Source organism: Amblyomma mixtum, chromosome 10 (genome assembly GCF_055824585.1).
Source record: "Amblyomma mixtum isolate Tamu chromosome 10, ASM5582458v1, whole genome shotgun sequence".
Taxonomy (NCBI): domain Eukaryota; kingdom Metazoa; phylum Arthropoda; class Arachnida; order Ixodida; family Ixodidae; genus Amblyomma; species Amblyomma mixtum.
This window is the reverse complement of record NC_143021.1, coordinates 12,500,815-12,572,693: the sequence shown is the minus strand read 5'-3', so window position 1 is coordinate 12,572,693 and position 71,879 is coordinate 12,500,815. Positions and strand designations below refer to the sequence as shown.

At 48.2% G+C, this 71,879-nt stretch overlaps 3 protein-coding genes across 3 annotated transcripts; 1 reads left to right on the top strand and 2 right to left on the bottom strand.

Moving 5' to 3' along the window:
• Positions 1 to 24,946: 24,946 nt before the first annotated feature.
• Positions 24,947 to 25,945, bottom strand: LOC149325156 (uncharacterized). The gene has a single exon (XM_089563735.1). The coding sequence runs from the start codon at positions 25,943 to 25,945 to the stop codon at positions 24,947 to 24,949; it is 999 nt and encodes a 332-aa protein (XP_089419861.1).
• A 13,427-nt stretch (positions 25,946 to 39,372) lies between these two features.
• On the bottom strand, positions 39,373 to 42,444 carry LOC149325155 (uncharacterized). The gene has a single exon (XM_089562372.1). It carries the CDS (start codon positions 42,355 to 42,357, stop codon positions 41,425 to 41,427), a length of 933 nt encoding a protein of 310 aa, XP_089418498.1. The 5' UTR covers positions 42,358 to 42,444; the 3' UTR covers positions 39,373 to 41,424.
• A 7,452-nt stretch (positions 42,445 to 49,896) lies between these two features.
• LOC149325154 (barH-like 1 homeobox protein) lies at positions 49,897 to 65,763 on the top strand (the record flags this gene model as incomplete). Its single annotated transcript, XM_089564195.1, has 2 exons — positions 49,897 to 50,087; positions 65,568 to 65,763. Coding segments are annotated over 2 exons (387 nt in total), but the record flags the coding sequence as incomplete, so codon positions are not given.
• Positions 65,764 to 71,879: the final 6,116 nt, after the last annotated feature.

The following is a 71,879-nucleotide window of genomic DNA, read 5'->3' as shown; positions in this document are numbered from 1 at the left end:
ATTGTTTTTATCTTTTTTACCCGCCCCATCTGCCTTTGATGCCCCTTGTTGCCAGGGCTGACATGCTTATGTATAAATGTCGATTCCTTGAGTAAATCTCAGTTGCTAGTTTGCGCCCGTCCCGTCTTCTTTCTTGTGATTGTCTCATGTGCGCATCCCATCTTTCTAATGCAATATGAACCAACTTGCCCAACAACGCATCCTCCTGAACTTCAAGAGATGTGTAATGAGGATTATTTGTAGCAAGTTGTATCGGGAATCAGGTTAACTATCACCAACGAAGTGAGTTCTTTCGCGGTGAACTCCGCGGCAAGCACAGTTAACGTCTATGATCGCTACACATCCCTTTGCCAATAGCTCCTCCACATCCTGCACGATGCTGAGATGAGCGCACACCGCGAAGTTTGTTTCCATTTCAACCTCGCCTTGCGGTCTCTTCAGTGTCCACTTCAGATTTAGCCGACTGCGGAAAAAGGTATTGAAGATTCATGACCTATTTCGTCCTGCGGACTCCGCAAATAGATCCCCGCAGCCATTCCTAGAAACTATGTCGTAATCCCCTGGTGCCTGGCAGCGGCATGTTCCTCCCTCACCTTGGAATTGAAGTCGCTCCTTAATAAAGTGTACTCTGTTTTTACTTTACCCATTTCCAGTTGTGTGTAGTTACCGAACTTTTTTGGCATTCCATGGTTATAACTGGATACAGATTGTAATTTGAAGCTAATAAGTTACTTCGAAAGAAAGCCTCTCCCGCATCACAAATGTATCGCGGGTTTAATCCCAATTATGATATAAGAGATATAACCGAGAGCGGGAAATTGACATTTTCCAGACCAGAAAGTAGATACAAAATAACTCGGAGCATACTACCTAACCAAACACAGTCGAGGAAGCCAGGGTAGGCACATTTATATTAAAACTTGAGTACATAAATGCGCAAATCGGGGCCGCTTTTGAAGTTAAAACTGAAATGACAGTGACTGACTGACTTTTTTTTTCTGGACGGTAGCATAAGGAATTTGCAATCACTGGATCATCCTTACCTGACCTACGGGTTTTGTCATTTGCCCCCTGTACAAGTCTTCGTCGTCGATGGGAATACGTGTGGCAAGTTCATGTTCCATAGTCGAGACAAGAACACAGCGCTGAAATAGATTAGACGAGCCGTTAAAAATTTTCTAAAGCCAATTAATCTATAGACTGTCCAAAGACTTGTGCCAGAAAACCTTATAGACTTTCCGTAGACAAATCCTACAGAATAGTCAGTCTTGTTACGTTCTGGGCCAGCCGAGTGGGACGCATGCCGGCGTTCTGGGCCAGCCGAGTGGGACGCGTGCCGGCGTTCTGGGCGAGCTATATAAACTCCACGGCAGAGCGCTGCGCCGCTCTTTCCTGCCCGTCTGCCGAGATGGAATAAAGGCATTCCAGACAACCTTAGGTGTCGCCGCTTGCTCGTCGTTCGTCGAATCGCCAGAAACGTAACAGTCTAAAAACAATACAAATCACATAGACAGACTACAGGTTTATTGGGGTTTAACTTCCCAAGGCAACGCAGGCTTTGAGGGGCGCCATAGTGAAGGGCTCTGAAAATTTCGACCACCTTGGGTTCTTTTAACGTGCACTGACATCGCACAGTACACGGGCCTCTAGAATTTCGCCTCCATCTAAATTCGACCGCCGCGGCCGGGATCGAACCCGCGTCTTTCGGGTCAGCAGCCGAGCACCATAACCACTAAGCCACCGCGGCAAACAGACTATAGGCAATAAACAGATTGATCGCCATACATTTTCAGTGACTTTTGTCTATAGCCTATGGATAGACAAACTAAATGTCTAAAGAAAGGCAATAGATCAATAAAGATCAATAAATAAGCCACTTTATCTACAACACGCTATTACATTTGAGGGAAAAGTTATTGACATCGTTGAACATCATAAAATTCTAGCCGTAACCTTTTCCTCGAACCTTACTTGGGACCTACACATAACTCAGGTATGTAAAAAACTTCCATCTGTCACTGGAGCATTGTCTCGATGCATATCGTTTCTTCCGGTTCAAATCAAACTGCAAATTTACTATGCGTTGTTCGCTTCATATCTGAACTATTGTAGCCTAGTTTGGCTCACAACAAATAAACAAAATATCAATAGAATAAATGCTCTGCAAAAGAAAATCGTTCGCATAATCGCAAACATTCCATATTCCGCGTCCACATATGCTTTATTTCAAAAATACGGGCTAATAAAGACTGAACACCAACTCACATATCGCATTCTAGCATCTTTTCATTCCACGTCTACAGCACTAAAAGGCTTTTTAATAACTACTGCTTGCCTTACAGCTGGTGTAAATGATGCGCGTACACGTAGCACAGACCCATGGTTCGTGCCTCATTTTCGCACTAACTACAAACTACAAACACTGCACTACTCTCTTCCTACTATTCTTAACAAGCATCAGGGCACAGAACTTCTCACAACGAAACAGTTGCAGCAGTATTTTGTAAATATGTAACGTTTCTTTTTTTTCTTACTGTGTCATATGATTTCTTGTGTTTGTTTTTTGATGTGATGTTAATCAGAGTACGACATCGTTCAATCTATTATGTGTTGTCAGAATAGGTTCTTCAATGTTAAAAATCTATTTCTAATTATAAATAGTGATTCAAATCATCTGCTTTTCAGTTATATCTTGCATTGTATTATATCTGCTCTTGTGTTTGTGATCTATTTATTGCGTTTCCAATGTTTGTCGTTTTGTAAAAGCGAAGTGAAGGTTTCAGTGGCCACGTCAAGCTGCCCAGAGCAGCTTTTAGCCCTGAAAGCCTTCCAGTGTAAACTGGAAAATAAAGCTTGAATTGAATTGAATTGAGTCTACCAGAAGTATACAGAAGGTCCAAAGACCATTCTTATACGGGAGAGATGATACATGTCCAGTGTCTCTTTTAGTATTCCTTGAGGACTGACTGGGTTTTCTTCTGGGTATTCATCGTCGATTTCATATGTTTTAAAGGGAAACCGAGCTGGCAAAGCACAGAGTTAATTGGAGAGACATGGGAGAGGCCTTTGCACTGCAGTAGGTGTAGTCAGGCTGAAGATGAACTCAATCCAGTTATCGCACTGAGTAACAATTCAACCTGCGGTGCTTTCTCACTAAGTTTACGCTTGTCCGACAGCAAAGGACGAATTGATCGTCAATAAAATTGGATTTAAAATCTCCAGGTGTATCAAACTTGGTATGTCCTAACCGAAAACGACGGCTTGGCAGCGTTTTATGGTGGATGGTGATGCAGCTTTGACCGTAAGTTCCGCACAATAAAAAGAAGACTACCAGCGCAAGCACCTTGCTTGCAAAATTGTCAGGTGCGCTCTTGACTCGTGCATTTATTTATTTTCGAATACAGAAAGTTTTATTTCAACATCTAAGATGCAAGGCGTACACCCAAAAAGCCTATGACTGGCTGGACAGAGGGGTGCACCCTTAGTTACATTTAGAACGAAGAGCATTACTCCTTCCATGCTGAGCCTGAAGGTCAGCTGGCTCTTAGATTTCACCTCTAACGGGATGGGCGCCGCATGGCAAAATAATGCGTGGCAGGTGCCTTCATCTTCATCGACGCCACAGCTGCGCGCTTCTTGGCTGTCACGTCCGCCGCTGCGCCGACCGCCGCTTCAGCGCGTGGCAGGTGCCTCGACCTTTCGCGTGTGCTGTGCGATTTCAGTGCACGTTCAAGACCCCCAGGTCATCGAATTTATTCCAGAAACATCCACTACGGCACCTCTTTCTTTCCTCTTCACTCCCACCTTCCTCCCTTCCCTTAAGGAGTGGTACAGGTGTCCACCGAAATGTGACACAGACACCGCGCCAAATCCTTTCCTCAATAACTAATTATGATTATTATTATTATCAGTGCCATAGCTGCGCGCTTGGCAGTCACATCCGCCGCTGCGCTGGCTGCTGCTCGACCGCTCATCCCCGCCAGTTGTGGCATGTCATGCGCCACGTGATTCGCTCTTGGGCTATACTCCGTCTCACAAGATGTTTGCAGCACTACGAAAGGTGCAGCTCTCTCGTCCAATCAGGATGGCGCGCACTACATTAGTGTGTTCCTACGCGCCTGTGGCTCGATCCACCTGATGTCCAGGTGGCTTCTTTCTACCTCTAGCAGGTGGCGCGTGATGTCTTTTTATTCTTTTTTTGGTTTGTTTTTGGACAGGCGGACGCCCGTTCCAAAGGGACTAGCCCCACTGTTTTTTTTTTTTTTTGTCGCAACCTGTTCTCATCAGTTCCTCTGTTGTCGCGTCGCAGTAAATTGCAGTAATCGTGTCATGTGCATATAAATTTATTTTCTCCAGCGTGCCGAGGCAGCCGAGTGTCGATGGTGGCGAAATGCAAAACAAGCCCATGTGCTGCGCGAGAGGCAACGCACGTTAAACGGGCTCGATCATCTCATCGTTCTCATAACAACTGAATTCAGCACTGCTGGTTGTGTCGTCCTTCAGGTTGACAACAATGGCCGGTCCCTGGTCAACAACATCGTCGATGATGTGGTCCAGTTTTCTCATCACATCTTCCTCACTGATAATATGCTGCACGTAATTCTTCCATTTGTCAACAGTCACTTGCGTGATGCCTTGCCAAACCAGAGGCTCGACGTCTTGGACCTTAAACGTCTTGTTTTGGCTGGCCACGAAACCCTTGACGTCGCTCCAGAGAAGCTCTATCGGGTTCAGTTGGCAGTGGTACGGTGGCAGGCGCACAACGAGATGGCCAGCAGCTTCAGCAATGCAGTCGACATGGTATCGCTCCCCACGTGTGTTCACACTGCTGACAAGCTGCATGAGCTCGGCCTTCACCATGTCGCTGCTCCACGCGACACCTTTTCCGGACAGCCAAGCCTGTATGTCCTTTTTGAGGCTACTCATCCGCGGCCCTTTATCCTGCTTCACAGAATGATATGGCGCGTTGTCCATCACTATAACGCTGCCTGGTGGTAGTAGTGGGAGAAGTGTCCTGGAGAACCAGTTTTCGTAGTGTTCCCCGTTCATTTCCTCGTGGTAATCGCCCGAGTTTTTCTTCGCTCAGAAAACTTCCGCTGCGCCTTCGACAAAACCTTGCTCACTACCGCAATGCGTCACAATAAGCCTGCCACCTTTGCTACTGGGGTTTTGTAGACCAGTCGACAGTCCGGATTGATGCGCTTGGTGTGCAGATTGGATGGTGCAGTCAGTCCACACTCGACTTCGCGTGTGGCCGGCGTTAACCCACGTTTCGTCGGTGAAGAAAATAGGCCTACCCTGGCGTCGCAGCTCCGCTATCTGGCGCAGGTACCGGCGGCGACACTGCACAATGTGCGTCGCTTCGATTAACATCGCATTCCGAGAGCGCTTCTTGTATCGGAAGCCAAGTTTCTTCAACATCCTCTGCATTGTCGCTGCGGACACGGTCGGTAGCGTTTCGTCCTCTTCGAAATGCGCAACCACCTTCGCGATAGTTGGAATTTCCCCTCTCTGGAAAAAGGTGTGTGCCACCCTTCGCAACACGCTCAGGTCAAAATCGTCCAGCTTCTTCGTCCGCTCGCGGCCTCTTCCGCCAGAACGCTTCTTCGGTGACAACACTCGGCCCGCGTTCAACGTCTCCGTTGTCCACTTGTAAAGCGTTCGCTCGCTCACCTGCGTGAGTTTTGCCGTCCTCTTGATGAGCGCATTTGTACTCCAACTGCCCCCGCACTCGACGCGAAGCGCTTCAAGAACATTTAAAGCCACCTGCTTCGCCTGCTTGGGGAAACAGCGCACTATCGGTGTAGAGCACACAGGAGACACATCAGACTCGACCGACGCCATGTTGGAAAGTGGCGACGCATCACTACCTCGCAGCAGGCCTCCGCAGAGTTGTGTCCGTACGGGCTTTGTCTGGTAATTTCACCAGTGATTGAAACACTCCCTACCATTTAAATATACCTGTCCAAATCATGTTTTTAGTTGCAATGCTTATTGTTTTGATTAATAGTCATACACTCCTCAAATATTCGAGGGACTATTTTCTGCGTTTCTGCAGCCCTGATTGGACGAGAGAGCTCTACCTTCCGTAGTGCTGCAAACATCTTGTGAGACGAAGTATAGGCAGTCACGTCCGCCGCTGCGCTGGCTGCTGCTCGCCGCTCCTCCTCGCCAGCTGTGGCATGTCATGTGCCACGTGATACGCTCTGCCGGTTTGCAGTCACGTCCACCGCTGCGCTGGCTGCTGCTCGCCCGATCCTCCTTGTCAGCTGTGGCACGTCATGTGTCACGTGATTCGCTCTTGCGCTTGGCAGTCAAGTCCGCCGCTGCGCTGGCTGCTGCTTGGCCGCTCCTCCTTGCCAGCTGTGGCATGTCAGGTGCCACGTGATTCGCTCTTGCGCTTGGCAGTCACGTCCGCCGCTGCGCTGGCTGCTGCTCGGTCGCTCCTCCTCGCCAGTTCTGGCATGTCATGTGTCACGTGATTCGCTCTTCCGCTTGGCAGTCAAGTCCGCCGCTGCGCTAGATGCTGCTCGACCGCTCCTCCTTGCCATCTGTGGCATGTTATGTGCCACATGACTCGCTTTTGCGCTTTCAGGCACGTCTACCGCTGCGCTGGCTCCTGCTTGGCCGCTCCTCCTTGCCAGCTGTGGTATGTCAGGTGCCACGTGATACGCTCTGGCGCTTGGCAGTCACGTCCGCCACTGCATTGGCTGCTCTTCGGGCGCTCCTCCTTGCCAGCTGTGGCATGTCATGTGTCACGAGATACGCTCTGCCGGTTTGCAGTCACGCCCGCCGCTCCACTGGCTGCTGTTCGGCCGGTCCTCCTTGCCAGCTGTGCCATGTCATGTGACACGTAATTCGATCCTGAGCCTTCTATTCAAGTCCGCCGCTGCGCTGGCTGCTGCATGGCCGCTCCTCCTTCCCAGCTGTGGCATGTCATGTGCCACGTGATTCGCTCTGGCGGTTTGCAGTCACGTCCGCCGCTGCGCTGGCTGCTGCTTGGCCGATCCTCCTTGTCAGCTGTGGCATGTCATGTGCCACGTGATTTGCTCTTGCGCTTGGCAGTCACGTCCACCGTTGTGTTGGCTACTGCTCACCCGTTCCTCCTTGACAGCTGTGGCATGTCACGTGCCACGTGATTCGCTCCTGGGCTTGGCAGTCACGTCCGCCGCTGCGCTGGCTGCTTCTCGGCCGCTCCTCCTTGCCAGTTGTGGCATGTCATGTGCCACGTGATTCGGTCTTGCGCTTGGCACTCACGTCTGCCGCTGTGCTGGCTGCTTCTCGGCCGCTCCTCCTTGCCAGCTGTGGCATGTCATGTGCCACGTGATTCGCTCTTGCGCTTGGCAGTCACGTCGGCCGCTGCGCTGGCTGCTTCTCGGCCGCTCCTCCTTGCCAGTTGTGGCATGTCATGTGCCACGTGATTCGGTCTTGCGCTTGGCACTCACGTCCGCCGCTGTGCTGGCTGCTTCTCGGCCGCTCCTCCTTGCCAGCTGTGGCATGTCATGTGCCACGTGATTCGCTCTTGCGCTTGGCAGTCACGTCGGCCGCTGCGCTGGCTGCTGCTCGGCCGCTCCTCCTTGCCAGCTGTGCCATGTCATGTGCCACGTGATTCGCTCTTGCGCTTGGCAGTCACGTCGGCCGCTGCGCTGGCTGCTGCTCGGCCGCTCCTCCTTGCCAGCTGTGCCATGTCATGTGCCACGTGATTCGCTCTTGCGCTTGGCAGTCACGTCGGCCGCTGCGCTGGCTGCTGCTCGACCGCTCCTCCTTGCCAGCTGTGGCATGTCATGTGCCACGTGATTCGCTCCTGCTCTTGGCAGTCACGTCCACTGCTGCGGCGACCGCCGCTCTCGACGCTCGTTCTTGCACTTGTGGCATGTGATGCATCACGTGATTTGCTCTTGATTAAACATTTTGCTGCCGCTGAACTCTTTAAACATATGGTTTCACGAAAGCTAAACCATGTCTAACCATGCTTAAACAGAGCTTTCGCTCTGGATATCCTGGTTCGGTTGAGTTGAGCGACATGCATTTTTTAATGAGAAAGAATTCATCATCATCATCATCATCATCATCAGCCTGACTACGCCCACTGCAGGTCAAAGGCCTCTCCCATATCTCTCCAATTAACCCTGTCCTTTGCCAGTTGTGGCCACCGTATTCCCGCAAATTTCTTAATCTCATCCACTCACCTAACTCTCTGCCGCCACCTGCTACGCTTGCCTTTTCTTGAAATCCACTCCGTTACCCTTAAGGTCCAGCGGTTGTCGCCTTCGCATTACATGCCCTGCCCAAGCCCACTTCTTCCTCTAGATTTCAACTAGGATATCGTTAACGCGTGTTTCCTCTTTCACCCAATCCGCCTGCTTCCGATCTCTTAACGTTACACCTATCATTTTTCTTTCCATAGCTCGCTGCGTGGTCCTTAACTTAAGCTGAACCCTCTTTTCTGGCCTCCACGTTTCTGCCCCATAGGTGAGTGTGTGTGTGTGTGTGTGTGTGTGTGTGTGTGTGTGTGTGTGTGTGTGTGTGTGTGTGTGTGTGTGTGTGCGTGTGTGTGTGTGTGTGTGTGTGTGTGTGTGTGTGTGTGTGTGTGTGTGTGTGTGTGTGTGTGTGCGTGTGTGTGTGCGCGCGTGTGTGCGTGCCCCCTGATCCAGGCCGTATTCTACTTCCCCTCAGACCCTCCTCAAATTCTCTCCAACGCACATGCCGACCGCCAACTGCTCCTCTTTCACGCATTTTTTTTCTTTTCTCTCCTATTTATTCCCTTAGAGCATCTAAAAAATTTACTGCCTAGCTCACAAGAGGCTGACACCATTAAGAAATAAGGGCGATTTTATACCTAAATTGTAAAACAAGCGTGATTCTACATCGGCTAGCCAGGGAAGAAGTCATCGGTATAGCGCTACCATATTGTATCTAATCCCCCCCCCCCCGCACACACACAAGGTCGCCAGAATAGAACTCACGAATGAAGCGGCAGATAGCCCGCTTAAAGGGTGCGCTGTTAAGGGTTAGCAACCTTAAAGTTGCGCTGTTATTTAGGTGTGAACTACCAACTAGCCCGTTCGACCACCCTGCATGATAGCCCTCAAACGGAGCCCTCCAGCCAGTGGTGTTGGATGATCGTCATGACGCCGCGGTTAATCCTTTCTGCCGACAGTTAATCTCCTTCCATCTTCCAGCCCCCTGCGATATCGAGCTATAGTAGATGCAAGGGAATTCACCCCGACGTCAGGACAATCCGTCGACTCCCTTCATTGAAGGGCATCCTTTGAGGCGATTTTGGCGCTTCACTCGAGTTCTAAATTCGGCTTTCTGCTGCGAACTTAAACCGACTCTGTTGTAAACATAAAGCTAATAATGTAAAAATCACTAGTACGTTCAGGTTTTTAATATGCTTCTCTAGTTTGGAATCGATGTCCACAGTCACAGAATAATACGTTCGAGGCTGTCCAAGAAAAAGCTGCGGGCTTTATTTCTCCCCGTCATGACCGCTATATCCCACCATCTTCGGCACTTTCTTCCCTAAAACTAACAACGCTTTCTGTACGTCGCCGCATCGAATCATTAAAATTCTTGCATTGAAAGTCACGCTCTCATCCAATCATTGTACATTTGTTCCAGATATATCAACCACAATTCATCTGAACTTAAATTGACGCCTTTCTACGCACGCACTAAAATTCACTTTCTTCCCACGCAACATTGAATCTTGGAATGCATGACCTAGTAACATTCGCTCCACTAACTTTGAAAGTTTTGTAACAGCCACTGAAGACAACAATTTGTATTCATGCACCGGTATAATGTACTCCGCTCTTCTTGTTAATACATTTTTTTTGCTGGTGTTGTTCCCTGCCCATCATTACTTTACCTATTTTGCAGACATAGTTTGTAATTTATTTACTTTTACCAGATTCCAGTGTTGAACAATTCAAAGTATGTTTTATTTATGTATACTGTTACGCACTCCTCCATAGCGCTTCAATGCGCTGCATTATGTTTAAATCAAAATAAAAATAAATAAAAACAGGGTTCAGTCACTCAGTATGAAGGTCCGTAACTGCAGCGAGGTGTGTGCACGTTAACACAAAGCTTTTTGTCTCAACTTTGGTCCACTCCTTCTCGTGAAAAGCCGCCATTACTGACATTGATGACCAAGACAGCCCAGTGAAACGCTGTGTCGTGACGTAAGTTGCAGAGCTGCCTCGCCTCGACTGACTGCATTGGGAGAGAAAGAAGGATGCGCAGTGGTGGAGGTAACAGTGCACAGCCCAAAAAGCCTCTGGTTTTGAAAGCCATAATACACCAGAGCCTAACGGTATCGAGAGGGAGACCCTGAAAGCGGCACTCTGAGGGACGCAGAAAAAGTTATGTCGGCAGCCGTCATCGACACCGAGCACCTTTGCGCGTACAGTTGCCAACCCGCCGCGCGTTCGATTCGACGAACAGCGGGTCACGTGGACCAATAATAGCCTGTTTGGAATGGGAAAAGCGCAGTTTCGGAATCTGCGGCCCTAACACCGGCGTGAGCAGCGCGAACTTCAAGGGGTAGCGCTCCTCATGGTTTCGAAGTGTGCGAGGCGGGGCGAGCCGCTTAGACCGCATCGATCGGTGCGCTGATTGGCGAACTCCTGCCAGCGGGCGATCACGATAGGGCGCCGCTTATTTCGGAGCCGTAGGCGCGGCCACGCCCACTGAGGGATGCCGACGCGCTAAGCGCTTCGCCTCACCGCGGTGCCGCTTACCCTCCTCCTCCTCACCGCGTCCGCTCAATTTTAGTGGGCGCACCAGGGAGCCAGGCGCAAAAGCTGCCCTTAATCGCTCCGCGACGACCAATGAGGCTCCCGAGGCTTGGATCCTGAGCTTCCCGCTCTTGGTGGACGGCGATCTGAGAGTCTGTCATGGGCGGAAAATCCTTCTTCATCGAGGACATCCTCCGCGGAAGTGCCGACGCGTTGGAGGAAGCAGCGACGGAAGTAGGTAAGCGCCGACTGTTAGTGAATGCGGGTGTTACTGAAAACAAGAAGGTGGCGTGGTGCTTTGGCCCTAAGTTTCTTACGGAAAAGTAGTTGGTCCAATGTTTAGGGGAATCCGCCAAGGTGGATTAGATGAGTAATAAGGGAGTAATTACTCGTTGGCATCCACCCGAGCGCAGCCATACGGCTACAAAGGAAAGCTATACAGCTTTCTCAGAAACTTTGTAGTTAAAGAAAAATTCGTCCTGGTCCGGGGTTCGAACCCGGGACCACCGCTTCACCGGAGCAGTCGCTCTACCAATTGAGCTAACCGGCACAACAATCTTAAGGTAGGGCGAGAGCGAATTGATCAATAACTCGAAGTGGGAATTGTGTTGTTCCAATGTTTAGGGAAATCCCCCCGGGTGGAGTAGATTTGGTTTGTTGGTTTAGAGGGGTTTAACGTCCCGAAGCGACTCAGGCTATGAGGGACGCCGTAGTGGAGGGCTCCGGAAATTTCGACCACCTGGGGTTCTTTAACGTGCACTGACAACGCACAGTGCACGGGCCTCTAGAATTTCGCCTTCATCGAAATTCGGCCGCCGTAGCCGGGATCGAACCCGCGTTTTTCGGGTCAGCAGCCGAGCGCCGTAACCACTGAGCCACCGCGGCGGGGCACTAGATTTGTAATAAGGGAGTAATTACTCATTGACGTCCACCTGAACGCAGCCAAAGGAGTAACTAGAAACAGAAATAATTCTATTCGGCACCATAGCAGAGAGCATAAACCATGTGAACTCATTTTCGGAACATCCTATTAGAGATTTCTGCCCAATGGCTTCATCATCTACTTTTCAAGAACGTGTTACCGATTACCTTAAATGCTAAATAATTTTCGCGGTTTAATTTGCTTATTTCAATAAAATTCCACCCCTTATCTAATGCCCCCGAAAAAAGGGGGTCCTTAAAGGTAATAAAGTGGACTGAACTGGACTGAAGAAATCAAGTGCCCCTAGCCGCATGTGCGTTACAAGAAAGGAAAGAAATGGTTGCCCAGGAACCCATGCATCATCTTCCGAAAGCATAGGAAATCGACCGAAAATTGTAAGCACTCGGCGATTTTTGTAATAAAATTCAACAAGAACATATACCATATACGATGCAAAACCTGACGCTGTTTTTGTGTGCACGAAAAATTGGTCGTGTATCTTGTAGTATGCAGGGAGTTTATATTGTCGCCAAGCTTATATTTTAATTGAACTTTAATTGTTATGTTTGTTATTTCATATCTTGTAATCACCGCAAGCACACGAATTTGTCACGTTCGGTCTACTAAGTGAGGCGCGGCTCTGGCACGATCGTGATAACGCGTGACATCTTCTGCGACGGGTGGGATTGTTCATGACGTTTAGTGCGTTGGTATCTGGAGAGTGTATTGGGGCTATTCTATAGTGCCGGCGACCACCGGCTGTTCTGGCTACTACCTCGAAATCAGCATTTTCCTTTAATTGTGCGTAGAAGTTCGCCCAGTAAACAATTTGAGGTCATCGCTGGCCTGCTTGTCGGTGATCTACTGCTGCTTCTCTCTGTCGTCATAACCACGGGACATCTAGTGCAGGTGCGGAGCATGTAAAGTACATCTCCTGGTATCAACGCAAGTCGTGCTTAGCACTTTTCAGGGCGCGAGGTGCTGTGCATTGCACCATGACTTTATTGACATGAAATTGTTTAAAAAACGCGAGAACGACCAGTTTTGTTGCTTTCTGATGCATTCAAACCACAAAGCAGGTGAAACATCGTACGTTCCGCCTGTTTAGTGGAGCATGGTATGTTCCACTAAAGATTGTAAGCTTCCACTTTAAAGTGTGGAGAGGTAAGACCCGCTTACTACAAAGAGCTGAAATTTCTGTGCAGTTCGTTTGAGCTTACTTGGTCGCGTACAAGGCCGAGAAGCAATTGATGTTTAATAGGCAAGCTGCAGGCGCAGCAAAAAAAAAAAAGTTGTTCAAACGTAGTGTCATTAGCGGAGCAAGGCACCATCTCTTCATCAGAGACGCTTTGGCGGTATGAAACTGTCCTTCGAGCCGAAACGTCGCTAAGAACGCCATTTAGCGCTGAACCACTCTGACGTGCATTCTTTTTTACGGGGCCTCACTGGCCATTTCTTTCTACGCGGAGGGCCTCTCGCTTCATCAGCTGGTGTCAGCCACCAACCGAACTGCAAGAACCCGATGGTTTGAACTTCATGAAACTCTCCGTGTTGCATGGATGAACTAATTAATGATTTTTTAGCGCAAGAAAGCAGAAAATCTGATGTAAACCCTTTCTGAGCGTCCGTCAAAAGGGTAGGCTGGTTGGTTATTAGGGCTTAACGTCCCAAAGCAACTCAGGCTATGGGGATGCCGTAGTGAAGGGCTCCAGAAATTTCGACCACCTGCGGTTCTTCAAAGGGAAGCTGAAATGGTTTTTTGAGAATGCAAGGTTATTCAAGAATTTGAATCTATCAAACTTCTAGATAAACCATGCAAAGTATTTTTGCACTAGCATTTAAAATGGTGACATAATCGTCGATTAAAAACGCGACGATCCTTAGGCTGTAGTGCGAGGAAACTCGGCAGTGACGTCATTGTTGCCGAAATTTCAGTTGTCCGCTGCTTACGCCTGCATGCTGCTATGCGTCGTCAGATGGCGCCAAACAATGCATTGTGAGCTTCACCTTCGATTGCGTCGGTTTTCTTCCATGGAATGACGGTTTCTTCAGTGGAAACGTAGAGCCGTCATACGTGACGTCATTATCGAGGCCTCTGCCTGTCGCTGTGCACTTCAGAGAAGCCTGAACGCCGACCGACCTTATTCGGCGATTACGTCACCATTTCAAATGCTAGAGCAAAACGATCTCGCGGGCTTTACCACACTGTAAAAAATTTCACACCTTTAAAGGGAACATACTGACTAACACACCCTCGCACCCGACAAAATAGCAGTTTCTGTTACTCGTGCACCCGTCCTGCAACCTAGCATTTCAGGGGCGGGTGCATATGGTCAAAATACCCGCCAGTGCAGGCAAGGGTGTTCCTTTAAAAAATGTAAAGCTGGCTTCACCTCAGTTATGCATGCCGGACTAATTGGGGAAGGGAACTGTAAAAAACATAAAATATAGCTGTAGCTCGTGCGTTTTATGGGACAAAATGTGTTGGCGTGGTTCCTGTGACAACAACACGTGCACGTGTGAAGCAGTAACATGCGTTTTCGGCATTTTATCCACGTTTCACTGATGCATCGACGCGATTGTTAAGGCAACATTCCACATGGCGATCCCAACTTATCTAATTTTGAAGGCAGTACAAACGCTCTGACGGGGGCGATAGTATGCGCTTTTGAGGATTGCACTTTGAGGCATGGTTTACATCTTTCGCACCCGAGAACATACATGCAGCGGCGAGAAAAATATTAAGGCGGAAGCCTTTAATGTCTCATCGTTGTAAGCAGCAGTTGTCGACAGAAAATGTCACGCTTTTCAATTGGTGTAAACGGTCGTGACGTCACAGTGCGCGAATTTCAAACGGGGCCAATTGCACTTTGGCTAGTAACCATACAACCAATTGAAGGGATCGTATAGTGATGCTCCCCAAGTAAGTGGGACTGAGCCTAGTTAATTGCTTAATTACCCACTTAGCCTAATTAGCTTTACTAGTCAGGCCATATAAATAAATAAAAGCGATTAAGAAATTGGTCGAGCTCAGGAATCGAACCCCGGTATTCGGCGTGAGAGACGAGCACGCTATCCACTGCGCCATGCCAGCTCGATGGTTTGGAATGAACAAAGGCGCGTCTAGTAAATACGATGTCTTCACTCACTCTCATCCTCCTCCATTCCCTTTCGGCGTGGTTTAGGCGTCCACCGACAAATGCGAGACAGATACATTTCCTTTCCTCAAAAACCAATTTACCGACGAGCGAGGCGTAGAACCGAATGGGCGACAGCGTTCTATGGACTCCTTGGCAGCGTTGCAAGACGCTGTCGCGTTCCACTCTTAGGGGCGAAGTTTAACATCTTAACCACACACCAATGACCACACTTTAGGTCAAAAAAGTGCCCCCCTGAATTTTGACGGGTGTCCACCGAGATATGTGAGACAGTTACTGCGTAATTTCCTTTCCTCAAATACAATTTTCATTTTCTTCATTACGGCTCCTCTTTATCTATCTTCTTTCACTCCCACCTCCCTTCCTCTACGGTGTTGTTCAGGTGTCCACCGAGATGACAGAGAATTACTGCGCCATTTCCTTTCCTCAAAAAGCGTTGCGTTCAAAGGGCAAGGCATCGCGCCGAACCGGTGGTGGCGTTCCGTAGACTCCCTGGCAGCGCTACAACGCGTTGTCGCGTTCCACTCCTAAAGGCGAAGCTTAAGCGTCATTAATTAGCAGTTAATTAATATTCAGGCATTAATCAGCAATTAACAATTAATTAGTGATTTGCCATCACTTAGTAATTAGTACTCAAATATATGTGACGCCACCAGTGCCACAGAAACAGCGAAGGTGGCGCGGAAAACGCTTCCGCCTCTACCCACTTTAGACAGTCAAAGTGCCCCCTGAATTTTTTGGTTCACTCGCAGCTGGAAAAAAAAATTTAGGAGTCACTTTGGCGACTAAAGTGGTGCAAGGCGAAAGCCTGAGTACAGCATTCTGCCACGAATGTGGTTGTGGATGATGATTCAAGTGCTGCCAGCGAGTGACGCGTCCATTGGCTGTCTGCGTGTGTTACTGATGTGCGGTTAACATGTTAAACTTCGCCTGTAAGAGTGGAACGCGACAGCGCCTTGCAACGCTGCCAGGGAGTCCACAGAACGCCATCGCCAATTCGGCTGAACGCCTTGCTGGACGGTAAATTTATTTTTTTGAGGAAAGGAAATGTATCTCTCTCGCATATCAGGGTGGACACCTGCACCTCGCCGTAAGGGAAAGGGGGAAGATGGGAGTGAACGAAGACGCCGTGTTAGCTAGACGCGCCTTTGTTCATTCCAAACCATTCAGCTGGCATTACGGAGAGGCTAGCGTGCTCGTATCGCACTCCGGAGACCCTGGTTCGATTCCCCAACTCGACCAATTTCGTTCTCGGTTTTATTGATTTATGCGGTCTAACTAGAAAGGTTAATTAGGCTATTTCATATTTATATTATTGTATTTCTATCCATCGTGTTCTGTCATTAACCTGTCAAATGTTGGAACTGTCTAGGATGTTCGACACAACGTATATGAAACGAGCAACGTCGAACTGAGTGGGGAAGTGCGTAGTGGTAGAGCGGACGCGGCTTCGTACTTATCTGTGTTTTCAGCAGCGTATCCTTCCGCGGACGCTGCTGTCGCTGCGACGCGCGTCTTTCTTTTCTTGTCCTCTTTCTTCATTCTCGTCTATCTTAATTAGGCTAATTGATTAATTAAACAATTAATTAAACTCAGTCCCACTTAGTTGTAGCATCACTATACGATCCCTTTGATTGGTTGCATGGTTACTAGCCAAAGTACAATTGGCCCCATTTGAAATTCGCGCACTGTGACGTCACGAGCATATCGACCAATTGAAAAGCGTGACATTTTCTGTCGACAACTCCTGCTTACAACGATGAGGCATTAAAGGCTTCCGCCTTAATAAGAGTTATTAAGGCGGAAGCCTTTAATGCCTCATCGTTGTAAGCAGGAGCTGTCGACAGAAAATGTCACGCTTTTCAGTTGGTCGAAACGGTCGTGACGACACAGTGCGCGAATTTCAAACGGGGCCAATTGTACTTCGGCTACTAACCATGCAACCAATTAAAGGGATCGTATAGTGATGCTCCAAGTAAGTTTGACTGAGTTTAGTTAATTACTTACTTAACCAATTAGTCCAATCAACCTTTCTAGTCAGACCAGATAAATAAATAAAACTGAGTAAGAAATTCGCCGAGCTTGGGAATCGAACCCCGGTCTCCGCAGTGCGAGTCGAGCACGCTACCACTCCGCCATGCCAACTCGATGGTTTGGAATGAACAAAGGTGCGTCTAGTGAATACGGTATCTTCGTTCACTCCCATCTTCCTCCCTTCCCGTTACGGCGAGGTTTAGGTGTCCACCGAGATATGCGAGACACATTTTCTTTCCTCAAAAACCAATTTACCGACGAGCAAGTCGTATTTGTCCGCGTTTCTGATTGGTCCTAATTGTCGTGACGTCACCATGCGCGAATTTTGACGGGTGTCCACCGAAATATGTGAGACAGTTACTGCGCAACTTCCTTTCCTCAAATACAATTTTCGTCTAGTGTCTACTGAGATATGTGAGACAGTGAATGCGTAATTTCCATTCCTCAAATACAATTTTCATTTTCTTCACTACGACCCCTCTTTCTTCTTTCTCTCACACTTCCTCCCTTCCTGTACGGTGCGGCTCAGGTTTCCGCCGAGATGCCAGAGAATTACAGCGCCATTTCCTTTCCTCAAAAAGCGTTGCGTTCAAAGAGCAAGGCATCGCGCCGAACGGATGGTGGCGTTCCGTGGACTCCCTGGCAGCGCTGCAACACGCTGTCGCGTTCCACTCCTAAAGGCGAGGCTTAAGCGTCATTAATGAGCAGTTAATTAATGCACCAACAAAATGGGAAGTGAACAATCGCGTAGCAGAATGCAGCACTCAGGCTTTCTCCTTTCAGCACTTTAGCCGCTAAAGTTCCTCGTAATTTTTGATTTTATTACAAATGCCAATAAAAATTGCTGGAATAATACCTATGCCACGAATGTGGGTGCTCATTGCTTGTTTTGATAATAACGTGCTCCTGTACTGAATCCATATCAAGGTGAAGCAGTTACGACTGCATAGCAGTGAATAGAGAAATCATTACGTTAAAGTCTTGCGACAATACAGGGTGTCTCACGTAACTTGAACCAAGTATTTAGAAAAAGCGGTTAACCGCAGCCCGCTGAAACCAACGATGCATTGTTCGCCATCATGGGGCGCTCCTCAGAATGTTTTTATTGCGCTTAATTAGTTAATTAACTAAGATTAATTATGCAAGTGAACGGCCGCCGCGCCGCTGCGGAAAGTGCTGACGCACTGCCAAGCCGCTGCTAAGAGCGGCGGCCGTTCACTTCGCCACGGTCAGCGGTCACGTTCAGTTTGCTCGAAACGCCGTAGTCACGTGGTATTTTTTCATATTTCGCGGGCTTTCTTTAGATGCCGGAAAAAAGGACCCCGTAGGAGATACGATGCTACAATAAACTGGATTCGTTGCTTATAAACCTGCTCTACAACCTAACGTAACGGTCTTGGCACTAAAGTGAATATATAAAAAATTGCATAATTCATCTTAGTTAATTAACTAATTAAGCGCAATAAAAAATATTCTGAGGAGCGCCACATGATGGCGAACAGTGCATCGTTGGTTTCAGCTGGCTGCGGTGTACCGCTTTCTTTAAATCCTTGGTTCAAGTTAAGTGAAACACCCTGCATATTTTTCAAACAGAGTACTGTCAGCGCGAAATCATTCTACTTTGCGCACGAAACTACGCGCAAAAAACTGCTGCAGCACATTTCGCGCATTCGGCAACCTTAAGCTCATAGAATTCTAAAACCGCTTCAGTTGCCCTTCAAGTTGCACTGACATCGGACAGCACCCGGGGTAGGCATTTCGCAGCTTTACCAAATGGTCGGTGCCACCCATCCAACGGTTATATTCGTTGACGAAAAGGTGCACATCACATCATTTTTTTCCCACTAGCAGCAGGTTCCTTTCGTCCGAAGCTTCATTCATACAAACTTTTTTAGAGCGGCCGTTGCTTATCAGTCATGATCGCCACAATGTCAATGTTGGCTCACAGCAGGCGGGGGTTTCCCCGGGAACTGAAATTAGGAGGGGAGTTGTGGAGGGTTGTTCATATTAGAGGAGAAGCGGTAGTCATTTTTATGTTTTTATTTGTGTCTTTCATGATTCGCGTAGGAATGGCAACGTTGATGACTCCAACAAACATCAGAAAGATGTATTAGAAAGAAGAGAAAGGTGTATTAGAAAAATTGTTAGGAATTAAGGGGATGCCTTCAGAAAAACAAGGGGGGTGTGTAGGGAAATCGTTGACAATAGGCCATTCTAATCATCTTCATTCTCGCCGATCTCCCTGCAACTGTCGACATGTCAGCACGCCTTTTCCTACCTCGCGTATTTCTCGTGCATGCCTTCTTAGTTTCTATGGTGATGGCTCTCCTCAGTAATCGCTTTCTGAGGTCTTTGCGGGAGCTGATGAAAAAGTTGAGGGCGCTGGAAGAGCAGTGCCTGTGTCAGTCGATGTCTCACTTCGGGGACATACGGAAGGTTACAGAACAATCCAAAGGCCTCTTCGGCGGTGAGTCCTCCATCTCTGGTTTCCTTCCAAAAACAAAACCTTGTTAAGTCACTACGTGAACGCAGTTCAATGCAAAGCTATTCGTCCAGTACAGTATATTCTAGGCACTATAGTACAGCCATTGCTAACCCTAACGATTGCGCAACGGCGCCCTCACTCTCAAAGATCAAACTGCAGCGTGCGTGCTGAAACTCATTTCATTTCCGAACAAGCTCCTCGCATTTCATCGACACAAGGAACGTTACGCGACCTTACTCTGCATTCCGGGTTAAGCATGTGCCGCTTTGAGATGTGGCGGCCGGAACGTCAGTCAGAGGCAAACACAAATGTCAATAGCTGCTGATATTGCTTTCACCACTTTTTGACGGGAAAAGAAACCATGATAACTTAGTTTAACTTTTGTATATGACACTTCCAGTCTTAGTGAGATAACTTCTGTCCCACAAGCCCTACAAATATAAATATTAAGTCGAGAAAATTGGACATCGGTGTCCCAGCGAGGCTCAAATGGTTAAAACGCTATACCCAATCTGGCCTCCGCGCGGAGGATGCACGGCTTTTATGGGTCACTCTTGGAATGGGGGGAGAAGTTCCTATTTAACCATGTTTTTTTCGTGCTTTTTACGCCGAAAAAAAAATGCGCTGAGCCTGGTTTTCTTAAAAGGCAACATACTAGGGTCAGGACATATTTAAAAAACTAGCCCACTTCATGGATGAGGCATCGAAGATAACCTCTGCAAAATACTAGAGCCATGCGCGCCCCGAAAAGCTGCAAAAATTCAAATCAAAGCGCGCTCGTTCTTTTCTTCCACAAGAAAACGTCCTCGTCCTCTACTCTGGCTTGTTTGACGTCATACGGAAAGCTTTCGCTAAAAGCATTCCATTAGTGCATCGTTCTGACTGACGGGTGAAGGGTGGGCGAAGCCGGTTCGTCGCGTCGTCTGCTGATCAGCGCCTTCCGTTTTGGCACATGCCTATGAGCCCGCTTGAAGGGAAAAAAAACTGAGGAGGGAGCGTCCGGCGACAGTCTTGAACCCTAGTCAAAAAAAGTAACAAATACTAAAACGGAGAGAGTCGGTTTACCCCACGAGAGAGCCCTCTGCATGTGCGCTTCCTCCTCACTTTTTTTTTCCTCCATGCGAGCCCCCCAAAACAAGGTTTTAGTTACTTGTGCCAGTTCATGTATGCTTCAGCGTGTTCTGTGCATATGCCGTGTCGTGTGTAGTAAACCCTTTCCCTCGCTCGCGCACTCGACCGCTCCGCACGCACACCGCTTATCGTTCGTGCAACTTGTCTACACCTTGGTTCCGTCGAACGACATGGGCGTAGGAGCAGAGAAAAGGCACAAACACACAGAACACATAAACATACACGGAGAAAAGCAAACTGGCGGTTGCCGGGTCCGCGCTTCGCCATGTGGTTCGAACAAAACCGACTCCCGCCCTTCCTGTAGTGAAAAGATGGGAAGGCCTAAAAAAGTATTGAAAACGTGGCTCGCTAACTGGGGTTGACAAATAGATATATGAAAAGATGCGCTCGCTAATAAGTTCAGGTGGTCGAGCCGATCGCGCCTCTTGATCGTTCAGTGTGCGGAGAATATGCAACGACGCTGTTTCGTCGTTGGATGCGCACGCTGCGACTGGAGTCGAGACACGATCCGGCCCAGATTGCCAGGAGATTATGAGTGGAGTCTTGTCTGGCTCCAACGCATCGGCCTTCCTGACACAACGGTAAAGAATATGATGGTTCGCGGTAGACACTTCGACCCAAGCATTTGGGGAGAGGAAAGACAAAGAAAAAAACGCGACGAAACACCGCGAAGAGAGAGGGTTTTGGGAGACCCGCCTCCCCCCACCGCCCTCCTCAAATAGACCAGGTAGCAAAAACCAAGAAAAGAATTCTTTTCAAGGCGGGGCCATGACGTAGACATGTGACGTACTCCACCAGACACCACGCCTCCGGCTAACATCGGAGGAGGAAGGGCGATTTTTCCTTGCGGAGCCTACTCGACGAGGCGCGAGAGAGAAAAATCTCGAGGAGGGAACGGAAGGAGAGGAGCATGGCGAAGTAGCTTGATTTCGATGGCCCTAAATACGCTATTAAAATCTTTTCGAAAAATATATGCGATCGCGCCTTCCGGGGACGACGCCTCGCTACCAGAGAGGTAGAAAATATTTTCGACCAGAGGGTAGCCAGTTGCCCTTTAAGCAAAATTTTTCGCCCTAGAGGGCTACAGCCCCATCCGCTCCCAAACACCCCTTATGAGCAGGAAGTCGACTGAACTCGTCGCCTTCCAACTGCGCTTCCTTCCCCATGCCGCATACACACGGGCATTATATGCGAACTTTGCTGCTCTACGATATGCAAGTTTACCGCAGCGGTGCCCTATGGTTTGAGCACCCGTTTCAGTCAAAGTCAAAGTGTTTATTTAGACAACTCAATGGTACAGTTGCCTAGGGCGCAGACTAAAAGGCAAAAGGATGCCTGACAAAGAGTCCACGCCCTTCTTGCTCCCATTCGAGAGCACAAGACATTCAGCGAGTAAAATAGACATAAAAACGAAATGGAAATACAGAAAGGATTGGTTAACAGTGAACTGAAGTAATTTCATCTTAAACATTTATCTACAGTTGGAGAAGTACTATGAGAGACAACAGAATAAAAAAGAAAAAAAAGAAGTGGTTATGCCTGGAGTGACAACAGATACATGGTGATGCAATTTTTGAAAGCTTTCAATGATTTGCTTTCTTGAATAATGTTTACAGCAGGATGGTGATCGTTTAAAAAACTGGAAATTCTGTAGCTAAGTTTCTGGGCGCCGTAGTTAGTACGTATTTTTTCCTTATTATAACTTATGTGCCGTATGTTGTAGCTGTGTGGTTTCGTGAGATACTTATGACAAAAGGCGGCAGGATCAGAATGCATTTGTTGGTAAGTGGCTAACGCTATCTTTTTGTTTATAACATTCCACAGTGTAAGCAATTGGTGTTTCCTAAACAATGGGGCAGTGTGACTAAGGTATGGTGCATTATCCATTAGTCGCAGAAATTTCTTTTGTAATAAGTATATGTTTTCTATGCTTGTTTTAGGTGCTGTGCCCCAAACAAGAAGACAATAGTGGAAACGCGAATGTACCAGTGTGTAGTATAGTTGTTTCTTTAGCCACATAGGCAAAAGGTCCTTTAATTTATACATGATACCAATGGACCTAGAGATACCTGTGCGAACTTTTTCAATGTGAGGGGACCAGTCGAGATGTTCGTGAAATATGACGCCAAGAAATTTATGAGATATTGCACGTTCAATAGATTCATCACAAAATTGAATCAGTATTTCTGGTTTAATGCACTTGTTACGTGCGCGGAATATAATGTACTTAGTTTTTTTAGTGTTTAACTGCAGTTCGTTAGTGCGGAGCCATGTGGATAAGTTTTGCAGCCATATAATGGTTTCTACTTGGAGGGCTTCCAGATCTTGTCCGCAGAAGAATACATTGGTATCGTCAGCGTACAGTACTATTTCTGGTGTAGAGGGCACGTTAATTACATCATTTATATAAAGAAGAAATAACAGTGGCCCAAGGATTGATCCTTGCGGAACTCCATAATGTATCAGACCTAAGCTGGACTTTGCATTCGGAATGTTCGTGTACTGTTGACGATTTGAGAGGTAATTCTTTATTAATGTGAGAGCCGTTCCTCTAATGCCATATTTATATAACTTGTATAACAATATCGGGTGCTTGATAGAATCGAATGCTTTCCTAAAGTCAAGAAAAACACCTATTGTATATATTTTCTGCTCAAAATTGTCTATTATCTTATCCTTAATTTTTATTAGCGCCATTTCAGTAGATTTCTCTTTCTGAAATCCATATTGCTGTTCTGCGATGATATCGTTTCGCTTGCAGAAGTTTAGTAGTCTGATGTTTATAACCTGTTCAATTACTTTCGAGAGGACTGGTAGTACCGAAATTGGCCTATAGTTATTTATATCATTTCTATCGCCTCCCTTGTGTATGACGGAGACTTTTGCAATTTTTAGTTTGTCTGGAAATATTCCGCTACTCAAAATAAGGTTGCATATATGCGTAAGTGGCTCACTAATCATGTGACTAACGGATTTTATAGGTTGAACTTTAATATCATCAGCACCACATGCACTGCTACTTTTTAAGTTTTTGATTACTGTGCAGATTTCCAATTCTGTAGTTGGAAACATGAACATTGAGCTTTCGATGTTGGATGTGAGATACGATGTAAAATCACAGTTACTTGCCTGAGATTTACTTGAAGCCCCTGATATGAGAAAATGCTCATTAAGTTTGTCAGCAAGCGACGCCCCTGTGTAAGGCACACCATTTATAACAAGTTCAGAGATGCCGTCTCTTTCATTTTTGGACATTAGCTTGTTTACGGTATTCCATACCTGTTTAGGGTTGTTGCAGATATCAGTAAACTTATGTTCGTAATAACTGGTCCTGGCTTTTTTAATATCAGAGCTTAACTTGTTACGAATTCGTTTATACTCAATCAAACTCTCTATATTTTTCGTTCTGATAAAAGAGGCAAATAGTCTGTCACGATTTCTAATTCTTTTCAGAAGTTCAGCATTTATCCATGGTTTTCTGGCTTTTTTGCACTTTTTGAATTGCACTGTAGGAAAGGCTTGATTATAAAGCTCTGTAACTTTTTTAATAAAGACGTCATATGCTGTAACGGGGTCAGATAGTTGAAAAACCTCTGCCCAACTTGTTTCTGCTACTAAGTTTCTAAATATTGTGGTCTTTGCTTCATTAATGATTCTATATGTAATCGGTGCACTGATTTTGGAATGACTCTGTGTTGTAAAGTATGGTTTAAATGACAGGAAAATCGGCAAATGGTCACTAACATCAGCTATCAGTACACCTGCTTGCACATCATCCTTTTTGTAGCTTGTGAAGCACACATCTAGTAAAGTACGGCACATATCAGTCACTCTAGTTGGCATATGTATCACATTTTCACAACCAAACGAGAAAAAAATATCAAGCATCCTTTGCTGATTAGATTCAGGCAATAAGAGATCGATATTGAAATCACCACAAATAACTACAGGCGACTTAAACTGCATGCACTGTTCTAACATATTTTCAAGAAATACTAAAAACATTGCCTGTGATCCAGAAGGCGGCCTGTATATAACGGCAAATATGGTACCAACACATTTTAACATGACACACTCAAAGTGCTGATCTATGACACAGAAATCTTCAATGGTGACATAGTTTAGGTGGTTCATTACATAAATGGCCACACCTCCCCCTCTCTTATTACTCCGTGAAACGGATGCGCATTTGTATCCTGGAAATTGTATGACATCATAATCATTGGTAAACCAAGTTTCAGTGAAAGCTAAAAATTCAAATTTATGGTCTAGTGCATTTAGGAGGGTTTCTACAGAATCCTGTTTATTCCGAAGGCTTTGCGCATTGAGATGGAATAAGGAAAGTTGATTTTTTTCTCGTAGAGGCTTGGAATGTTTAAACGAATCAGCATCATGATAAGAATATGCGAACGAGGCTGTCATTTTCAAGGGTGCTGCTATCAGTTACCGTGGTGTGCATACGGCCTGTTACTCAACGTATCTTATCCAGATCGTTAGTCATCCTAATCCTGATAACTCGGCTGCGGGCGCCACGACAAACAAACATTTTTCCATTCTTCAACCAGGCAAACTCATACTCTTTTTCCTTGGCCGTTTTTTTCATTTTCCAAAAGAGCGCCTTGTTCTGTGCTGTCAGGTTTTCATTGAAGAAGATTTTAGATTTCGCTTCCTTTAGCTGTCCCTTTTTTGCAAGCCATAAGTCTCTGGTTGAACGGGATAGGAAGCGTACAAGAACAGGTGTAACCTTCTTAAAACTCTCCCCGACCTCACTGTCACTACTAGCACTCGCGTTGTTAGTGCTCTCCTTGATAGACCGTGAGGGCAATCGATGAACAGCCTCAACATCTGCCTCGGAAAGCAGCGGAAGTTCGAGATCAGTGGCCAAGACATTAAGCTTTTCCAGTAGGTTTTCATTTTCATGATGGGGCAGCCCAAGTATTTCTAAATTTTGGCGTCTGCTGTACTGCTCTAGTTCGTTAACTTGTTGCCTTAATTCCTGGTTTTCTTGTTCTGCTACCAGAACCTCGAGTTTTTCCACTCGCTTTCCGAGGGCAGATATATCTGCATCCTGTTGCTTCATTTTCGACAAAACTTCGTCGTATTTTGTGGACATTTCCTGCATAAACTGCTCAATACCATCCACAGTGGCCTTTATCTCTCCTAGTGCGTCGATTTTCGATTTGATCTCAAGTACTTCTGTGAGCACGAGACGAACATCTGTAATTTCACTTCCAAGATTCATTTCCGGTTCCTCGCTTGTTTTTTTGCCACTATGGTTGCTTCGAGCCTTAGCTGTTTTGCATGTTGGGCCTTTCCATGCTTTTTTTGCAGTTTCTGCCTTTTTCTTGTATGTGGCTTCACTTACCCCAGAACATGTGCCAAGATGATACACATAACAACACTCTGAGCATGTCAGAAACGCTTCATCCTCAGAAAGCTGCTCGTTGCATGCAAGACATGTGTCAGCCATTTTTCACTTGTCACGACAGACCGAACAGTCAGCAGCAGCGGCTACCAGAAAAAAAAATAGCTAAAGTTACATTTCAAGGGGAAAAGGAGGAAAAAAAAAACCAACCTGTAAATTAAGGTGATGTTTTTAGGGCACGGATAGTAGGTCCTGCGGTGCCACTGCTGCTGAATGCTTGTGAAGCAGATCCCCGGTGGCAAGCTGCTTTTATAGCTGTTGGGCGGTGACGTCACGAGCTACGTCGATGTTAGCAGCCAGTTTCCCAGCCACGTTTCCGATCGCCAGTCATTCTGCGGTAGCTCATCCGGGGCAGATGTACGCAATCGGCTCCTGTAAATTAAGGTGATGTTTTTAGGGCACGGATAGTAGGTCCTGCGGTGCCACTGCTGCTGAATGCTTGTGAATGCTGTATGCAGGAGTTGCGAAGTTCGATCCCCAGTGCCGCCGGGTACCCACCGGGGGTACAATGGGCACAAGCTTTCCCCTCCCTGGCCTGGTGCTCGGCTTCTTTAGGGTGAAATGCTTGGGAAATGGGTCTCTGACCCCACCTTGAGAAGAAGAAAAATACCTCGTGCCATGGCGCTGTTTGGCCCCAGATGCCCTCGCGCCATCAAAAAAAAATATAAAAGAAATCGGATATGGCAAGTTTGCTTAGCTCGATGACGTTCATTTGGAAGGAAAATCACAGCACGGATGGGGGCACTGGACAGCGAACGAGAAGTCCACACAACTGGCGACAGCACTCGCTGTTGCGAGAGCAGCCCTCACTGCGCATCCTTATTGGTCTTCACCCAGCGTCCCCGTTCGCGCTTTTTTCCCTTCCAAATGGTAGTACACACCACCGGCTCAAACAGGGATCGCCGCCGCGGTTGCCACGCAGAGCAAAGACTGCGAATTTATGAGGCGACCAAAAAATTCAGGGGGCACTTCGTTGACCTAAAGTGCACTGAGGCCTTAAGCGCGATGTTGCTGCTTGTGTCACTGATGTGTGGTTAAGATGTTAAGCTTCGCCTCTAAAACTGGAGCGCTTCAGCGTCTTGCTACGCTGCCGGGGAGTCCACAGAACGTCATCGCCCGTTCGGCTGTACGCCTTGCTCGTCGGTAAATTGGTTGGTTGAGGGAAGGAAAGGCATCTGTCTAGCATATCTCGGTGGACACCTGAACCTTGCCATAACGGCAAGGGAGGAAGATAGGAGTCAACGAAGACACCGTATTCACTAGACGCGCCTTTGTTCATTCCAAACCATTCAGCTGCCGTGTAGGTATGGTTAGCATGCTCGTCTCGCACTCTGGAGACCCTGGTTCGATTCCCCAACTCGACCAATTTCCTACTCGGTTTTATTTATTTATCTCCTCTGACTAGAGTGGTTAATAAAGGTAATTGGTTAATTAATCAGTTAGCTAAACTCAGTCCCACTTACATGGAGCATCACTATACGATCCCCTTAAATGTTTGCGCGCGCTGTGACGGCACGACCATTTCGACCAACTGAACCAAGGTCAGCGTAGCTACGGCGCGACGGTGGCCACGCGAGTTCTCGCTTTGGCTGCCGGTGTGTTGCTTTCACAACAAATATTTATTAATGTGAAATTTGAGCTCAGCTCATTAGCTGTTTCAGCTTTCCGGTATATTGCTACAAAGAGTGCAAGCAAGAGATGTATGTACAATTAAACAGCTTTTTATTTTTCAGACATATTCTTTCCTCAAGGAACACTCCACTAACAGTAAAGTTACACCTGAGAGAGGTTACACTACAAAAGAATTATTGCACTTAAAGTGCACTACCACAAACAAACAAATCACAATTTGTTCACTAATGCTTAAACGATGGCTCGGGTGGCCAACGCCCTTTTTATAAAGGCTCGCTCCACGTCTGTCTGTTCTTCGCGCCAAGGCAGGTGTGCACGTACACACAGTGTCGGCTGTGCAGTCTCCTTCTCGCACTTGGCGCCCGTCCTCACTGGTCAAAGGCCGGGAGTACTGGCTTCGAGGAGCATCTGGAAATTTCTGTCGTGGCGCCGCCGCCGTCGCGTGAGTGAAGAGGTGGAGGGCATCTCTTAGCGCACGCAAGGCTACGCCCTCTCCGTCAACATCGCGTAGAAACGACTCGGACAGTCTAAAACAATTGACGGCAATCCCTCCGCTTGCCGCGTCGGCGAGCGGTGGGAGAGGGGCAACCATACACACAAGGCTAGTCGCTCCCCAGGCGTTCCTTATCCCCCGTTTTACGACGCGCGCCGGCGAGAGGCGTACGCACGGCGCAGTTTTTTTTTTGTTTCTTGCTAAGGAGTGGAGGAGGTTGCGCTTTTACCCTCTCCTGGTTACAACGGACAACGGCGACGCCGCGAAACGCAGAAACGGGCGCCTGAGAGCTGCGCTCTAAAACGCCACTAAGGCCCCGCCTTTATAAACAAAATGACAGCCGATTTGCATATGTAATCAAATGCAAAGTAAATTTGCTAGCACGGCTTGAGGGACACGAGCGACACACGTCCGCTCCGTCCGCAGTCCCCAGGTAGAATCCCACACCATCTGCGGTACACGCTCTGATGGGCGTCACATGGCCGCAGCTGTGATACAGCCCTTCTCTCGTTGGATGCAGCTGTGCGACGACTGCGCCGCCTCCTCATTGGCTAAGCCACGTGACATACGCGTCGCCTCTTTATCGGCTTATCTCTCGTGCTTGAAGGTCACGGCGCGGCTTCGGACAGATCCCAGCAACACCCGCGATTGCGAGTAGTAGCGCTATAATAGTCTTACATAACTCAAGAACGAAGCACCAGATGCCTCTTAAAGGAAATCTTCTATCTAGCCAACGACGTCCGCAGATTTTCATGACGCCGTGGTTATCATTCAGGTAAGCCGAGGTTATTGATCTGCGATTTCACGCAAGCAGGTCAAAGGGGATCGGTCAAGCAGGAGAGGCGGAGCGTCGGTCAAGAGGGTGTAACGATAGAAGCCAATGGGTAGAGATCGTGTTTTCACCAAGACCGCCCGAGGTCGACCTCGGAACTTCACTGCGAAGTAACCCAAAACCCTTCGCGCATCCGGCATATTTCTTTTTTACTTATTGGGAAGCTTAGCACGGAGGGGCGCCTCTGAAGGGAATTATAGCCGTTTTGTTCTTGAGTTGTAACTGACTATAGCGCACTAAAAGGCGCAGGGGGAGCGGATAGTGTGTCTCAAAGTACCCCGATGCGAGCGCGTACATCTGTGCACCCTGGGACAATCGACCCCCTTCTCCGAGGCACCCTAGTTCGTCCCGACCGCGCTAACAGTACCCATTTCCATGACCGGAAGATACGTCAACGTGCTGCTGTTGAAGGCGTGTCGTGTGCGTACTCCAAAAGCATGTGCGCAGTCGTCCTCACTAAGGTAGGGATTCGTCGCCCGTGTGAATATCGCTTTACGAGTCCAGACTGGAAAGACTACCGAAGTCGTCGACACCAACGACGAAACTCCAAGCAAGCGCCACCTCCATGACCTGCCGCATGAGTGCGCTTCTACTGAACAGCTCCCGAAACCGGATGGAAACTTCGGCGCGTACCATGCCCCAGCATCCAATGCCTGTCCCGATTTTCCTCCTCCAGCCTCGCGTTCCTCATGTCTTTAGACGTCCCCTACCGACATCAACAAATAACATTTGAATTCGACCGTGCAACTAAGTTAGCAGATCAAAGGAAGGCGCATTATTCCTTTGCTCTGGAGGGACCGGAACGAACGTGGTTGACAGAGTGACTTCGCCAAACAGGCGGTGGTCCTGATTTCAACTACAGACCGAGAGAAGTTTTTTTAAAAACTGCCAGGCTTCTGTGAAAGCTGTAGAGCTTTCCGTTGCAACTGTATGGCTACGCTTGGCTAGAAGCAGGCAATAAGTACTCCTATATTAAAATTTTAAGTTGTCCTGAAGGCAAATGGCACCGCGCTCTAATGAAAAAGGAACCACTCTCGCGGCTAAAAGTTTTCAGAGACGCTGAGCACCCGGCCAACCACAAAATTCGACAGCACACAGTGTTGCGAGGTACGGGCTGACCGAAGGTTAGGAAATGGGTCTTTATTCAGAGAATTTGATCCAAAAGAAAAATAGGTCCCAGGCCCTTGGAAGGCACAGGCTGGCTCTTCGAGCAGCTGCTCTCTTCCGCTGCTGGAGGAAGATTCCCTTCATTGACTGCCTCCGCGCCCTCGAACGCCGTGCCCACGTGACCAAGCTGCGCGTTCTGGGAAGGAAGCGTCCTTGGGCATCGACGGTCGCGTTTTTGAACGCCGAACATGAGCCCCGCGTCCGTGACGAAGCCGGCACCCTGCGACGCCGAGTATAGGTCGGAACGCTCGCGGCACAGACAGTTTCCGGAGCTCGGGTGCCCACAGGCCACCAGTGCCTTCCAACGCAACAACAGCTAATGCACAGAAATGACAACTCAATTTCTTCGTGCAAATGTTCCGCCGTTTCGTGCGATTTGCCGCATACTTGCGAGATGGCGCTTCCAAGAACCCATTCAAATCTACCACCGGTCCGCGGTATTTGCTGCATGCCAACGAGATGGCGCTTGAAAGCGTCTTTTTTGTTGCTGTTGTTCTCACTAAAGCGAAAACTCGTTCAAAATTCAGTTTGTCCGGTTTGCACTAGCACAAGTGCCGTGCGCGAAATAAAAAAAAAGTACCCGCGCGCTGTTTTTGGACTCTCTTGCGCACAGATGGCATATGATGAAGGTGACTTCCAACGCACATCGCGAGAGACTGAGTTTAACTGGCCGGATGGCATAGGTTAGCATACTCACTCATTAGTGTTTTCATATCGCCTCACTCCCACTGACGTATGTGAATGTAAGTGAGCGGTGTTAGTGCGAGTGAGTGGATATGAATGCGAATGGTCATAAGTGTGAGCAAGTGGATCATAGTGTGAGTGGTGAAGAGAGTGAGTACGAGTGAGTGGATCTGAGTGTGGGTGGCCATGAGTGTGATTGAGTGGATGTGAGCGTGAGGGCATATGAGTGTGAGTTAACATGAGTTGTAAGAGGACACGAATGATGAGTGGATGTGAGTGGACGTGAGCGGCGAGTGTATGTGAGTGGCGGATGGACACGACAGCGAAGTTTGCCACTTGTATTTCGCGATGACGGTATCCGCTTAACTATTTTCATCTTACTGACAGCTGAGGAAAGCAAATATTCACGCCCAGCGCGCTAGAGGCAGCATAAGGCATCATGCCGGTGTCTTTGGACGCCCGAAGCTGATCAATCCGTTGGCATGGGAATGGAAATCTTCCGTTGCTCTTTGCCTTATTAGTGCACCGTTGGCATAGGCGCAGGCTCTTCGCTGCTGCAATGAGCCTCTACGAGTTGTGTCAGACACTTTGAGCGAATTTCGCATTGCCACTGCTACAAAGGTACGTGTCTCTTGTCGCGTCTTCTACATGGATCGAGTTCATATACGCAGAGTTACAATGCTTGCAGCTGAAACAATGGCTGTCTGCTTCTCAGCAATAACTAGAGTAAAATGGGATCTTGAGTAGTGCAGTGGACGCGTAGGTTTTTTCTGTGCCCGGGTGTGTGCATTGCAGAGCTCTGCTCTGGTCGTAATTTTTTCATTGGACCAATTTTTATTGGACGGCCTTCCATTAACGACGCGAAGAACCTGACCTACTTGGCCCTGTTCTTTGTACAAGCTCGGAGGAAGCCCGAAAACGATGCCAAAAGCCAAGAGCGATCTTAGGTAACGCCATAGGTTCTTATTTCTATCATGTACCTGAAGGAGACCTCTGTCGCAAATCAGGCACTTGGTTTTTATTTCTTGTATGATTACTGCCGCGAATCTTTGTAGCATTGGTTCGGTCATTTTTCAAAGCTGCCGGCACACCGCTTTATCGCTTTGTTTGTGATGCAAGACGTGTCTAGACTTGTCTCGATTGATCTCATCCAGGAGCAGCCGTTTTCAGAATGTTTGAAGTAACTTTCCAATCTTAATGTCGAAAGTTCGCTATCAGCTTTAAAAAGAGCTCGGCCGAGAGCGGTGGGCATTCCGTTCGACGACCACCGGGCACGCTTCCTGCTACGCCACCGCTGAGTGATTCAGGTCTTTGCGAGCGCAAGTCAGCCAGAATAAAGAGTTTCGTTTAGAAGCCATTCTAGCTGTTTTCCTGTTCGCCGGACTGCAGACACCGTATCTGGTGGAGGTGCTAACGTATGTCCTCGTCGCCCTCACCCCCTGGGAGCCGTCAGAGCAGCGCGAGCCGTCTCGAAGAAGGTTACGAAAAAGCCGCAGAAGCCGTCCCAGCCAAAGACGAAGTGCGAAGCAGCCGTCGTCTCCAGAGGCGTTACCGAACCATTTCATTTCATTTCATTTTCATTTTATTACCTTAAAGACCCCTCGCGGGGTATTACATAAGGGGTGGGATTAGCAGAAAAGGTACAAGACAAATGCTATTTGTGATCATGAACAAAAAATGTTGTTTAGATTGCTTGCAAATGATGAAGGACAGGTGATGTCGACGATATGCTGGGGAAGGCCGTTCCAATCTTTAGCTGCACGTGGGAAGAAGGAGGCTGAAAAAGTAACAGTTCGGGCACGTGGGCGAAAAACTTGAAGCGTGTGGCTAGTGCGGTGGGAAATGTATGATGCTGGCGTGATATAAGGGGCACGGTTAAGTGATGAGTAAAAGAACTTGTGGTACAGTGATAGCGTGGCTATGCGGCGACGAACGGAAAGAGGCGATAGTGCTGATTTGGTTTTTAAGGCTGAAACACTGACGTCGTAGGAGTAAGAAGAATGAATGAACCTTGTAGAGCGGTTTTGAATGGCTTCTAGGTCGTTTACGAGGTTAATATGATGCGGGTCCCATATGGCGGATGCATATTCAAGTTTAGGTCTAATGAGTGACTTGTAGGCGAGCAATTTAACGTGATGTGAGGTGAGGCGAAGGTGACGTTTAAGAAATCCCAGAGTTTTGTTAGCCGATGATATCACGTTAGCAACATCTGCATTCCATGTTAGGTCATTAGATAATTTGACGCCTAAGTATTTGAAAGATGATACAGATTCTACGGACTCGTTAGCGATTTTGTATTGGAAGGCATGACTCGTTTTGCGACGGGTGATGGAAAGAAGCTTGCATTTGCTAGGGTTGAGGGTCATAAGCCAATCTGCGCACCACTGTTCAATTTGGTTAAGGTCCTGCTGGAGGGCTTCTTGATCAGTTATGTTTGTTACTTGGCGGTAAATTACGCAGTCGTCAGCGAACATTCGAATTTGGCAGGATACATACTGTTGGAGATCGTTAATATATATTAAAAACAATAGGGGTGCAAGAACAGAGCCTTGTGGGACGCCGGATGTTACAGGGAGAGGGTTGGAAGACTGGTTATTGACAATGACTGACTGAAACCGATTTCTTAAGAAGGCCTTGATCCAGTTTAGCACGTTAGGATGAAGGTTTAGAATAGAAAGCTTTTGTATTAAACGTTGGTGTGGAACTTTATCAAATGCTTTAGCGTAATCCAGAAAGATGGCGTCAACTTGAAGGTTAGCGTCCAGGTCAGCATGTAAGTCGTTGAGGAGCATGGCTAGTTGTGTTTCGCATGAATACCCCTTGCGGAAACCGTGCTGGGATGGATGGAAGAAATTGTTAGCGTGTAAGAAGTCCATTACATGAGAGTATATGACATGTTCCATGATCTTGCAGGGGACGCTAGTTAGAGAAATAGGACGGTAGTTCAGAGGGGAATTTTTGTCACCTGATTTGTAGAGTGGAACGACCTTCCCAATTTTCCAGTTTTCCGGAATGAGACCTGTAGAGAGTGATTGCGAAAACAATAATTCAAGATACACTGCACTGATACATTTCGTGTTTTTTAGTAGTTTAGTGTTTATCTCGTCGATGCCGGCTGACAAGGAAAGTTTCATTTTCTCAATTAAGGACGAGATGCCAGTTGAAGAAAAAGTTATTGCGTCCATCGGTGAGGTAGCATTAGTAGGAGGTATCCTTGGAGGCGGGTTGCGCTCCTGGGTGAAAACTGACGAGAACGCCGTATTGAAGATGTTAGCGCATTCTGTGTCGGAGGCTTGAATACCGGATGCATGAGTGAGAGTGACTGAGTGTGATGGTGCGGGATTGATGATGCGCCAAAATTTTTTTGGGGTTTTCGCATAGCATGCGCGGTAGGTCGCTGTTAAAAAATGAGTGTTTAGCGTTGGTGACGGAAGTCAAGTATTCTTTTTCGGCTGAAAAGTACTTCTCCCACGCTTCGGAATTGCTTTTAAATTCCTTACAAATTACTCTGACCGACAATCTTTACAAACTGACCTCGATTCTATTAACACTCGGTGCAAGTTGTGGATAATGACTCTAAGCTGCTCTGAGAGAAAGCTCGTCTCCTTTACTAGAAATTCTTACGCATCCCAACCACACACTTTCTTAACGACATAACAGTTGAGACAGCTTCTACTTACAAGTATCTAGTATTTTACCTCCAGTTATACTTAACCTCAAGCTATCATATTAAATTGATTCTAGCAGCTGCTAACCGTTCTCTTGGCCTTTTAAAAGTTATCCTTCGACATGCTGCGGCGCACGCGCGTAAACTTACTTATATTACATTAATTCGACCTAAAATTGAGTACGCTTCCGCTATATGGGACCCAGATGAAACCTGCATTAAAGATGACATAGAATCCCTGCAAAACCTTGCAGCTCTCTTCATTTTTGCAGACTACTCACGGTTTACTAGCTTCAGCCATATGGCACCCAGATGAAACCTACATCAAAGATAACATCGAATCCCTGCAAAACCGTGCTGCTCGTTTCATTTTTTCAGACTGCGCACGTTTTACTGGCGTCATGGTGTTTAAAGCCCGTGCCCGACTTGACAATGGCTGCATTTGTTTTTCAGTCCCGGACTTTCCAGGACTACTTGGGGACTCGAGTCCGGTATTTGTTTTTCTCGGGCAGCCCGAAAGCTCCGCCCACCTGCCTGCATCGCCATAGCAACGCGTTCGTTTTTTGCCTATGGCAGTCCGCGGGCTACTTGGGGCTGCGGAAAAGACAGCAGACGACAGCTGCGCGCCGCGCTGGCAGCCATATTGTGTTAGACTCCGTGTGCATTTTGCAGACTTTTCGTATTCCTGGAGGACGATATCGTGCGTTAAACCTTCACATGAGCTCCGTAGCTGCTCTGTGAGCCATCGTAAGGCTTTTTGTTCTTGCATCTTCATTTATTTTCTAGAAATCCACCGCACACGGACGCGCGTTCGGAGCTGCGAGCGCGTATTGTTTGCTCGTGGCGTCAAGAGGTTCTTGTTCGCTTGTTTTGCGACACGCTGTCTGCGCGCTTACCTGAAAGCATCGCAGGTGAACTACTCGTACACTGGAGCATCTATAACGCTTGTTGTCAACATTTTTGCGAAGGCTTTCGTCTATCTGCCTATCCGCAACGAGTTGGGCTACTTTGTGCGAACTTCGCCGCAAGCAGTAGCGCCGAGCATACCTCCGAATCTGAGTTCTGTAATGTACCTGCACTAAGCTGGCAGTACGGTCTTCAAATCGACTCAGTATCATGATCGAGCACACGGCGTTGCTTCGGCGTCGTGGTGGCCGTGGCTTGCGTCGTCTGCTAGCAGATGGCAGCTTCCTGGTACGGTAACCGAGGGGGAGCCCGGCACTTCGCAAGCAGCCTATGGCAAGTAGGTCATGTGACCATGACGCTGTTTCCTGTCAGAGCGGAAGCCGAGACCTGTCAGCAAGTAGTCCGGGACTGAAAAAACAAATGCGGCCAATGTTTCCCATCGTCGCAAACTCGCTCGCTTAACTCTTTTCCACAAAACTTACCATCATCCGTTGCTTCACGACGATTTCTTTCACTCCCCCTCAGCAGTGTTTCCACGCCGTGACCATCCTTTCAAGATCAAACGCATCACATCCCCCCCTTCAACTTTTTACAAAATCGTTCGCTTTCAAAACCACTATTGATTGGAACCAGCTGCCTTCCACATTCGCAACTGTAACGAATCCGGCATCATTTCATGAACTTTTATAAAATGAAAGCGATGTCTAGTTTTCTTCTAGTTCTGTTCTGCTGAATGTTATGTGGTTGAGTTTAGTTTTTTCGTTCTGTTTATTGCGTTGTTTTTTTCCCTTATGTTCATTTTGCGTTTTGTTGTTCCGCCACATTTTGAAACTTGTTGACTACTCAGCTATTGGGCTTTTCTTTTGTTTTTTGTTCACTTCCTCATGTTAGATGTTCCTTCTTGTATCTTCGCGTTCAAATTTTTTACCACTCCCCTTAGTAATACACCCGTGACGAGGGCCTTTTGTGGGTTTCTTGAAATAAAAATTATAAATTATTTTGCATGCTATTGATCTCAAAAATACGGGACAGTGGTACGATGAATTCTGTTTATCTACGGCTTTATGCATTAGTATGACCAAAGCACTCTTCCAGTCTTCAGTAGTACACCTTGACGATACGATTGTGAGAATACGCAGTTCATTACGATAGAACTATATGTTTAGCATTCCGTATAAATTTGCCATTTATACCCTCAATTCCGCTAAAGGATGTTAATTTCAAATCGATAATCGGTATGATGCCTTGCAAGTCAAACATGGTGGGATGAATCGCGAAAGCAATCAATCAATCAATCAATCAATCAATCTTTATTTTCGCATACATTGTACAGCGAAAAAAGGTGACTGGAGAAAAAGCCGCTTCGTTGCGGCTTGACTGAGCTCCAGTCACCCGTCATCCATTAGCAGCGACGAACGATGCACTTGCATGCGGAAACAAAAACTGGTTTGGCGCGTAGTGGTGAGAAAAATAAATATGCTAAATACAGAGCAAACATGTGTTAGGATAAACGAACAATTCAAAAGACGTTTATTCGTCTTTCCGTTATAAAGGAGCACTGGGTTAACAAGAGGCCGTGTAGCTTCTTTCGTGTCCAACACCTGAGTCTGTTGTTCTTCACGCGCCGCGCGAGCGCTCGTCCTCCTCATCCTCTCCTCACATCACTCTCTCCTCCCACGGGCGGCTCGGGTTGCTCGAACTCAAAGTTCGGGTTGCTCGCCCTCCGGCGAAGGATCTCCGTCGGCGGGGATGAGCTGGCGCTCACATTCGGCCATCCTGTGCCACCGACCGCCCCGGTCGGAATCGTCCTCGCGGCCCGATTCTTCCGAACTTGTCTCGTGGAATTCCCGGTCCCAAAGCTTCAGCTTGTCAACCGGTGCAATACTGCTGTAAGCTCTTCGCCTTTGCCGCCCCGGAGGCACGTTTTCGATGCGGTAGCGGTCGTTGGGAAGCCTTTCTCGGATGATATACGGTCCTTTGTATTTTTCTTTCAGTTTCCTTGACTCCCCACTTGCTGCCGGTTCTCGCTCAACTAGTACAACATCTCCGGGATTGTATGTCGGAGCTTCCACCCGCTTCCTGTTGTACCGCTCCTGTTGCTTGCGTTGGTCTTCTCGGATATTCTCCGCCGCTGCGACTCGCCTGGTTTCAACTTCATGGTCAAATTCCTCGGCGAGGGCGTCTTCCACGGTGTCGCCCTTGATGCCTCGTGGCCTGAAGTTGAAGAGCAGTCCGAACGGAGTAGTTTTAGTGGCTTTGTGGAGCGTATTGTTTATGCCCCACATCACCTGAGGCAACGCAGAGTCCCAGTCTTTGCCGTTTGCATCTTTCGTCAAGCTTGCCACTGCCGGGGTTATCATGCGATTATATCTTTCGACTTGCCCGTTAGCTCGCGGAGTGGCAGTAGCGTTTTTGACGTGCACGATGTTGTAAGTTTGGCACGCTGCTTTGAATTTGGCACTTGTATAAGCAGTTCCGCGGTCCGTGATCACCATAGAGGGTGGGCCAAAGATTCCTGCCACATCGTGTAGAAACTGCGCCGCTGGTGCAGCTGATGTATTGCGGACTGCACGCAACAGTACGAACTTTGTGAAAGAGTCGACGACTACAATTATGTAGGCGTTTCCGGACTTGCTTCTTACAAATGGGCCTAGGTGATCGGTGTGTATTGATCGAAATGGCTTGTTGCCCTTGTCAATGCTGTGAAGTTTGCCCGGTCTCTTTCCAGATGGCGTCTTGTGGAAAAGACATTCGATGCAAGAAGCTATGTATCTTCTAACGTAACGCTTCATGCTGGGAAACCAATACATTTCCCTAAGTTTCTTCAAGGTTTTCTCCACTCCAAAATGGCCAATGTCATCATGACATGTCCTGACGATTCTCCAGCGAGTCTGGTCTGGAACTACCCACAGCAGTCCTTCGTTCGTGTCGGTTTCTTGGTTCTTCTTGAATACTATGCCATTACGCAACCGGTATTCGTTTTTGACGCGCCTGTCTTCTTTGGATAGGTCTTCTTTTTTTTCTAGCCTTTCCTTCAAACCTTGAACCTTTGGATCATTCAGCTGGGCAACGGTTAGCACGTCCTCTGTCGCTATGCATGTTGCAAGGACGTGAAGGCCAGGAACAATATCCGTCTCTTCTGGAGGGTCGTATGCAGAGCGGCTTAGTGCATCAACATGAGCCATTGCCGCCCCCTTACGATATTCCATGTCGAAGGTGAACTCTTGCAGTCGCAGCCACCATCTGCCAATACGGGGAAGCAGATTCCTTTTGCTCATCGTTGCCCGTACTGCGTTGCAGTCAGTGACCACCTTGAAGTTCTTCCCGATTAGGTACACTCGAAACTTTTCTAACGCCCAAACAACCGCAAGCGCTTCTAGTTCGTATGAGTGGTATCTCTCTTCGTAGTCAGTTGTCCGCCGGCTTGCGTAGATGACAGGATGAACCTGCCCATCTGCTTGTTCTTGCAGACGTATTGCTCCTAGGTCGTCTTTGCTGGCATCCGTGTGCACCTCTGTTCTTGCGTCGAACGCGAAATGCGCCAAAACTGGCCTTTCAGTCAACTTCATCTTCAGTTCAGTGAACGCGGCTTCGTGCACTGAAGTCCACTTCCAAACTGCGTCCTTAGACGTCAGTCGCGTTAGAGGTTTAGCAGTGCTGGCGAACCCTTTTACAAATCTTCGAAAATAGCTTGCCAGACCAAAAAACTGACGCACCTGGTGTACATTCCTTGGTTCGGGAAAGTCAGCGACGCTCTGGATCTTTAAACTTCCGGGTCGCACACCTCTGGCAGAAATGTCGTAGCCAAGGTAATCGACTTTCTCGAAGAAGAAACGGCACTTGCTTAATCGCAGCGTTAATCCCACTCCACGCAGGACATCCAAAAGCGTTCTCAGGCGGTCAAGCCCCTCTTCCACGGTCGTTGTGGGCAGCAGGATGTCATCCATGTAGGCGAGAGCCACGGTGTACCGTAGGGGACCCAGTACAGCGTTGATCATTCTCTGGAACACTGCCGGTGCGTTGGCCAACCGAAATGGCATTCGAATTCATAATGGCCGTCTGGAGTAGCGAACGCAGTAATGTGTCTCGATTCCTCGGTCATAGGAATTTGATAGTAGCCTGACGCAAGATCTAGGCTCGTGAAGAAGCATTTCCCTCTCAGACGGTCCAGTTGATCCTCAATTAAAGGCAGTGGATACCGGTCCTTTTTTGTGACACGGTTGAGGGCACGGTAGTCCACGCAAATTCGTTGCTCCCCTGTCTTTTTTCGCACCAGTAGGATAGAAGAGTGCGGTGAGGGGCTAGTTGGTACGACATTATGAGAACAAAAGTAACTGCGCAAAAGGACGGGACAAGAGAAAGAGAACCACACGGGACAAACGCAGACTAACAACTGATTTATTCCACCAACTCCTCTTTCCTTCAGCAGCAAAGCGCATGCGCACCAACCACAAAAACAAAAAACAGAAGCGACACTCATCTCGTGGAATCAAGGAACTCGAACTCCTTGCGGTACAGGTGTACTGAAGCATCGCTAATACACTTATCAGGCCCTAACCTCGCTATTTCCAAGGCCTCCATAATTTCTCGTTCTTTTTTATCCCTCAAGCGTCCGATAATCTTAGTCCTATCGAAAAGCGGATTACAATCTCTGTCATCATGCTTGCAAGTGTGACAATGCTTAGGCAGATGCTGCCCCCTTGAATCTTCTAAGGAATTTGCGTGCTCTAATAATCTAATGTTGACGCAGCGGCCAGTTTGCCCTATGTAGAACCTACCACAACTCAGGGGAATCTGATAAATTACATTGCATGTACACTGTACGAACTTATTCCTGTGGTTAATGCCACACTCAACCTTCTTTTGCTTATCTTTTCTCGCCAAATTGCACAAACGCGACAACTTGCAAGGTGCAGTAGGATAGGACTTGCATAATCCGATTTGGAGTCGACAACAATGCCAGCTTGCTTTAGTTCTTCAATCATTTCTTTTGTGTGTGCCCGTTTGGCGTAAGAGAGTCGGTAGGGACGAAATTTCACTGGCTCCAGCGTTGTTAGCTCAATGCTCATTTCAGCGGCATTTGTGCAGCCAATCTCTGAAACGGTGGTTGCGAAGCAATCCCGATACTCAAAAATAAGCTGTTCGAGCTTTGCACGTTCCTCAGGAGCAACACCAGGACCTACTTGAATCTCTTCGCTCGGTATCAATAAGGGCTGGTCAGTGCTAATGTCCGACTCACCCTCTCGTGGCGATGCATCGTCTGGGTAGCAAATTTCCGCTCGTGCGACTCGTTCGTTCTCTTTGATGGTCAGTTCATGATTGGAAATGTTCATTATAGGGACTACTGTTTCGTTGGTCCCGTCAACGCTGAGGACACAGCGTGGTATGCAATGCTCTCGACCTTCTTGGCACCTGAGCTGCATGTCCACGAAGACATCTGAGCGTGGTGCGCTACCGGTGGCGTAGAGCTTAACGAAACCCACGTATTTTGGGGCACAACCGTTGTTTCCTTCGCCCATAGACACACAGGTCGTTCTGGGAGCTCTGGAATTTCAATGGACTGAAGCGTGTCGTCTCTATTGTCCTCGTTCCTGTGCTCCTCAAAAATCCGCCCTGTGTTCTTCCGCCTCACAATCGTGATGTGTGGTTGCTCGGTGAAAGGCTGGCCCACAAGTAGGGGTATCGACTGTGACGCGTCCGGCACGACCAGCACGGGAACGTCCGCTGTAGCTTGGTCGACCGTGAGGATGATGTTCGTTTCCCCACACGGTGTCACATGTCCGGACCCGTAGCCCCCGATAGTGAACGGCTTTGTCAACTTCGTGTAAGCGACTCCGATTCGGTTGGCATCCTCTTTCCGCAGAGTTACGCATTGGCTACCGAGATCGACGTATGCTCGTATGTCGCAGCCGTTCGCTTTCGCCATCATAAAGTACTTTTCGTTCGCCTCTTCCGCGGCTCGGAGGTCAAACCCCAACGCGTTCTGAGCGACGCGCGCTCCTCTCTCCGTTTTTGTCCTGCAGTCTTTTTCTCCGTGGCCCACTCGTCCGCAAGCGTTGCATCTCGCCTTTCGCTGTGGGGCCGGGCAATTGAGGGACACGTGACCGTACTCGCTGCAGTTGAAGCAGAGGGGTTCTCCTCTTTCATTCCATGGCGGCTTCCTCCTCGCCTTCGGAGAAAAGGTTCTTGTGGTCGGTAGTGTTCAAGGCCGACGCCATTTCTTCGCTTTTGTTGCCATGGGCGTTGGCATATGCGGGGAAACGAGAGTAGTTCGGGGGACAACTTGATTTTGAACTTTTGGAGGCAGTGTTTCCCAATCTTTCTTCGAGGCGTTTCAGGCAGTGAAGAAGGTCTTCCGGCGACTCGTACGTGCGTACGCTCACTGCTCTAATTACGTCGTCATCGTATAGCCCCGTGATGAGGTATTCAATGCATGCTTCATCTGTAAGGTTGCAACGGCGAGCTTTCGAGAGCTTGTCGTAGTAATAACACTCGATGGGCTCACCGCGCTTTTGTCGTCGCTCCTGCATTTCTCGATAGAGTCGTTGGAATCCCGCTGTCGTGGGGAAGGCACGCTTAATTTCTTCTTTCCATTCCGGCCATGTTTTGTTGACGGAAGAGAGGGAGTCATACCATGTCTTCGCAGGCCCTTCCAACCTCGAGAGTGCGTTGCCAGATGTCAGCCGGTCGGACCAATGGTAGACTTGTGCCAAGTCGTCCATGCGTCTTATCCAAGCGTCTACTGTCGGAGAGCTGGATGACACTGGATCAAACGATGACACTAATCGAGCTGTCTCTCCCGCGCCGATGATGGGTGTGGCCGCTGCTTGCTGCGTCTGAAGCAAGGCAATTCCATTGATGGCTTCTCTCACTGCGGCCTGAACGCTGGCCTGCAGGATTTTCGCCACGTTAATCGTTGACTGAGGTATCGGAGGTAAGCTTCCACTTGTCACCACGTTGTCGGATCCGCCTTGGCTTGAGTCGTCGGCGTCGTCGTTCCCGCCATCGCTGCTCAGTCGTCCGCCATCTTCGTTTGCCATATCCGTTGAAGATGCTCCGGTGCGGGTGACAGGCATGGTGGGGCTTGCCGGTTGACTTCGTAAGTTTGGGCGAACGTTGACTCTATCCCACTTCTGAATTGTTAGGATAAACGAACAATTCAAAAGACGTTTATTCGTCTTTCCGTTATAAAGGAGCACTGGGTTAACAAGAGGCCGTGTAGCTTCTTTCGTGTCCAACACGTGAGTCTGTTGTTCTTCACGCGCCGCGCGAGCGCTCGTCCCCCTCATCCTCTCCTCACATCACCCTCTCCTCCCACGGGCAGCTCGGGTTGCTCGGACTCAAAGTTCGGGTTGCTCGCCCTCCGGCGAAGGATCTCCGTCGGCGGGGATGAGCTGGCGCTCACACATGCACACATCAGAAATACCATAACTGGAAAACAAACTTGGGATAGGACATTAATGCATTATGCAATGATAGTAATAAACGACTTGTGTATGAATAGTTCGGTAATACGTTTATGAGGTAGTTGTGCAATATCAATTTGTAGTGTGTCACAGTGATTAAGTATTGTTGGTAACGTGTGTTGAGTCATCATTATGCCGTAATTAGTTCGTGATGCTGGAACCAACCAAGGTGACCGATTACGAAGACAGTAAGTACTCAAAGGAGGTTTTAGTTGTGCCAAGTCTAAAAACAAATCTAAGGTGCCTTTCAGGGCCCTTTTGTAGTGGGAAGTAATTTATACATATATATGTCTTGTGTTTTGATGATCTTATTCGTAATAAAAAGTGGTGATGTGTGTTCGAAGAATGGCACATTTGCAACAGCGCGCGGCTGTTCAAGGGCCTCTCAAGCTGCACTGTCGCAGCTTTTACCTCGGCCTCCTCCATTTTGTAAAAATGGACATCAATATAAAAAAGAAAGAAAGAAAGCAAGGAAGACAGGAAGGAAGAAAGGAAGAAAGAAAGAAAGAAAGAAAGAAGGAAAGGAAGAAAGAGAAAAAAAGAAATAGAGAAAGAAAGAAAGAAGGAAAGAAAGAAAGAAAGAAAGAAAGAAAGAAAGAAAGAAAGAGATAGAGAAAGAAAGGGAGAAGGAAAGAAAGAAATAAAGAAAAAAAGAAAGGCAGAAGAAAAGGAAGCAAGAAGGAAAGAAAGAAAGAAAGAAAGGAGGAAAGAGAGAAAGAAAGAAAGAAGGAAGGAAAGAAGGAAAGAAAGAAAGAAAGAAGGAGAGAAAGAAAGGGAGAAGGAAAGAAAGAAATAAAGAAAAAAAGAAGGAAAGAAGGAAAGAAAGAAAGAAAGAAGGAAAGAAGGAAAGAAAGAAAGAAAGAAGGAGAGAAAGAAAGGGAGAAGGAAAGAAAGAAATAAAGAAAAAAAGAAGGAAAGAAGGAAAGAAAGAAAGAAAGAAAGAAAGAGAGAAAGAAAGGGAGAAGGAAAGAAAGAAATAAAGAAAAAAGAAAGGCAGAAGAAAAGGAAGAAAGAAGGAAAGAAATAAAGAAAGGAGAAAAGAAAGAAAGAAAGAAGGAAAGAAAGAAAGAGAGAAAGAAAGGAAGAAAGAAAGAAAGGAAGAAGGGAAGAAAGAAAGAAAGAGAAAGAAAGAAAGGGAGAAGGAAAGAAAGAAATAAAGAAAAAAGAAAGGCAGAAGAAAAGGAAGAAAGAAGGAAAGAAAGAAAGAAAGGAGGAAAGAGAGAAAGAAAGAAAGAAAGAAAGAAAGGAGGAAAGAAGGAAAGAAAGAAAGAGAGAAGGAAAGAAAGAAAGAGAGAAAGAAAGGGAGAAGGAAAGAAAGAAATAAAGAAAAAAAGAAAGGCAGAAGAAAAGGAAGAAGGAAAGAAAGAAAGCAGGAAAGAGGGAAAGAAAGAAAGAAAGAAAGAAAGAAGGAAAGAAAGAAAGAGAGAAAGAGAGAAAGAAAGAAAGAAAGAAAGAAAGAAAGAAAGAAAGAAAGAAAGAAAGAAAGAAAAAAAGAAAGAAAGAAAGAAGGAAAGAAAGAAAGAAAGAAAGAAAGAAAGAAAGAAAGAAAGAAAGAAAGAAAGAAAGAAAGAAAGAAAGAAAGAAAGAAAGAAAGAAAGAAAGAAAGAGAGAAAGAAACGACTTGGTGAAAGTATCATTTAGTACAGTAGCACTGAGGTGGTCGGGGGGAGCAGGTTCGCTGGTGGTGCAGTAACGTTTCAGAGCGTTTTGGATTAGTCTTCAGAATGTTCAGGACGGTTACTTTAAAGAAGGTTGATTTTGTAGACTTCAGTGCTCATTAATATGCTGAAGCAGCTTTCTTGTATGTTGTCCAATCGGCAGGTTTTAATGAATACTCAGCAGTTCGACAAGGTCTTCTTTTTGTGAGAAAATCATTTAAAATATATGTTATACCGTGGAGCATGGCTATTGGAGTACACACGCCGAAGAGGGATAAGACGATGAATCAGTTAAGATCACTTTATTTCGGTACATGCGCTAGTTTGTTTCTGCTGAGCGCTCGAGACAACGTGGTAAAAAAATATCTAAAAGGGAGCCCAGTTATTAAGGGCTGCAAAATGAGCTTTGTTATAGTCGCTAATGGTCTTGGAGCGTTTTGGCTATGGTGCATGCGAAAAATCGAACGCGAAATGCAAGATATTGTGATCTCTCAAGCCGGGCATATGTATGTATGTATGTATGTATGTGTAACATGGTATCTTCAGATGATCTCAGTAGAAGATGCAGACAGGCGGAAAGGCTACATATTAAATGCCTCGCCTTCCAAAGAACGAGCCCGTGACCCATGGTCTCGCCCTACGAGCGACAGATCCGTTCTTCTAAAAACACCCGTTTATTCCGGGTACAAAAAAAAAACACTTTGTAAAAACACAACATTTAAAGGCAACATTACAATTTCAATATAAATATATTTTAAGCGCTTCTTTTCTAAGAATCAATGGACCAAATAAATATTATCAGCACAAGCTAACAATTTAAAACTTAAAGAAGGAATTTGAACTCTTCATGCATCTTTTAAAAATATAAACCAAGACACAAACAGGGGTGAAAGAGCAGAAGTTGTAAAGGTGAAGCGGCAACACAGGGAGTTGAGGGCCGATTTTATGGGAGGGCGTAATTTGCGCTAATGCACAGTGGCAGTTTGAATAAAGCTGGCGTATTTTACTATGATGAACTTTACTGTGCTTCACAAAGGCTACCGCACAATCCAGAATGTGTTTCTTCACACATTAGACCTACGAATGAAGTCATCCGCGATGTCACTGAGATTTACGTTGCGGTCGAGCTCTTTGTGTCCATGGGGAAGTTATGCTGCCCCTTAACCCATCGCTCAGTATCCAAAGGGGGGGGGTCTAAGCTCCCCGGAAATTTTTCTCCCTGGGGGGAGGGGGGGAGGGGGCTCGAACCCCTTCCCCCCCCCCCCTCTCCGCTGTGGGCGCCTATGGTGGAGAAGATGATTAACTTTGGCGAAATCGGGTTCTTTAATGCGCAGAGAAACCACAAATGCGTTTCCGCGCTTAGCCTGCATCAGAAATATTGCCTCCGCAGCCAGGAAGAGAACCCATGCTCTTGTGTTGCGTTGCGGAACAGCTCCGCCGCTATACGAACGAGCACGGGGCGAATGTAACCCAAGTGTGCATTTTCAACGTTTTAATAGTTAGTGCAGTGCACTTTTAGCTACACGACGCTAAAATGGTTAGTGGGAATTCCCTTTCCATTCCTCCTGCTAAGCTCATCTTATAGGCCGTAAACGACGATGCTCAGCTGTTGTCTCCCTCGGATGTCAGTTGAAAATTATTGCAGCTGGTATACGGTAAAGCGACTGGGTAACTTCAGTAATGTTGGGCCATAAAATGCTCCATTGAGCGTTCTAGGGTGCGACATATTATGCAGCTGCATATTTGCCATAAACGAGTTTTCGGCATGTCTTCCTTACCGGCATGTCTTCTGGCTTTCATACCACCATGTATGGTAGCACCAAAATGCACAGCGGGTGGAAATCGGCAACTAGGTCGCCGAGCTAAATTAATTGCTCCACTGCCATGACAGGGAACATTGAGCACCTAGAATATTGTCACGTAGTGGTGACTGAAGTCCGGCGAACAGGAACAGAGCGAGAATGTCTTCGAAACGAAACTGTTTATTCGGGCTGACTTGCGCCCGCAAAGAACTGAATCACTCGGCGGCGGCGTAGCAACGAGCGAGCTCGGCGGTCGTCGAACAGAATGCCCGCCGCTGTCGGCCGTGCTCTTTTTAAAGCCCACAGCGAATCTTCGAGATAAAGCTTTAGAAGAGACTAGAACATTCTGGCACAAACTAGAGTCGGCTCCGTCCGGATGCGATCCATCGAGATAATTCTAGGCGCGTCTTGCGTCACAAACGAAGCGATAAAGCGGCGTGCCGGCAGCCTTGAAGCATGAACAAATAAACACAACAAACAAACGCTACAAAGACTCGCGGCATTACTCCCATCTCAAAGAAGCATCGCCTCGATGCTTTAGAAAATAATGCGGCTATCAACAATGAAAAACGGATTGTGCAAAAATAAACACCGAATGTGGAAACACGGCGTCCTTTAGCGTGCATGATAGGGCTTTAGGCGTACGACATGGACTAGTTCGGGTCGTACGCGGCGTCGCTGGGATGCAGTCATTTGGTCAGGGACGACTTCATAGTCCAATTCACCTAGCCGACGAAGAACCTTGTACGGGCCGAAATAGCGTCGCAAAAGCTTTTCGCTCAATCCTCGGCGGCGAATGGGCGTCCAAACCCAGACTCGGTCTCCTGGCTTGTATTCCGCGTCGCGTCTTCGTAGGTTGTAGCGTGTGGCGTCGGTCCGCTGCTGGTCTTTGATCCTTAAACGGGCAAGTCTTCGGGCTTCTTCTGCGCGTTGTAGGTAGGCGGCGACATCGACGTTATCTTCCTCGGTAACGTTCGGCAGCATGGCGTCCAGCGTGGTCGTGGCCTCTCTGCCATGGACGAGCCTAAAAGGCGTCATCTGTGTAGTCTCCTGCACTGCAGTGTTGTAGGCGAAGACTACGTAAGGCAAGATGACGTCCCAGGACTTGTGTTCGGCGTCGACATACATGGCGAGCATATCGGCGATGGTTTTGTTGAGGCGCTCGGTCAGTCCGTTGGTCTGCGGGTGGTATGCAGTTGTTCTCCGGTGGCTGGTTTGGCTGTAATGGAGGATGGCTTGCGTGAGTTCTCGCGGCGACACTCGGTAGTGGCTCTGGCGGAGAGGTCGGGTGTGCTGGTCGGTTATAATGCGATGTTTGGCAATTGGCGTTTGTCGGATTTTTGGCGACGACGAGAAGCACTGGCTGTAGCTCCGAAGGAGATTGCGGATCTGGTCTTGTCTGGTCCGGGGCAGGGCTGGGTGTATGTCGAAAGTGGGCGAGTTCTCTTGGTCAGGTGAATCTTCTATGGATGGATCGGAGAGGGCGAATGAGTCTCGTACGTCGGATATTTCGTCGAGGAAAGCAATCGTCGTTCCTCTGTTAACGTGCCGGTATTCTTCGCTGAAGTTTGTCAGGAGTACTTCGGCTTGTCCACGTCGCTAGAGAATCTTCGTTGTTCTCGAACCATATCCTCGCTGCTCCTTCCAAGGCGAAGAAGACATGGCTCATTTTAGTCTGGTCGTCCCAACTGTTGAACACGGCGACACGCTCAAATTGTTCTAGCCATTCCTCGGGATCCTCGCCCGGTGAAGCGTGGAACGTGGGCGGCAGTCGGGGCTGGTGTAAAATAACGGGGGCTGGTGTCGTAGCCATGGCTGAAGTCAAAATTGATGGGTCCTTTTTCGCTCGCGTGCGGTCCGGTAGCAGTCCGAATTCTGGTGGACACCTCTGGACACGACGGCTGCTTCGCCCTTCGCCTTCGGGGGGGACGGCGCCGGCGGCTTTCGCGTGATCTTCTTCGAGACGCTCTGCTCTGACGGCTCCCAGGGGGTGAGGGCGACAGGGACATCCGTTAGCACCTCCACCAGATGTCACGTAGTGGGGACTGAAGTCCGGCGAACAGGAACACAGCGAGAATGTCTTCGAAACGAAACTCTTTATTCGGGCTGACTTGCGCCCGCAAAGAACTGAATAACTCGGCGGCGGCGTAGCAACGAGCGTGCTCGGCGGTCGTCGAACAGAATGCCCGCCGCTGTCGGCCGTGCTCTTTTTAAAGCCGACAGCGAATCTTCGAGATAAAGCTTTAGAAGTTACTAGAACATTCTGGCACAAACTAGAGTCGGCTCCGTCCGGATGCGATCCATCGAGATAATTCTAGGCGCGTCTTGCGTCACAAACGAAGCGATAAAGCGGCGTGCCGGCAGCCTTGAATCATGAACAAATAAACACAACAAACAAACGCTACAAAGACTCGCGGCAGTATTAAGTACCCGGACCAGTGCACTAGAGAACAAACCATAGCCTCATGAATGCCGATGAATACGAAGCTTGCACTCAAGTTTCATGGTGGAAGAAGGGCTTGTTCCTTCATGAATAAGCTGATATGCATGATGTACTCCAGCCACTTGTGCGCAGTTTCTTATAAGGCCCCATGACGGACCAGCGTCTTTTTTTTTTCACAGGCCATCCCCGAGGGCAGTGAGTAGCGGCGGATGCGGACAGCTGCCTGTTTTCTCAAATATTTGGGACACCCGGGGAAAATACTGGGCACAGCATTCGCCGACTTCACCGGTTTCTTGGGTGCATTTATAAGAGCCTTGCCATTGAAATCGGCGTAGTACGATTTTATGCCGTATGCTCGGGAAAGTGCTTCGCGCAGACGTGGTCGCTGCCTTGAGGTTTGTCCGGCGCCAAAGTTCTAGGCGACGAGGCTCAGACGGAGCTTTAAAAAGTGACACTTTGTCCGGAAACCTCTTTTTGCCCGATATGCAGTTGGGTACGAAGCATAATCGCGTCTAGTCGGCTTATGGACCCGGTTGAACCCGTCAGGTGTGCCACAGCAACAACCAACACATCACAGCCACCATGTACATATGCCGCGATGACCATCTACGGCGTCGGACCATGCCATCACGTGTGTTCGCACAACGATCACTGCGGCTGCTCCTAAACCGCGACACAAAAAGCTATTTCTAGCAAACTTTGTTCGTACACTGTGTCTACCACTACGTTGGAGACGAGAACCTAATGTCCACACCTTGTGATACACTCTGGCAGCGCAAAACACCGACAAACACAGTCTGAAAGGGCACAAAGAGCCGGGAAAAACGCTTAGCAGCGGCCGCCGCTCCGCGAGCCAATGGCCGCTAATGACCCCTAATGGCCACAATGACTACCGCTCCGCAGTGCCCCCGCGCCGCTTCACTCGGCGCATGTACTGGAGGGCGAACATGATCTGTGTGAGTTCTCCGCCATAGCGGGCGGTCAGTGTCACCACCTAAAATATTCTTACGCCGTTGGTTTCACCGAAGTCGTAAATCTTCCTTTGAAACGAAAAAAAGGAGCGGGCGCAAACACTTGGTCCGCAAAGACTGTCTTCTGTGTTGGTTTTAGCGCCGCGATGGTGACGCTGTGCATTCCAACGCTTCCAGGACCTCCGCCCAGCGGGAGCAAATCTGCGCGAAGGGTGGCGTCCTCTGGCGGCAAGGGCGAGTCCTCCTCCAAGAAGGCGGCCAGCGGTGGCCAGCAGCAGCAGGGCCGACAGGCGGAAGGCGCCAAGAAGCCCCGGCGCCGGCGTACCGCCTTCACGCAGGCGCAGCTAGCCTTCCTCGAGGCCAAGTTTCGCTACCAGAAGTACCTGAGCGTCTCCGACCGCGGATCGGTGGCCGAGGCGCTGAGGCTCACTGAGACCCAGGTCAAGACCTGGTACCAGAATCGGAGGTGAGTGGACGCGTTCCCTGTGATGGGCGCGGTTTTTGTGTGTCCCTGCCCTCGTAGATTTGTGTTTGTGTGTGCGTGCGTGTGCGCGTGTGTGTGTGTGTGTGTGTGTGTGTGTGTGCGTGCGTGCGTGCGTGTGTATGCGTGTGTATGCGTGTGCGTGCGTGTGTGTGTGTGCGTGTGTGTGCGTGCGTGTGCGTGCGTGCGTGTGTATGTGTGCGTGCGTGCGTGCGTGCGTGCGTGCGTGCGTGCGTGCGTGTGTGTGTGTGTGTGTGTGTGTGTGTGTGTGTGTGTGTGTGTGTGTGAGAGAGAGAGAGAGAATGGCACGGTCTCGTATTGCCACAGAATGGCAAGGTCTCGTATTAGCTTAGATTTGAAAAGGGAACGGAAGAAATTGGCGAAGCGCAAGCCGATTAACGAGTTAGCGGTAAGGGGTAAAAGCAGCGATGGCGTAGAGGTAGAGAATCCGCCTTGCGTGCAAGAGGACCGGGGTTCGAATCCCGGTGCCACGCAATTCTCCACCGGATATTAAAAAAAAAAACTCCGCGTGTCGATGGAATTGCATAACCAGGCTTGGAGTGCGGCCTGATTTCGGTGACCAGAGCCGACAACGCACTTCCTCATCAGAACAGGATTTGGCCACCCTGGTGTAGTACTTGGCCACAACCTTCTATGAACAAACCAATTAACCCTCGGCCCTCAGTCCCCAGCGGCTGCGCAGCAACTGACCAAGGCGGCGGTCAGATCTGTGACGCAGCGGAGGGTGCTAAGAATCTCTGGTTCCGGACAGGCCGCCATTGGAAACTGAACCTGGCAACCTTTAACGCAAGAACCTTATCAAGTGAGGCTAGCTTAGCAGTGCTGCTGGAGGAATTAGCCAGTATTAAATGGGATGTCGGATGTCATAGGGCTTAGTGAGGTTAGGAGGACAGATGAGGCGTACACAGTACTAAAGGGCGGGCATGTACTGTGCTATCGTGGATTAGCAGATAGGCGAGAACTAGGTGTGGGATTTCTCATAAATCAGGATATAGCTGGCAACATCGAGGAGTTTTACAGTATTAACGAGAGAGTGGCAGCTATCGTAATTAGGCTTAATAAGAGGTACAAGCTGAAGGTGGTGCAGGCCTACGCGCCTACATCAAGCCACGATGACCAGATAGTTGAAAGTTTCTATGAGGATGTGGAATCGGCAATGACCAATGTAAAATCACAGTACACTGTACTGATGGGCGACTTCAATGCAAAGGTAGGTAAAAAGCAGGCTGGAGACAAGGCGGTAGGTGACTTTGGCATAGGTTCTAGGAACAGCAGGGGAGAGTTATTAGTAGAGTTCGCAGATATAAATAATTTACGGATTATAAATACCTTCTTCCGCAAACGAGCAAACAGGAAGTGGACGTGGAAGAGCCCCAATGGTGAGACTAAAAATGAAATAGACTTCATACTGTGTGCACATCCTGGCATCGTAGAGGATGTGGATGTCCACGGTAAGGTCCGTTGCAGCGACCACAGAATGGTAAGGTCTCGTATTAGCTTAGATTTGAAGAGGGAACGGAGGAAACTGGTGAATCGAAAGGCTATTAACGAGTTAGCATTAACAGGGAAGGTAGAGGAATTCAGAATGTCGCTGCAAAACAGATTTTCCGCTTTAACTGAAGAAGACGACCGTAGTGTTGAAACAATGAATGATAATCTTGCAGCTATCGTTACAGAGTGCGCCGCAGAAGTAGGTGATAGGATGGTTCGACAGGATACCAACAATCTATCTCAGGAGACAAAAGATCTGATTAAGAAACGCCAAAGCATGAGGACGTCTAACTCCACAGACAGGATAGAACTAGCAGAGCTATCTAAGTTAATAAATAAGCGCAAGGTAGCCGACATAAGAAAGTTTAACATGGAGAAAATCGAGCATGCTCTAAGGAATGGAGGTAGCCTAAAATCAGTGAGGAGAAAACTGGGCATAGGTAAAAACCAGATGTATGCGCTAAAAGACAAACAGGGCAATGTCATCAGCAATATGGATAAGATAGTTGAATTAGCTGAAGAGTTCTACACAAATCTATACAGTAGCGAATGTAATCATCAAGTTACTGAGGGAGGCAGTCGAGCACAGCAATGGGACATCCCGCCAGTAACGAAGGAGGAAGTAAAGAAAGCCTTAGGAGCAATGCAAAGAGGGAAAGCAGCTGGTGGGGATCAGGTAACAGCAGATTTGCTGAAGGACGGAGGAGAGATTGTGCTACAAAAGCTAGCCACCCTGTATACGCAATGCCTTGTGACCTCGAGAGTACCAGAAGCTTGAAAGAACGCTAACATTATCTTAATTCATAAGAAAGGAGACGTCAAGGACTTGAAGAATTACAGACCGATCAGCTTATTGTCCGTTGCCTACAAGGTATTTACTAAGGTAATCGCTAATAGAATCAGGACAACCTTGGACTTTAGTCAACCAAATGTCAGGCAGGCTTTCGTAAAGGATACTCGACAATAGACCACATTCACACTATCAATCAGGTGATAGAGAAATGCGCAGAATATAACCAACCCCTATATATAGCCTTCATTGATTACGAGAAAGCATTCGACTCAGTGGAAACCTCAGCTGTCATGCAGGCATTGCGGAATCAGGGTGAGGAAGAGTGCTATGTGAAAATATTGGAAGATATTTATAACGATTGCACAGCTACTATAGTTCTCCATAAAGTCAGCAATAAAATTCCAATATGGAAAGGTGTCAGGCAGGGAGACACGATCTCGCCAATGCTCTTCACTGCCTGCTTACAGGAGGTATTCCGGGGACTGGAATGGGAAGAGTTGGGGATAAGAGTTAATGGAGAATACCTGAGTAATTTGCGATTCGCTGATGACACTGCCTTGCTAAGCCACTCAGGACAAGAACTGCAAAGCATGATCAATCAGCTAGACAGGCAGAGTAGAACGGTGGGGCTAAGAATTAACATGCAGAAAACCAAAGTAATGTTCAATAGCCTTGCAAGGGAACAGCAGTTCGCAATTGGTAGCGAGGTGCTAGAAGTAGTAAGAGAATATGTCTACTTAGGGCAGGTAGTGACCGCAGATCCGGATCATGAGAGAGAAATAACTAGAAGAATAAGAATGGGGTGGAGCGCGTATGGCAGGTTCTCTCAGGTCATGAATGGTAGCTTACCAATATCCATGAAGAGAAAAGTATATAACAGCTGTATCCTACCGGTACTCACCTATGGGGCAGAAACGTGGAGGCTAACAAAGAGGGTTCAGCTTAAGTTAAGAACAACGCAGCGAGCTATGGAAAGGAAAATGATAGGTGTAACGTTAAGAGATCGGAAGAGGGCGGAGTGGGTGAGGGAACAAACGCGGGTTAATGACATCCTAGTTGAAATCAAGAGGCAGAACTGGGCTTGGGCAGGGCATGTAATGCGAAGGCAAGATAACCGCTGGTCCTTAAGGGTAACGTAGTGGATTCCAAGAGAAAGCAAACGTAGCAGGGGACGGCAGAAAGTTAGGTGGGCGGATGAGATTAAGAAGTTTGCGGGGATACAGTGGCGGCAACTAGCAAAGGACAGGGTTAATTGGAGAGACATGGGAGAGGCCTTTGCCCTGCAGTGGGTGTAGTCAGGCTGATGATGATGATGATGATGATGATGATGGTAAGGGGTATAGTGGAAGAATTCAGGATATCACTGCAGAACAGATACTCGGCTCTTACTGAGGAACGCCATCTTAATATCGAAAGAATGAACGATAATCCCACAGCTATCACTACGGAGTGTGAAGTAAAAGTAGGCGGTAGGATGGTTCGACAGGATATCGGAGCTATCTCAGGAGGCTAAAAATCTGATTAACAAACTCCAAAGCATGAGAGCGTCCCCTACCAACAAAATAGAACTGGCACAGATATAAAGGTTATTAAATAAGCGCAAGGGAGCCGTTATACGGAAGTTTATTGTTGAGATAATTGACCACGCTTTTAAGAGTGGAGGTAGCCTAAAACCGATGAAGAAAAAACTAGGCATAGGTAAAAACCAGGTCTATGCGCTAAGAGACAAAGCGGACGACGTCATTAGCAACGTGGAGAAGGTAGTTAAAGTAGCCTAAGAGTTCTACACAAATCTATACAGTAGGCAATTTAATCACAACATTAATGAGAGAGGCAGTAGAGCACAGCAATGCGGCATCCCGCCACTAACGAAGGAGAAAGTAAAGAAAGCCTTAGGAGCAATGCAAAGGGAGAAAGCAGCTGGCGAGGGTCAGGTAACAGCAGATTTGCTGAAGGATGGAGGAGAGATTGTGCTGTAAAAACTAGCCACCCTATATACGCAATGCCTTGTGACCTCGAAAGTACCTAAACCTTGGAAGAACGCTAACATTATCTTAATTCATAAGAAAGGAGACGTCAAGGACTTGAAGAATTACAGACCGATCAGCTTATTCTCTGTTGCCTACAAGGTATTTACTAAGGTAATCCCTAATAGGGTTAGGACAACCTTAGACTTCAATCAACCAAATGATCAGGCAGGCTTTCGCAAAGGATACTCGACAATAGGCCATATTCACTCTATGAATCAGGTGATTGAGTAATTGCGAATATAACCGACCGATGTGCATAGCCTTCATTTATTACGAGAAAGCATTTGACTAAGTTGAAACCTCAGAAGTCACGCAGGCATTGTGGAAGCAGGGTGTAGAAGAGTCTTTTATGGGAAAATACTGGAAGACATCGATAACGACAGCACAGCTACCATAGCACTTCATAAAGACAGCAATAAAATTGCAGTAAGGAAGGGTGTCAGGTAGCGAGACACGATCTTGGCACTGCTACTTACCGCCTGTTTACAGGAGGTGTTCCGAGGCATGGATGGGGAATAGTTAGCGATAAGAGTTATTGAAGAATACCTAAATAATTTGCGTTACGCTAATGAAATCACCTTGCTAAGTCACCTAGGAGATGAGCTGCAAAGCATGATCAATGAGCTTGGCAGGCAGAGCAGACCGGTAGGTTTTAAAATTAACGTGCAGAAAGCCAAAGTAATGTTCAACAACGGTAGAGAAGCTGTGGTAGAGAAGCGCTAGGGAATACGCCTACTTAGAGCAGGTAGTGGGCGTTGATCCGGATCATGAGGGGAAATAACTAAAAGAATAACAATGGGGTGGAGCGCACACGGCAGGTTCTCTCAGATCATGAATGGTAGTTAACCAATACCCCTTGATGTGTTCGGGGATCGGGACCAGGGTCTTTACCGCATTAGGGCGAAGCAGGCAGACTACGGAGGGAAGCCTTCGGGAGGAATAGCAAAGCTTGAAGGTTTCTTTTACATTTTGTACAGTAGCAAGTAGACCAAAGTCAGAAAATGGTGGAGGATCATCTGGCACCCCACAGATTGCTCCTTAAATGCAGTTCACATTCCCCAGGCACCCAGCTAGGGAATCTGATCTCTGGTTGAGCGTCCAATGGGCTGCTAGCGTCTTCTTAGGCTCCGCCCTCCCCACGTGATCGCGCACACCGCACAGACACACACACACGGGCAAGGAGAAACTTGGCGTCTCTGAGTCGCGAACTGTTTGACCAGGCCCGAAGGTCGTTCGCTGCTGAGTGACGATCCTGATCGATGGGGACGCGAGCGCTGACCGCTCACACCGGTGACCTCTTCAGTTCGGTGGAAGGGACAAATCAGCCGTGTCGCCCCTCCGCCTTGTCTGCTGCCCAGTGCGCACGCGGGTAATGAGTTAGCGGCGCCATGCCCCGCCGTCGTCGCCACTGGGTCTCGTCCGTCGGTCCACGGGCAGTCCGGGAGAAACACCGCGCTCAGCCTTCCCGGCGAAGGGGATTAGACGCCTTTGTGTACGCCGACGCCGTCGCCAGTAGCTGCCCCACGCAGTGTCTCTTTTGTCTTCCCCCGAGCACCAGCGCTTCGGCCGCATACCTGATGGCGGCTGACTGGCTCGCCGGTTTCCGCTGCTAGTCCCCAGCAGCGCAGTTCGGCACCAGAGCCGCAGTCAGCATCGCCGGCGAAGGGGATTACAGCCTTTGTCCGCCGACGCGTCGCCAGAAGCCGTCCCCAGGCACCCTTTTCCTTGCGTCTTCTCCGAAAAACAGCAGCGCTTTCGGCCGCATACCTGACGGCGCCTGTCTGGCTCGCCGTTCTCCGCTTGCTGGGCCTCCGATCATTACACCCTCAAGAGCAAAGTATACAACAGCTGTATCTTACCGATACTAACCTACGGGGCAGAAACGGGGAGGCTAAAAGAGGGTTAAGCTTAAGTTTGAAGATAACGCAGCGAGTTATGGAAAGAAAAATTATTGGTGTAACGTTAAGAGAACGGCAGCGGGCAGAGTGGGTGAGGGAACAAACGCGAGTTAATGCCATCCTAGTCGAAATAGAGAGGAATAAATGGGCTTGTGCAGGTCATGCAATGCGAAGACAAGATAACCGTTGGTCCTTATGGGTAACGGAGTAGATTCTAAGAGAAGACAAGCGTAGCAGGGGACGACAGAAAGTTAGGTGGGCGGATGAGATAAGAAGTTTGCTGGGATATGGTGGCCACAGCTGGCAAAGGACAGGGTTAATTGGAGAAACATGGTAGAGGCCTTTCATATCCGGATCAGTGGTTACTACCTACCCTAAGTAGACATATTTCCTTACTACTTCCAGCCCCTCGCTACGCTACCAGTTGCGAACTGCTGTTCCCTTGCTAGACTATTGATCACGTTGGTTTTCTGCATGTTATTTATAAACTCACCGTTCTGCTCTGCCTGTCGAACTTATTCATCATGCTTTGCATCTCATCTCCTGAGTGACTTATCAAGGCATTGTCATCAGCGAATCGCAGATTACGTAAGTATTCTCCCGTACAACATAAAAAGTCATCTTAAAAAGTCATCTTGTCTACAAACTAACTCTGTTACGCACCTTCTACTTCCACCTAAAAGATATAGCAACGTAATAACAAATATGGCAAAACTAACAAAGACCATGCCCACATATGACACACGCAGCGCTGAAAATGGTTAATTCCTGTTTCCAGAACAAATTACGGTCATCAAATGACCGTATGACCGAATGAGCAAACACCCTGTCACGGCTGCTAAAGTCTTATACAAAAACCGGAATTCACATCTCAACCTTCACACCATCGGAGCTCATCTGTCTTGTAAAAACGAACATTTAAATAATCGCGATACATGTCACCATGTTTTTTTTTTTGCCCTTCCTTCGTAAAAGTGTTCTTTCCTACCCACCTGTCAATATGTAAAGGGGGCCAAGGGCCACTCAAGCTGCCGATAAGCAGCTTTTACCTTGGCCTTTTCCATTTCCTTGTTAACGGACAGAAATAAAATGAAATGAAATGAAATCTTATCGCCAACTGTTCCCAGTATAGGCCTCGGAATACCTCCTGTAAACAGGCGGTGAATAGCACTGGCGAGATCGTGTCAGGTAGTGAGAGCTGATCCGGATCATGAGAGAGAAATAACTAGAATAATAAGAATCGGGTGGAGCCCATATGACAGATTCTGGCTGATAATTCATGGAAGTATAACAATATCCCTCGAGTGAAAAGCATACAACAGCTGTATGTTACCGGTACTCACCTATGGGTCAGGAACATGGAGGCTAACTAAGACGGTTCGGCGTAAGTTAAGGACATCGCAGCGAGCTATGGAAAGAAAAATGATAGATCGGAAACAGGCGGAGTAGATGGGGGAACAAACGCGGGTTAATGACTTCCTAGTTGAAATCATGAGAAAGAAGTGGGCTTGGGCAGGGCATGTAATGCGAAGGCAAGATAACCGCTGGTTCTTAAGGGTAACGGAGTGGATTCCAAGACAAGGCAAGCGTAGCAGGGAGCGGAAGAAAATTAGGTGGGCGGATGAGATTAAGAAACTTGCGGGAATACAGTGGCCACGGCTGGCGAAGGAAAGTATTAATTGGAGAGACAAGGGAGAGGCCTTTGTCCTGCAGTGGGCGTAGTCAGGCTGGTGATGATGATGATGATGACATAACCTTAGCGCTTTTGCGATTGGATGATTTCGCCCGATTTCTTCCTTCTTTCTCCGTAGCGGAATAGTTGCATTCAGCCTTGCTAGCACTCAACTCGCATACGCAACGACGCATTCCTCAAAACTATCCTTCTGCTGAATCAGGACAGCTCCGAGGCTGACACCACTTGCATCCGTATGCACTACCTCGGTAGGGGCTGTCGGGTCGTAGTGGCGAAGTATGGGCGCCGAGGTGGGAAGACGGCGCAGGGTGGTGAACGCGTCTTCGCATTCGGGTGACCAAGCGGACCGGTAGTTATCGTTTTCAAGCAGTTTCGTGAGTGGCGCAATGATCGACGCAAAATTGCGGACGAAGCGCTGAAAGTAGGAGCACAGACAGATAAAGCTCCGAAGCGGCTTGATTGATGTCGGCTTAGGAAACTCCGCAACAGCGCGGAGTTGGGCCGGGTCAGGAAGAACGCCTTCCTTAGATACAATGTGACCGAAGATGGTTAGCTGCCGGGTGCCGTAGTTGCACTTCTTCAGCTTAAGCTGCAGGCCGGCGTCAGTGAGGCAAGTCAGAACCTGCTGCAGGCTCGTGAGGTGAGTGGAGAAATCTTCCGAAAAGACAACGATATCGTCCAAGTAACAGCGGCACGTGTGCCACTTTAGCATGCGTAAGACGTTATCCATCATGCTTTCGGATGTGGCTGGCGCTTTGCACAGGCCGAATGGCATAACGGTGAACTCGTAAAGGCCGTCAAGGGTACCGAATGCGGTCTTCTCACGGTCAGCGTCAGCCATCGGGACCTGCCAGTAGCCCGAACTCAAGTCAAGAGAGAAGTATTCTGCGCCTTGGAGACAGTCAAGAGCGTCGTCGATTCGGGGGAGCGGATAATTGTCTTTGTGGGTAATTTTGTTGAGTCGCCGGTAATCGACACAAAATCTGATAGAGAGAGAGAGAAAACTTTTATTGCTCTTTCAAGAGATTCGCGGAGATGAAGACTTCTTGGTCGTCCTGCTTGGGCGCTGGCGACTTGAGTCTTCGAGCAAGGGTGGGCCCTCAGTCCAGGGCTCCACTGAGTCGTGCCGCTTCAACAGCGTGCTGTACCAAGGCCCTCTGGACCTCGAGCTCGCTGCTGGAGAGACAGCTCTCCCATTGCTCCTCACTCGGTGGTTGATAATTGTGGAATGCTATGTTTCTTTCGCACTCCCAGGTAATGTGATAGAGTGTAGGTGTACCACCGCACCAGGGACAGTCTGATCTGAATTGCGTTGGTGACATTTTGCTGTATATGTACAGGTTAGGAAAAGTGTTCGTCTGTAGCCTACGCCATCCTACAGCCTCTTCCCTAGTCAGTGCTCTGTGTGGTGGTGGATACCTCAATCTAGTTCCCCTATAAAGTTGTAGGGTCTCTGCGTAGCCTCCCTCGCACGAACTGTCTTTCTTCTTGACCAGCACCACCGAGAAGACCAAGGGCTGTTAGAGGGACGGATGACGCCACGGTGCAGCATGTCCTCAACGTGATCACTTATCACTTGACGCTCAGCCGCAGGCACGCGATAGGGCCGCTGCCGAAAAGGCGGGTGGGAGCCGATCTCAGTGCGATGAGCCACGGTTGATGTACGGCCTAAAGGCTGATGGGCTGCATTGAAAGCAGAGCGGAACGTGCGGAGAAAGGCTGAAAGCTGCTCACGGTATGTGGACGGAAGAGAATCGCCGATGGCGCCACGGAAAAGTTAATCGGGCTCAGGTTTAGTAGCGGGCTCGGAATGCATGGCGTTTACTGAGGGACTGCTTTAAGGTCAGAGAAAAGGAAGACAGGTTGAATGCAGCCAGGAGACTCACCAGGGAGCAGGGTAAGGGGACATGGAGATGGATTGTAGAGCAGCATCTTCGTGACACTCTGGCGGACATCGAGGACAGCAGAAGGTAGCGGCAGGTTTTGGCGGCGTACACAGGAAGCTTACGGCATAAATAAAACGGTGGCATCCAACGCGGCACGGCACGACCGGGAAACATGGGCAGGCGCTTGCGGCGCAACTTCGACATCTTCAACGATGGTGATCTTTAGTGCCCAGGGGCATAGGTTTCAGTAGTAAGCTCGTCAGACAAAGCACAAAATTCAACCTAAGAGCGGGCGCAATCGATGACGGCGTTGTTGTGTGATAGGAAGTCCCACCCGATAATTATATCATGTTAGCATGAGGACAGCACCAATAATTTGACTGGATACAATATATCGTCAATGATGAACCACGCTGTGCACGCGGCCAAAGGGGACATGCGCTGTTCACTAGCGGTACGGAGCGAGAGACCCGTAAATGATGTGACTTTGCGCAAACGGCGGCAGAGTTTTTCGTGAATCACTGATACCGACGCACCCGTGTCGATAAGCGCATGTACCGGCAGTCCGTTGACGATAACCTGAAGAATGTTGCGTGGGGAAAACGGAGGCCTTAAGCTTTTCGAACAGCGCGCAGTTCTTGCCTCCGGAACTGCGGAACTTAGTTTCCCTCTTCAACGGAGGGAGGGCGACGGCGCATTGGTGATAGTGAGCGGCGACGTGGCGATGGAGAACCTCGGGTCTCGTAAGGACGACGGTCGGCGTACGCGTCCAGAAGCGAGGATGGAGGAGCCTAATGAAACATCTGAGAGGGATGCACAGTGGTTGAGTTGGCTGGCGAGGCCACCATGCAACGGCAACAGTGGCGGGCGACATGTCCCGGGTTTTTGTGGTTGGTGCGCATGCGCTTTGCTGCTGAAGGAAAGAGGAGTAGGTGGAATAAATCAGTTGTCAGTCTGCGTTTGTCCCGTGTGGTTCTCTTTCGCTTGTCCCGTCCTTTTGCGCAGTTATTTTTTGTTCTCATAACCCAGAGGAGTAACAGACTGGATGGTTATTCGAGGCGCGCCACGGGGTGCAAAGCCGCTGCGGTGACGGCGGACAAACTGGTGCTGGTCGAAGAGGCGGGGCCGGGAGCAGGACGGGCTGACGAGGCGGAATAGTCATGGGCACGGAGCGCGCCGCCACTTCTGCGTAGGTCATCCGGGCGGATATCGGAGGTGGTTGGTGATACTGAGCCTCGGCATAGGTTAATGGAGCAACCGAAGGGAAGAGCCTCGGCAACGTCATGGCGGATGACCTCCTGCAATGGCGCCACCAGAGGAGACGCAGCGTCGTGACTGAAGGGCATCAATGAGAGCTGACGCGCGACTTCCTCCCTAACAAACTGCTTGACCTGCGGTGACAGTTGCACCGTGTAGGTGTCAGACGTGAGGGAAGCAAGGGACTCCTGCTGCGAGAGCGGAGAACGGGATAGGATGCGTCGCTTCCGAAGTTCGTTGTAGTTCTAGCAATGGGTTATTACGTCGGCGATTGTGGTGGGACTGCGTGCCAGAAGCATACGGAACGCATCGTCGTCTATGCTTTCATAATGCTGTCAATTTTGGCGCGCTCAGACATAGAGGCATCCACGCGTGTACCAAGGTTCACAACGCCCTCTATGTAGCTGGTGAAATTTTCACCATGCAGCTGCGCCCGACATCGCAGGCGTTGTTCCGGCGCGCAGCTTGCGCTCCGCAGGCCTGCCGAATACGACAGAAAAATTGGTTTTGAAGGCTGACCATTTGGTGATGTCGGCTTCGTGGTTTGGGAACCATTGGTTCTCAACGTCCGAAAGATAGAATATGGCGTTGTTGAGCTTGAGTGCATCATCCCACTTGTTATGGGTGCTCACCCGTTGGTAGGATGCCAACTAATCCTCGACGTAATGGTCGCCGGCACCTCTGAAGACAGCGGGCTCACGTTGGCCCAGCGCTCCAGGGCAGAGAACGTCAGGGTGGGTGGGGCAGGACTGGGCACGGAGTCCTTAAGCATGGTTGGCGGCGGGAGAAGACGGCTGCCAAGGTCCAGGGCGTCAGACGACCGCGACCTCCACCAAATGAAAGCGAGTTCGTGCACTAGTGAACTCGGCGATACAGTTCACAAAACAGCTGAGCGGCCGGCAGAAGAATGGCAGTTAGTCCAGACAGCCAGAGCGCTGGAGGTGCGCGCCGGCACTTCGTCTTCAACTTCTTCGTCTGGCATGGAGGAAACATGAGGCGCGTTCACTATAATTCACTATTATACATATATATATATACACTTGTGTGTGCGTGCGTGTGTGCGTGTGTGTGTGTGCGTGCGTGCGTGCGTGCGTGCGTGCGTGTGTGTGTGTGTGTGTGTGTGTGTGTGTGTGTGTGTGTGTGTGTGTGTGTGTGTGTGTGTGTGTGTGTGTGTGTGTGTGTGTGTGTGTGTGTGTGTGTGTGTGTGCATAGCACGAAGCACCAAGAAATATTGGGTTGCAGACCCTGGATGTGGTTATATATATATATATAATTAAGCAAACAAGGGGGGGCTCGTTATAAATATGAGAGAAGCCAACAGCCACAGAAACCAAGAAGCACAGGCGGCATGTGGTTGTTTTTTCTTCTGCTTTTCTAATCAATTATCTTTAAGCGATAACATATTCAGTAATATTCTTACTTGATCAACACCATAAAAAAAATAATACTAATAAAAAAAATCCCCTGTGCTTCTTGGTTTCTGTGGCTGTTGGCTTCTCTCATATATATATATATATATATATATATATATATATATATATATATATATATATATATATATATATATATATGAGAGAGAAGCCAGCAGCCAACAATAGGGCCATTTTTTTACCAACACTGGCTACACTGGTGTAGCAAGTGTATTTAAAATCAGTATACATTGGCTACACTAGTGTAACCAATGTAGGTAAAAAATGGCCCTAATATATGCCTTGTATTCCATTTGTGAACTATGGTGCTGACGACCCAAACAGGTGACTTGTATGTCACTTTGCCTCGGTTTCATGGCAAAACTGTATTTGCTGAAACTACAATAAACAAAATAAGAAAAGGTTCGGTTTGAAGGTTCGAAAGCGGTTGCGGGCAGCAATTTAACAAATTATTTGTAAATAATCCACGCCCTACTTTAAAATACGACTAGAATACTCACTGAGTCAATGTGTACATATATTTAGCATTATAATTTGCTCAATAAAGTTAGTTCCTTTAAATTTCACACTCGCTACACAAGCTGTATAAACGGTGGTCTAAACACTTGCCTTCCTACAAGCCGTAGCCCGCCTACTTTGCATGCTTTACCAGGCACCCATATCCGTATATCTGTCCCCACTGCTGACATTTTCCATCTTTCGCATACTCTGTGGGAATTTTCCACCGACCAAGAGTCCCACCGAATACGCTCAGCGCAGTACTTCCAACTCATCGCCCCACTTTCCTCGATGACCGGCTCGCTCCCAAACCCAACCCTGCGCCACCCTCCTTCAGACTCTTGTCCAGCGCGTTGGTAACGGGCTGGGCGAGATCTGGCATACGGCCACAGCACTCAAAAGTCAATAACAGACTACAAGGAAACAACACCCTGAGAAAAGTTTGCGCCACGAGGCTGTGGTGGCTTGTGCTCTTCTCTAGGCGTTGTTTCCTTGCTGGCTGTCACTGTCTTTTCGTTATGCACCAACTATAGTTCAGAGACAGAATCTACCCAGTAATGAAAAGAGCCGGAAAAAGGGCTGAAAATGAAATTCAGTTTATTTTCTCTTTTTCTCTCGAAGGCGCTGGCGTTGAGAAAAACAGAGTAGTCGCCACATCATTTGCGAAGCTGCGCCTCTCTCCCATTATAAGACCATGATCATCGACATTGGCATTGTCATCGACGATGAATATGTGGGCGTTCAGCTCTGCTATTCGGATCTCTATTCAGGTTGGTTACGGCAGAATTTTTAGAGCAACGACAAAGAAAGGCACGAACAGCAGCTTCTTCTTTGTTTGTCTGTTCATGCTGCCTTTATTTGTCGTCGCCCTTTACCAGTTCGGCTGCAACCACCCAGAAGGTATAAATAGGATTCAGACGTGATTGCGTCTCCATGGTTAGCACTCATTGGACGCATGATATGACGTCACGCCAGGCGCGCAGCTGCTGCGTCGGTTGCCCGTCCGTTTCTCGACACCATGTCGTGATGCCATCTGCGATTGCTTTCGCTTCTTTGTCCTCGTTGATGTGTTGAAATCTACACCACCCATCAAGGTTCACCAACTTGCCCATCAATCTTTCACCCTCGCGAACACGACGTTACACCAATCAAGTCCATGTATAACTATAGGCTGCGCTATAAATATAAACTCGCCATAATGAAAAATGATGACTCCTTACTTACACTTGCTGGGTTAGAGCAAAGCAGAACTGTGTATGATACCCGCGCAGCAGAGCCTTGGAATGTTAAGAAATGTTGCACAAACTATGGCAAACAAATGTTGCAGCATACCTTACCGGCACTTCTGAGCCAGTTGTACTGCCACAAGAGTCTTGATGTATCCAATATTTCTCTGAAAGAATTGTCCCAAATATTCGTGTAGTTTTTTTTTCTTGCTATTACCATTTTGAGTCCACCTGTCAATTTTGCTGTCCTTTATTTTCTCCTCCCTGTGTTTGTTTGCCTTTATAGGCTCTTTGATCTAATGTAGTTCTTTTTTCCGTTACAAGAATAATGTACTGCGTACTGAACGTGCATGTCTCATTCTCTGTACCCAACATACGTGTTTTTCTTCTTACATTTTGTTTGATATCGTACTCCACCGCCGTCAATGCTGCACTGTCAGAGGAAGCCAGGGCCTTTCAAGCTGTCTATACAGCTTTTTTCCTGGCTTTCCTCGCAACACCTACAAAAAAACACACTTTATCCTGCTTCACAGAATGACATGGCGCGTTGTCCATCTCTGTAACGCTGCCGGTTTCTTCGGGGACAACATTTGGCCCGCCTTCAACGTCTGCGTTGTCCACTGGTAAAGCGTTCGCTCGCTCACCTGAGTGAGTTTTGCCGTCCTCATGATGAGCGCATTCGTACTCAACGTCTGCGTTGTCCACTGGTAAAGCGTTCGCTCGCTCACCTGAGTGAGTTTTGCCGTCCTCGTGATGAGCGCATTCGTACTTGAACTGCCCCCGTTCTCGACGCGAAGCACTTCAAGAAGCCAACTGTGATGGTCTGCTTGGAAACGTTGGGTGTAGGGCACACTGGCGGCACAACCGACTCGGCCGGCGCCATGTTGGAAAATGGCGACGCATCACTACCTCGCAGCAAGCCTCCGCAGAGCTGCATTCGTACGGGCTTTGTCTGTTAATTTCACCAGTGATTGAAGCACTCTATACCATCTAAATTTACCAGTACTAACTATGTTTTCAATTGCTGTGCTTATTGTTTTATTAATAGTCCTACACTGCTCAAATATTCGAGGGTCTATTTTTTGTGTTCCTGCCGCTCTGATTGGACGAGAGGGATCTGCCTTCCGTAGTGCTGCAAACATCCTGTGAGACGAAGCATAGTCGCGGAAATAAACCTTCAACCTTCAGCTTCATCTATCGGAGTGAATAGAGCAGTCCGCCTGTGTTTTGTCCGCTGGCCAGGACCAAGTGGAAGCGGCAGAGCCAGCTGAAGGCCGAGCAGCTTCGGCGGCCGGACCCCGACGCTCACCTGCGGAGCGCGTCGGCATCCGGTGTGTACTTGGACCTGCTGGCCGCCACCACGCCGACGGCCGCCGCCGGTGAACACTGCCTCTCCAAACGAGGATACCTGGGAGGCGTCTTCGTGACCGGTTTTTAGAGAGATGCACGCTGCGCCTACAATCGGTGCATCGGTGATTCATGTGCACAGACACGCATCGCATCAGAGACACGAGAGCGCGGCACATTTAAAGTCAATTCTATTTGTTTCTATACATAAAATCGTATCAACGTGTGTCCTTTCAGGTGAGCGCTTAGCAGGTAGTGCGTGCCCCTTTCAATTCACATTTAGAATAAATAAATTGTTTAAATCTGCTGAACTTTAACGCGTGGACAAAGCGTGTCTGTTTCCTCTGCTATTCGCTAAGTACACACGTGTGTTGGCTAAGTACGATGGCATTTCTGCCGTACTGTAAACACGGAAAGGAACAGTGAAGGGCAATTGTGCACTGCTTTCTGAACTCGATGGACTCCAAATGGAACCAATTTTCTGGCCATGCCTGATGGTCAGCCGCCTTTCTCAATGCACTTCAAGATACTGCAAGGTCTCAACAGAGTTGAACACCAACTTTGGCTCCTCGACACGAGGTAAGTTCCAACTCTGGCGTATAATAAATGCCTGCTATACCTGACAGCGTCACTGCAGTGCCCATGTTGGAGGAGAGCCTACGTGCGGATGACATAGCTCGAGATGAGCACAACCGCAGCGACAGAGTAGGGCAAACAGTGGAGGATTGCTGGCTTGCAGATTGCGGTTTATTTGCCCCCCGCCTCGAAAGATGGTTTACAGAACTGGGCTGGGTACCAGAGAGGGAGCTGCACGCGCATTTTTAAGGTTAGAACAAATTATAATAGAATTCAGTTTCCAGAAAATTTGCAACCAGATTTATGGTGTGGTTTTTGGTGAAAAATTGCAAACGAACGACTGGGCTGGGATCAAGAACCCATTACAGCAACGTAAACGGCGGGCGTGTAGAGACGGGGGAAACCGCTTTTGGACAGCCTGACACATCGAAGAACAGCGAGCGGAATGCAGAATTAAATATGACGTTTACTTCCGTAAGTGCCCGCGCGTACCACTTCCTATTAGGGGGAGAAGAAAAAAACAGCGAGGCAACTGCGAAGCAAAAAGTATATTTTCAAAGGGATGACTATTCAAAAGTAAATAAAATGTAAAATGTGACGTGAAAAAATTCCTTGGAGTATCATATACCGCAATGTCAGCATTGCTAACAAGTTGTGGCCACAGAACATAAGGATTTCACTCACGCATGTTATCACTCTAGCAAGGATTACTTTTTTGGCGCGTAATTATTGAGCTGTTGACGACGCTGCGTACATCTGACGCTCATTAAATAACTCCCCGAAATGACCGAGACGCAAGGCAAGTCTCAGTCCGCTAGCCGACACTTCGACAGGAGAACTTGTCTTCGCCTTAGCGACAAATCCTCCTGTAGAAGCGTCGGCTATAGTACTAAGACTTCTCTCACACCTCTTGGTCGTTTCTTGGTCTCAATAATGCCTTCTCACTTTCCCTATCACCACAACGAGTAACTACATTCCTCTTGCGCGGAGCCGGTTAGCAGACCGGAGAGGAGCCAGACGATGGCTTTCACCGTTGGCACACGTCATAAGAGAGAGAGAGAGAGAGGGAAAGGCAGGGATGTTAACCAGAAAGGATTCCGTCATAAGAAACTTTGCCGAAAAGTGGTAGGGTATCAACGTAGTTAAACCGAGTAGACTTGCGAAACTATATGCTCATTCTTCGCCTCTTTTTTCTGGCATGTGCATGTGCACGCAACCGCGTTTCTCGCTATTCATCGTCCTCTCTCCACTAGGCGGCAGCTGACACGACGCTCCTCCCAACTATATAGCCCGAGCTTACCCGAGTGACTCCGATCACACAAAACAAGATTCTTGCTCGGGGTCGGTACATCTGGAGTGGTGCTTTCGCACTGAAAGAATTTCCAATGTTTCACTGCAAAGCATGCGGCAGCAACTGACAGCATGAATTCCATTATTTCTACGCGTTCGCAACATGTAACGTCGAATTCGATCAGCACTCATCTGCTCCTAACTTTCAGCTGACCTTCCCTAAATGCGCCTGACACTTTTTCCACTCAGCAGAAATAGACCTGTTGGTGCGTTTTAATTCATGGCATGCTTCCAAACCGCCCGGATACGAAGTTGCTTTAAATACCAGACCATATGAATCACGTCAGGAAAGCAGGGCATCTCCCACTTCTCTGGAAAGAAACAAAGTAATTCGTGTACTTAAGCCTCGCACGTGCGCTATCAAGGTATCGCTGCATGTAATTGCGAACAGTGTCCGTCCGTCCGTCCGCGTCGGACGGACGGACGGACGGACGGACGGACGGACGGACGGACGGACGGACGGACGGACGGACGGACGGATGGACGGATGGACGGATGGACGGATGGACGGATGGACGGATGGACGGATGGACGGATGGATGGATGGATGGATGGATGGATGGATGGATGGATGGATGGATGGATGGATGGATGGATGGATGGATGGATGGATGGATGGATGGATGGATGGATGGATGGATGGATGGATGGATGGATGGATGGATGGATGGATGGATGGATGGATGGATGGATGGATGGATGGATGGATGGATGGATGGATGGATGGATGGATGGATGGATGGATGGATGGATGGATGGATGGATGGATGGATGGATGGATGGATGGATGGATGGATGGATGGATGGATGGATGGATGGATGGATGGATGGATGGATGGATGGATGGATGGATGGATGGATGGATGGATGGATGGATGGATGGATGGATGGATGGATGGATGGATGGATGGATGGATGGATGGATGGATGGATGGATGGATGGATGGATGGATGGATGGATGGATGGATGGATGGATGGATGGATGGATGGATGGATGGATGGATGGATGGATGGATGGATGGATGGATGGATGGATGGATGGATGGATGGATGGATGGATGGATGGATGGATGGATGGATGGATGGATGGATGGATGGATGGATGGATGGATGGATGGATGGATGGATGGATGGATGGATGGATGGATGGATGGATGGATGGATGGATGGATGGATGGATGGATGGATGGATGGATGGATGGATGGATGGATGGATGGATGGATGGATGGATGGATGGATGGATGGATGGATGGATGGATGGATGGATGGATGGATGGATGGATGGATGGATGGATGGATGGATGGATGGATGGATGGATGGATGGATGGATGGATGGATGGATGGATGGATGGATGGATGGATGGATGGATGGATGGATGGATGGATGGATGGATGGATGGATGGATGGATGGATGGATGGATGGATGGATGGATGGATGGATGGATGGATGGATGGATGGATGGATGGATGGATGGATGGATGGATGGATGGATGGATGGATGGATGGATGGATGGATGGATGGATGGATGGATGGATGGATGGATGGATGGATGGATGGATGGATGGATGGATGGATGGATGGATGGATGGATGGATGGATGGATGGATGGATGGATGGATGGATGGATGGATGGATGGATGGATGGATGGATGGATGGATGGATGGATGGATGGATGGATGGATGGATGGATGGATGGATGGATGGATGGATGGATGGATGGATGGATGGATGGATGGATGGATGGATGGATGGATGGATGGATGGATGGATGGATGGATGGATGGATGGATGGATGGATGGATGGATGGATGGATGGATGGATGGATGGATGGATGGATGGATGGATGGATGGATGGATGGATGGATGGATGGATGGATGGATGGATGGATGGATGGATGGATGGATGGATGGATGGATGGATGGATGGATGGATGGATGGATGGATGGATGGATGGATGGATGGATGGATGGATGGATGGATGGATGGATGGATGGATGGATGGATGGATGGATGGATGGATGGATGGATGGATGGATGGATGGATGGATGGATGGATGGATGGATGGATGGATGGATGGATGGATGGATGGATGGATGGATGGATGGATGGATGGATGGATGGATGGATGGATGGATGGATGGATGGATGGATGGATGGATGGATGGATGGATGGATGGATGGATGGATGGATGGATGGTTTTGAGCCACCAATCGCTTTTTGCTATCTTCCACCGCAGATTTATTTACATGACCATTGTTATCCTAAGCCTTAGGGCCTCAAGGAAGAGTGACTGTGCCTGCATCGACATCCGGATGGATATCATCACATATGAGTATGAGGTGTTCAATCGTTTCTTCAGATTTACCACACAGCACATATGCCATCTTCGTTAAATTTCTTTTTGTTGCGAAAACAACACTACGCGAGTCGCCGAGCTATTTCGCGGAGCTGACGAAAGGCCATACTGCGCATGCGCGAGGAGCAGTGACGTCACATGGCGCACAGCTGCCGCGCAGCCGCAGTCGCTGCACGGGTGACTCAGAGGTGCAGCCGCCGCGCTCGCCCGTTGCGCATGCGCAGTAGCGGCGCATAGCTGGAGTGCCGGGGCCGCCGCAGCTGCCGCGCGCTCTCCATCGCCTCTCTCTTTCATCGTTGCTTTCGCAATCCTCCAGGTTTAACCATTGCTAAACCCCTGCCAATTTTTTTTTTTTTGTAGCTGCGCGTCCTGAGACACCCTGATCTAGCTTCAAAGAGTAGGTAACTGCCTTTTGAGTTACCATTGAACGATTCCTTACTGATCTGTCTTTTCTAGTGTTTTTCCCCAGTACAGTACACTGCATCCTCACTTGACAGTTCATATCAAATGGGCTTCCAACATTGTTTCCGACACTGTAGTCATATCAACCTGCGGAAAATCAAACTAAGGGCGCACCTATTCAACTGAATACAACTACACACTCTCTGACTCTGAATTAAGGCTCATAGGTCCATACAATCGGCCGCCGCTTCAGTTGTCCATCAACCAATGTAGAACCCATGGAGCTCTGTTAGCTTCCACTTTTTTTTTAATGCGCTGCCGTTCAACATCTCTAACTTTCCATCAATGCTGGTGACGTCACACCCTGGTGTTCATGGGTAGCCCAACCACCGTTTAACAACACCTAGACAACATTAAAAAATCCGCCGGCATGGTTGCTCTAAACCACAAAAGGAGGGCCGGTAATACCCGATGCTGTATGACCGCTCTGAAAATCTATGACCTCTTTTACCATGTCGAGCATATGTCCGCATCTTTTGCTTTATCTGGCAAAAAGAATGAAAAAGCATGGTGTAGACACCAGCATGGTTGGTTTATGGGGGTTTAACGTCCCAAAGCGACTCAGGCTATGAGGGACGCGGACACCAGCATTCCTCCTATAAATAAATGAACTCCATCACACGATCAAGCGCATTACGCGGGTCAATCATGAGCTGTCAAAACGACCACCACAACACAACAAAAGCAACCGCGCTCGCCAGTCAACGAAACTGAAACCGCCAATCTTAAAATGCTTAGATTTATTTATTTATTTATTTATTTATTTATTTATTTATTTATTTATTTATTTATTTATTTATTTATTTATTTATTTATTTATTTATTTATTTATTTATTTATTTATAGACACTGCGATCTAACATTTTGGTATTACAGTATCCCGCCGCCGCGGTGGCTCAGCGGTTATGGTGCTCGGCTGCTGACCCAAAAGACGCGGGTTCGGTCCCGGCCGCGGCGGCTAGAATTTCTTTGGAGGAGAAATTCTAGAGGCCCGTGTACTGTGCGATGTCAGTGCACGTTAAAGAAACCCAGGTGGTCGAAATTTCCGGAGCCCTCCACTACGGCGGCTCTCATAGCCTTAGTCGCTTCGGGACGGTAAACCCCATAAACCAAACCAAACCAAACCATTACAGTATACCATATTCAGGGCGTGTGGCCAAGATAGCCAATAAAAAAGGAAAGGTTTGCTGTGTGAACAAATTATATCAGCTGGAATCAACGATGACCGTTTGCAAACAACGTAAGATGATGATCAGCCCGTTGAGATGGTCGTTGCCACCATATGCCTAATTCTGGTTACTCGATTGCTGATCTCGGTAGAGCTGCAGCAACCCACAGTGGCTGAATTTCCTTTGCTTTCCTGGTGACGACATGACGCACCAACAAACAAATAAGTGCCTGCGCGTTCCTTAAAACGGTAAATAGGCTCTGTTGAGAAATATAGGCCTTTAA

Bases quoted from the DNA above. Each gene is read 5' to 3' on its own strand.
- LOC149325156 (XM_089563735.1), bottom strand. From the start codon at position 25,945: ATGGCTGACACATGTCTTGCATGCAACGAGCAGCTTTCTGAGGATGAA.
- LOC149325155 (XM_089562372.1), bottom strand. From the start codon at position 42,357: ATGCCTGTCACCCGCACCGGAGCATCTTCAACGGATATGGCAAACGAA.